Source organism: Camellia sinensis, chromosome 13 (genome assembly GCF_055761805.1).
Source record: "Camellia sinensis isolate YWXY chromosome 13, ASM5576180v1, whole genome shotgun sequence".
Classification (NCBI taxonomy): Eukaryota; Viridiplantae; Streptophyta; class Magnoliopsida; order Ericales; family Theaceae; genus Camellia; species Camellia sinensis.
This window is the reverse complement of record NC_138973.1, coordinates 141867526-141938292: the sequence shown is the minus strand read 5'-3', so window position 1 is coordinate 141938292 and position 70767 is coordinate 141867526. Positions and strand designations below refer to the sequence as shown.

The 70767-nt window shown below is 40.3% G+C and overlaps 3 protein-coding genes across 3 annotated transcripts; all 3 read left to right on the top strand.

Moving 5' to 3' along the window:
- The first annotated feature begins 27274 nt into the window (after positions 1–27274).
- LOC145805751 (uncharacterized) lies at positions 27275–30165 on the top strand. The gene is made up of 3 exons (XM_082900946.1): positions 27275–27813; positions 28071–29697; positions 29947–30165. The coding sequence occupies exons 1-3, from the start codon at positions 27275–27277 to the stop codon at positions 30163–30165; spliced, it is 2385 nt and encodes a 794-aa protein (XP_082757072.1).
- Positions 30166–33851: 3686 nt separating this feature from the next.
- Positions 33852–39407, top strand: LOC145805750 (uncharacterized). Its single transcript, XM_082900945.1, has 5 exons — positions 33852–35653; positions 35741–36431; positions 36555–37021; positions 37072–37976; positions 38575–39407. The coding sequence occupies exons 1-5, from the start codon at positions 33852–33854 to the stop codon at positions 39405–39407; spliced, it is 4698 nt and encodes a 1565-aa protein (XP_082757071.1).
- A 5977-nt stretch (positions 39408–45384) lies between these two features.
- Positions 45385–48671, top strand: LOC145805749 (uncharacterized). The gene is made up of 3 exons (XM_082900944.1): positions 45385–46319; positions 46577–48203; positions 48453–48671. Exons 1-3 carry the CDS (start codon positions 45385–45387, stop codon positions 48669–48671), a joined length of 2781 nt encoding a protein of 926 aa, XP_082757070.1.
- Positions 48672–70767: the final 22096 nt, after the last annotated feature.

The following is a 70767-nucleotide window of genomic DNA, read 5'->3' as shown; positions in this document are numbered from 1 at the left end:
ATGATTTAATGATCTTCTGTAAGGGGGATGTGTTCACTGTTCGGTCCATTAAGCTGGGGTTAGAAGAATTTAAGAGCCTGTCTGGGTTGTCACCTAGCCCTGCTAAGAGTCATCTATTCTTTTCTGGTTGTGATAATGAGTTGAGGGATGAGATTCTTGGGGTTTGTCAATTCAGTGAAGGCAAGTTGCCTGTGAGATACCTGGGGGTCCCTTTAGTTTCCACGAAACTTAAAGCCTCTGATTGTGATCAACTTGTGGATCGGATAACTAAAAGGATTAAGAGGTGGACAAATAAGTGCCTTACTTATGCTGGCCGTGCTCAACTGATCCAATCTGTTTTGTTTTCGATGCAAGTGTACTGGACCTCTCTATTCATTCTCCCAAAGAAAGTCACCCGGTCTATCGAGCGTCTTTTTAGGGCTTTTTTTTGGTCGGGTTGTGAGATGAAAACTCATGGGGCTAAGGTTTCTTGGGATAGAATTTGCTCTCCCAGGAAGGAAGGGGGTCTGGGGTTTAAGTCCATTTCTGTGTGGAATAAAGCTGCTATTGCGAAACATGTTTGGTTCCTCCTCTCTGGGGGTGAGCAATCTATGTGGTGTAGCTGGGTTAAGTCTTATCTCCTCAAAGGTAGGAGTTTTTGGAGGGTTAGGGTGCCAAATGACCCCTCTTGGGTCTGGCGGAAAGTTCTCTCCCTAAGACCTATAATTTACCCCTTAATCAAGTATAAGGTGGGAGATGGATCTGGAGTTTTCTTATGGTTTGACAATTGGCATCCAATAGGTTCTATTTGGGATAAGTTTGGGAGGCGTATTGTGTACGACACCGCCTTAAGCATAGATGCTAAGGTGAGTCAGATTGTGGAGGGAAAATCTTGGAGATGGCCATTTCCTTCTTCTTGGGAGATTATGGATCTCATTAACAAAACTCCTTCAAATCTCCTCCCTACTGGTGGCCATGATAGTGTTAGTTGGTGCCCTGCTCATGATGGGAACTTCACCATCCAATCCACTTGGAATGCATTACGAACTCACTATGACCATGTGAATTGGTCACATTTAATTTGGGGCCCTCACAATATCCCTAAAGTGAGTTTTGTGGTTTGGATGGCGATCCTTGGCCGTCTTAACACTGGGGACAGGTTGCATCTGTTTGGTGTGACGCAATCTGCTGTGTGTGCATTTTGTCAGTACCATCATGAAGACCACAATCACCTTTTTTTTGAATGTCCATTTTCGGAAAGAGTGTGGTCTTGTATTAAAGGTAAAATAAATGTTGATTGGCCATCCTTCCTTTGGGATGATTTGGTCCAGATTATTGCTAAATCTGTGAAAGGGAAATCCCTGGGGGCTATTATTACCAAGCTTGCCTTTACTTGTACTGTGTACCAGTTATGGGTTGCTAGGAATAATAGAGTGTTCAGTAAAGATATGGTCCCTGAAGAGGTGGTTATTAAGTGTATTGTAGATATGGTTAGGTTCAGGGTAATGCATATAACCAATTTGAAGACTAACCATAATGACAGCTGGTATCTTAGTTCATGGAAACTGCCTCGTACTATGCTGAAGCATGCTGCTGCTGATGATGTGAGGATTGAGTGAAGGTTAGCAAATAAATTGTGGGGTTTCCTAATGTTTGCTTTTCATATAGGTGCTTGGATTCCTGGAAAACTGATGGATGAGTGTACACCAACCAGCTTATCTCGGATGGTCACTGGATTTGGACGTTGGATACAAGTGGTCTGCCGCTGGTTATTGTGCTCTGGCAGCTAACTGTGTTGGGGTTTGTCTGGTGGTGTGAAGATGGTTGCAATCAGCGCACATCTTTGGGCCTACTTGCTATGTGGATTTACCTTTCGGTGATGGCTGCTAGCAGCGCCTTGCCTAGGCATTTCAATGGGATTATTAGCAATCTTCATTTCTTTTATCTCTTTCCTGCTGTGAAGGAGTGGTGGCTGATTGCTATTCAGATTTGGATGGCTGTTGGCAGGGTGTGTACGTTCCATAGCGATGGCTGCTTCAAGCGCCTTTCTATGCTACAAATGAGAGCAAATCAGTGGTCTTTACTTTTATTTTTATTTGGTCACAGTTGTAATTTGCAGCTTGCCTATTTCTACGGGCTGAGTAGAAGGTTTTATGTGTACTTGGGTATCTTGTGTAACAGGTTTCTTGAGCAACTCGGTAGGATGAGCCCCTCTTGGCATATCTCTTCGGCTTGCTTGAGTTACAATTTTGTATTACATATATTGGTTACAGGTGCCTATCCCTACGGGCTGTGTAGGGAGGCGTGTGGGTGTATTGGTGCCCATCCCTACGGGTTGTGTAGGGAGTTTTTGGACTACTGTAATGGTGCTTTTTGGTTGCTGGTCTGTCCTTGTACAAGGTCCCTATCCATCATAGGATATGGCCTTTGTACAAATTTGCCTGGCAACGTTTTTTCTTTTGGCTCTATTTTCGGATGTAGCTCTTAGGTTTGTTTTAGATTTTGTTAGTGTTCCTTTGGGCCTCGGTGCTTGTGGGCTGTGGCTTGTGTTGTCTTCTGTTGTTAGGGCCTGGGGTATGCCCCTTGTATTTTTGTAAATCTTCTGTTTTATATTATTTCTTATTCACCCAAAAAAAAAAAACACTCCATAACATCACTGTATCTTTCTCTTTTGCAGGTATATGGAGCTGTTTCCCGAGTGATGTGAGCATAGATATTTGTGGGTTGAGTGTAGTGAGCAATTATATATGTGATGTTAACTGCTTCAGATTTCTGAGTTTTGCAAAGTCCTCTACTTTGGTTACTTAATTCTGTTTGGTCCTTGCTGCATTACAGGGTCTACTATAATGTGTAGAATCTGTCCGGGTCACATGTGCTGTCTTGTTCTTCCTGTGTTGCTGGCTGGATTTGCATGTGTTGATGGCTGTCTGCTTGTGTCGATGGCTGGATCTGCCTGTGTTGATGGCTGGGTCTGCCTATCTTGTTCTTTTCAGTTCGGTGTGTCTCGTGGCTTGATGCTGGACCTGCCTGTGTTGATGGCTGCTATATGCGCCTCGTGTGTGAAGTCTGATTTTCTATTATGTTTGTTTATATTAGAATCTGTTGGTGTTTTGCCTACCCGTGTGGGATGTACACGGGTGTACATGACATATGGATTTCATCTGACTTTTTGCTGCCTGTGATCGAGTGTGTTCATGCTCCTCATTTTTCATGCGGCACATGAACACATTTTTGGCTATTTCTATTATGTATGGTTTATTTAGGTTAGGACGTATTTCATTTATTTGTCCAGATTGTTCTGTTTGTTTCGTCAGTTTTTCTGGGTAATTCTGGAATGGCTTAGTTTTTGTTTTTTCTTTCTCTGGTTTCCTGTATAGTGCTTTGGTTAGGGCCTGGGGTATGCCCCTTGTCGTGGTGTAAGTTTTTTGTCTTTTATTTTATGACTTATCCACCCAAAAAACAGAATTAGTTCGAGAACAAAAGAGAGAAGGGAGGAGAAGGACCGAGACTATTCAAGAGAAACATTCTTCTTGAGAGCTAGAAGAGAAAGTTAGATAAAAGAAAAAGAAATAGGATTAAATTTAAAGTGAATTCAAATCATTCGTTTGGACTTGAGAATTGAACACTTAGGTGATTTACAAAACCTTAAATGAGGTGCCTAAGTTAAACGAATACCGTTAAGCTACAATTAGTCAGTAGATTCTCTTTGTTGGAGGCCAAGCAAGATTAGTTTGAGTTGAACATGGCAACTTAAGCCAATGAACCTATTCACCCAAAAAAATAAAAAAGCCAATGAAACTATTAGTTGCCTAGGGTAATTGTTTCCTAGAACAAAGCAGAGAAGGTTGGAGAAGGATGAAGAGAGTTAGAGAGAAACTTTCTTCTTGAGAATTAGAAGGGAAAGTTAGAGAAAATAAATGGAAATAGTTAGAAAATTAAAGGGAATTCAAATTTACACTTTTGGACATGAGAATTGAACCCGTTGTTGATGGAGAAAACATTAAATGAGTTTCTTAACTCAAAGTGATTTCGTTAGGTAAATTCTCTTTGTTGGAGGCTTACCAAGATTAGTTTGAGTTAAACTTGGCCACTTAAGCTAATGAAACTATTAGTTGCCTAACCAAATTAGTTCCTAGAACAAAAGAGAGATGGATGGAGAAGTACGGAGAGAGTTAGAGAGAAACTTTCTTCTTGAGAATTAGAAGAGAAGGTTAGAGAAAAGAAAGGGAAATAGGATGATAATTAAAGCAAATTCAAATTAATGCTTTTTCACAGGAGAATTGAACACTTAGGCGATTTAGAAAACGTTAAATGAGTTGCTTTTGCTAAACTTATATTGTTAAGTTACAATTACTCAGTAACTTCTTTTTCTTGGAGGCTAAGCAAGATTAGTTTGAGTTGAACTTGGCCAGTTAGTCTGATGAAACTATTAATCGCCAAAGCTAATTAGTTCCTAGAACAAAAGAGGGAAGCACGGAGAAGGACGGAGAGAGTGAGAAAAAAACTTCCTTCTTGAGTGGTAAAAGAGAAATTTACAGAGAGATAAATGTAAGGGGAATAGGATGAAAATTGAATCGAATTTAAATTGATCCTTTTGGACTTGACAATTGAACACTTAGCTGATACAATCACTTTGCAAATTCTCTTTCACGGAGGTCAAGAAAAATTAGTTTGAGTTAAGTTTGGCCACTTAAGCTAATGAAGCTAGTAGTTGCCCAACTTAATTAGTTCGAGAACAAACGAGTGAAGGGAGGAGAAGGACCGAGAGAGTTCAAGAGAAACATTCTTCTTGAGAGCCAGAGGAGAAAGTTAGATAAAAGAAAAGGAAATAGGATTAAAATTAAAGCGCGTTCAAATCATCCGTTTCGACTTGAGAATTGAACACTTAGGTGATTTACGAAACCTTAAATGAGGTGCTTAAATTAATTTACGAAACCTCAAATGGGGTGCTTTAGTTAAAACAATATCGTTAAGCTACAACTGCTCAGCAGATTCTCTTTCTTGGAGGCTAAGCAAGATTAGTTTGAGTTAAACTTGACAACTTAAGCTAATGAAACTATTAGTTGCCCAAGGTAATTATTTCCTAGAACAAAAGGGAGAAGCTTGGAGAAGGACGGATAGAGTTACGTAGAAACTTTCTTCTTGAGAATTAGAAGAGAAAGTAAGGGAAAATAAATGGAAATAGGAAGAAAATTAAAGAGAATTCAAATTTATCCTTTTGGACGTGAGAATTGAACACGTTGTTGGTTAAGAAAACATTAAATGAGTTTATTAAGTTAAACTAATCTCGTTTAGTAAATTCTCCTTTTTGGAGGCTAACCAAGATTAGTTTGAGTTAAACTTGGCCACTTAAGCTAATAAACTATTAGTTGACTAACCAAATTAGTTCCCAGAACAAAAGAGAGATGGATGGAGAAGGACGAAGAGAGTTAAAGAGAAACTTTCTTCTTGAGAGTTAGGAGAGAAGGTTAGAGAAAAGAAAGGGAAATAGGATGATAATTAACGCAAATTCAAATTAATGCTTTTTGACAGGAGAATTGAACAGCTAGGCGATTTGGAAAACATTAAATGAGTTGCTGATGCTAAACTTATATTGTTAAGTTACAATTACTCAGTAGCTTGTCTTTCTTAGAGGCTAAGCAAAATTAGTTTGAGCTGAACTTGGCCAGTTAATCTGATGAAACTATTAGTCGGCAAAGCTAATTAGTTCCTACAACAAAAGAGAAAAGCACGGAGAAGGACGAAGGACGAAGAGAGTGAGAGAAAAACTTCCTTCTTGAGTGGTAAAAGAGAAATTTAGAGAGAAAGAAATGTAAGGGGAACAGTGTGAAAATTAAACCGAATTCAAATCAATCATTTTGGACTTGAGAATTGAACACTTAGCTGATTTAAGAAACATTAAATGAGTTGTTTAAGTAATCCTAATATCGTCAAGCTACAATTACTCAATAAATTCTCTTTCAAGGAGGCCAAGAAAAATTAGTTTGAGTTAAGTTTGGCCCCTTAAGCTAATGAAGCTATTAGTTGTCCAACCGAATTAGTTCGAGAACAAAAGAGAACTTACAATGGGTTAGAGTGAGAAGCTCCCGCATCTCTCTAGAAACCTGCGTTTCTAGGGTTTCGTTTTCTTTTGTGAGATCATTCTTGAAATGGAAACTGTATCTGATGCTTTGGTTACTGCAGGAAACTTTAATGCGAATATTAATGAGGAGAGAGGGAACGAGAGATTCAGTGGGTCGTTTGGAGAATTTAGCCCTAAGTGTTTAGATCTCTCTGAACGTGAGTTGGATAACCTAGTTGTGCTTGCACAAAATAGTGAGAAGAAACGGAGTGGGGCTACGGCGTCATCCATCCAAGACCTTTCTGACCGGCTTGCGGCTATCAAGGCCAGATCGGCGATGGACGAAAACCGTCCTACTGTTGGATCTACAATGCCAGTGTTGTTAACCCCGATGTCCACTAACTGGTCCGATAGGGTTGAAGGAGAAAGGCGATCAAAGCTGTTGGACCTGCCTGATAGTGTGGAGATTACTAAAAATCGGGGTATCGCTCATGGAGTAACTGTGGATGAGGTGGATCACTCTTCGCCACCGATTGCAAAGGAAAAAGGGGATCTGGTCATGGAGGACCAAGATCTGGGTGTTGATGAATCTGATACACATGGCAGCCCTAGAGGTAGTCGTAATGATCGTGGTTCTGAGGATTCGGGACTCAATCCTGTCGGAACTGAGGGTAACACTAGTGGTGGTTTTCAACACCATGGTCGAGGAGCAAATACCAACACTAGGGGTGGTCGTGGAGGCCGAGGGCAGAACAGACCCCCTGAGGGTAGATCGTGGGCTAACGTGGCGTCGTCTTCAGTCCGATCAGAGGTAAAACTCAAACTATTACCCCCCCAAAATGGATCAAGATAAAATTGTGGTTGAGATGCCTCCCCCCTCCCCCACGGTGAAATGGGATGCTTGCCTGGTAGGGTACTTTATTGACAAAAATTTGCCTTACACCCTTATCAAAAATAATGCTAATAATATGTGGAAGCATAAGGGTTTGGTAGAAATTCTGAAGAATGATGACGGTTTTTTCTTCTTTATGTTTGAAAATCGTGATTGTTGTATAGATGTGCTGGAGGGGGGACCTTGGTATGTAAGTGGCTTTCTGCTGATATTGAAACAGTGGCATCGCATGATGAAACTGTCTAAGGAAGACAAGAAGACCATCCCTATCTGGGTAAAATTTTTTAACATTCCTCTGGAATATTGGGATGGGGAAGGGTTAGGGAGAGTAGCCAGTGCTGTGGGTGTCCCTTTGTTTATGGATCAACTTACCTCTTCTGGAAGTAGGATCTCTTTTGCTAGACTGTGTGTGGATATATCAGCTGAATCGGCATTCCCTGACAGCTTTCTTCTCACTGATGGTGATGCTTCTATGAACATTCATGTGGAGTACCAAGGGGTTCCCTCGAGATGTACACACTGCCATGTTTTTGGGCATGAGACTAAGACCTGTCTTTCTGCTCAAGTAACTCACCTCATTGAATTGCAGAAGAATTCAGAGGAACAGATTGAAGATGATGAGGGATGGACCACTGTCAAGGATAAGGGCAAGAAAAAAGTGGGGGATCCATCCTCCCCTGTTCACAGCGTCCCTCCTGAAGTCAACAGTTCATCTGCTACTAAAAGGGGTGAACCTGAGATCCAATCTGAGGGGGCTAACCTTCCAGTGGCTGACATTTCTGTTGAGGTTGATACGGAGCTTATTGATCTTCCCCTTCCTGATGTTGTAGAAAATGTTAGCCCTGCAGTTGAGGCTATTGGCCATAATGTGGGAAAAGAGGAAATGAAAGCTAATTCTCCAGAAATTCTGGGAGGTAAGGGGGCTGATGGTCTCAAAGTGGGCAGCTCAACAAAGAAGAAGTCTTCTGGCAAATCAGGCAGCCAGAAGAAGAAAAGGAGCTAAATATCTTTTTGTTGTTTTTGTGGTGATCTGGTTGCATTTATTAAGTTTATCATGTCTTTTAAAATATCATCATGGAATGTTAGGGGGTTTAACAACCCATCTAAACACAAAGAAGTTGCTGATTTTGTTAGAAAAGAAGACATTAAAATAATGTGTGTTTTTGAGACAAAAATTAAAATGGAGAATGAAGCTAAACTTTTTGCAAATAGCTTTAAAAATTGGAATCTTTTGTCAAATTCACAACCAGATCTACCAGCAAGAATTTGGGTGTGCTGGGACCCAAACTTTTGTGATATTTTGATGCTTCAACAATCAAACCAGTATATTTTTGTCAAAATCCACGTTTTTGATACAGATTCCAGTTTATTTGCCTTTTTTGTTTACGCTGAGAATAAACATGAGTTGAGAGTTCCTCTATTTTTTGATTTAAAGAAAATTGCTCTCAACCATGCTAGTCACCCATCCATTTTCCTTGGTGACTTTAATGCTGTTAGATTCTCTCATGAGAAAATGGGGGGGAAAGGACACGTGGAGTCAAGCAAATGAGTTGTTTAATAGACTAGTCTTGGAGTCTGAGTTGGATGATCTTTGTTACAAGGGGTGTCAATTTACTTGGTCCAATAAGCGGGGGGGTGGGAATTTTATTACTTCAAAAATTGATAGAGTTGTTGCAAATGAGAGATGGTTGTCTGCTAACCCTAACTCCTATGCTCTCTTTCTTCCTCCGGGCGTATCTGATCATTCCCCAGTTGTTGTGCATCTTGGGGGGGAGGAGGCAAAATTCAAAAAGCCTTTTAAGTTTTTTGACTTTTGGGCTAATCACTCTAGTTTCCTCCCGAGCGTGCATGGTGTTTGGGTTAAATACATTAAGGGATCCCCTATGTTTAGGGTTTGTCAGAAGCTTAAAACCCTTAAGCCTATCCTAAGAGATCTGAACAAAAAAGAGTATAGTGAGATTTCCATCCGTGTTGGTGCTGCTAAGGATCAACTTCTTAATTCTCAAATTAAGCTTGATAAACATCCGATGAATCTCCATTTTCAGGAAATGGAAAGGGCTGCTTACATTAAATATGTTGATCTCAGTAAAGCTGAGGAAAGTCTTGCCCATCAAGAATCTCGTGTCCAATGGCTTGGTTTAGGGGACAGGAATTCAAAGTTCTTCTTTCGAAATGTTAAGGGAAATGTGAATAAGGGGCGTATTCATAGTGTTGTGCTCCCGAATGGGGAGAGGGTGACTAATAGTGCTGAGATCCATAACTCTTTTGTGGACTACTTCACAAATTTGTTCGGTAAGCCGTTTGTGGACAATTATAATGGGTCTGAGAGGATTAATGGTCTTATCACCAAGAGAGTTTCTGACACTCAGTATCATAGTCTTGCTAGGGATGTTACTGAGAAAGAAATCATTGATGCTTTCAGGTCTCTAAAACCCAACAAAGCCCCCGGCCCTGATGGCTATTCTGCGGGTTTTTTTCTGAAAGCCTGGGACATTGTGGGGAGAGAGGTTGTCCAAGCCATCAAATCTTTTTTCTCATCGGGAGAGCTTCTTCGGGAAATAAATAGCACCTCCATTGCTCTTATCCCGAAGATCCCAAATGCTGAAAAAGTGGGGGATTTTAGACCCATTTCTTGCTGTAATACTTTGTACAAGTGTATTTCTAAGATCATTGCTGATAGGATCAAATCTGTTCTGAATGATCTTATTGACCCTGTGCAATCAGCTTTTGTCCCCGGTAGGAGAATTGCTGACACTATCTTCCTTTCACAGGAACTTATGAGGGGGTATCGTAAATTTTCTCAGTCTCCCAGGTGTGCTATGAAAGTGGACATCATGAAAGCATATGATAATGTAAGATGGGAGTTTGTTCTTGATATCCTAAATGCTATGGGTTTCCCCCCTAACATGGTTCTTTGGGTCAAAGCTTGCATGACTAGTCCCACCTATTCCATTTGCATTAATGGGAGTTTGCATGGTTATTTTAGGGGGGAGAGAGGTTTGAGACAAGGTGACCCTATGTCCCCTTACCTCTTTGTTTTAGTTATGGAAATTCTCTCTAGAATTTTGGCTGAGAAGGCTTCGCATCCTGCATTTAAATTCCATTGGAGATGTGATCAACCTAAGATAGTTAACTTGTGCTTCGCAGATGATTTAATGATCTTCTGTAAGGGGGATGTGTTCACTGTTCGGTCCATTAAGCTGGGGTTAGAAGAATTTAAGAGCCTGTCTGGGTTGTCACCTAGCCCTGCTAAGAGTCATCTATTCTTTTCTGGTTGTGATAATGAGTTGAGGGATGAGATTCTTGGGGTTTGTCAATTCAGTGAAGGCAAGTTGCCTGTGAGATACCTGGGGGTCCCTTTAGTTTCCACGAAACTTAAAGCCTCTGATTGTGATCAACTTGTGGATCGGATAACTAAAAGGATTAAGAGGTGGACAAATAAGTGCCTTACTTATGCTGGCCGTGCTCAACTGATCCAATCTGTTTTGTTTTCGATGCAAGTGTACTGGACCTCTCTATTCATTCTCCCAAAGAAAGTCACCCGGTCTATCGAGCGTCTTTTTAGGGCTTTTTTTTGGTCGGGTTGTGAGATGAAAACTCATGGGGCTAAGGTTTCTGGGGATAGAATTTGCTCTCCCAGGAAGGAAGGGGGTCTGGGGTTTAAGTCCATTTCTGTGTGGAATAAAGCTGCTATTGCGAAACATGTTTGGTTCCTCCTCTCTGGGGGTGAGCAATCTATGTGGTGTAGCTGGGTTAAGTCTTATCTCCTCAAAGGTAGGAGTTTTTGGAGGGTTAGGGTGCCAAATGACCCCTCTTGGGTCTGGCGGAAAGTTCTCTCCCTAAGACCTATAATTTACCCCTTAGTCAAGTATAAGGTGGGAGATGGATCTGGAGTTTTCTTATGGTTTGACAATTGGCATCCAATAGGTTCTATTTGGGATAAGTTTGGGAGGCGTATTGTGTACGACACCGCCTTAAGCATAGATGCTAAGGTGAGTCAGATTGTGGAGGGAAAATCTTGGAGATGGCCATTTCCTTCTTCTTGGGAGATTATGGATCTGATTAACAAAACTCCTTCAAATCTCCTCCCTACTGGTGGCCATGATAGTGTTAGTTGGTGCCCTGCTCATGATGGGAACTTCACCATCCAATCCACTTGGAATGCATTACGAACTCACTATGACCATGTGAATTGGTCACATTTAATTTGGGGCCCTCACAATATCCCTAAAGTGAGTTTTGTGGTTTGGATGGCAATCCTTGGCCGTCTTAACACTGGGGACAGGTTGCATCTGTTTGGTGTGACGCAATCTGCTGTGTGTGCATTTTGTCAGTACCATCATGAAGACCACAATCACCTTTTTTTTGAATGTCCATTTTCGGAAAGAGTGTGGTCTTGTATTAAAGGTAAAATAAATGTTGATTGGCCATCCTTCCTTTGGGATGATTTGGTCCAGATTATTGCTAAATCTGTGAAAGGGAAATCCCTGGGGGCTATTATTACCAAGCTTGCCTTTACTTGTACTGTGTACCAGTTATGGGTTGCTAGGAATAATAGAGTGTTCAGTAAAGATATGGTCCCTGAAGAGGTGGTTATTAAGTGTATTGTAGATATGGTTAGGTTCAGGGTAATGCATATAACCAATTTGAAGACTAACCATAATGACAGCTGGTATCTTAGTTCATGGAAACTGCCTCGTACTATGCTGAAGCATGCTGCTGCTGATGTGAGGATTGAGAGTTCACTAAATGTGGGTTGAGTGAAGGTTAGCAAATAAATTGTGGGGTTTCCTAATGTTTGCTATTCATATAGGTGCTTGGATTCCTGGAAAACTGATGGATGAGTGTACACCAAACCAGTCTGAGGGTTGAGTTTCGTGTGAGGAATAAACACTCCATAACCCCCAATTTACTAGCCACATTGAGAGGAACTAACATGCTTATATATATCACTGTATCTTTCTCTTTTGCAGGTATATGGAGCTGTTTCCCGAGTGATGTGAGCATAGATATTTGTGGGTTGAGTGTAGTGAGCAATTATATGTGTGATGTTAACTGCTTCAGATTTATGAGTTTTGCAAAGTCCTCTACTGTTGGTTACTTAATTCTGTTTGGTCCTTGCTACATTACAGGGTCTACTATAATGTGTAGAATCTGTCCGGGTCACATGTGTTGTCTTGTTCTTCCTGTGTTGCTGGCTGGATTTGCATGTGTTGATGGCTGTCTGCTTGTGTCGATGGCTGGATCTGCCTGTGTTGATGGCTGGGTCTGCCTATCTTGTTCTTTTCAGTTCGGTGTGTCTCGTGGCTTGAAGCTGGACCTGCCTGTGTTGATGGCTGCTATATGCGCCTCGTGTGTGAAGTCTGATTTTCTATTATGTTTGTTTATATTAGAATCTGTTGGTGTTTTGCCTACCCGTGTGGGATGTACACGGGTGTACATGACATATGGATTTCATCTGACTTTTTGCTGCCTGTGATTGAGTGTGTTCATGCTCCTCATTTTTCATGCGGCACATGAACACATTTTTGGCTATTTCTATTATGTATGGTTTATTTAGGTTAGGACGTATTTCATTTATTTGTCCAGATTGTTCTGTTTGTTTCGTCAGTTTTTCTGGGTAATTCTGGAATGGCTTAGTTTTTGTTTTTTCTTTCTCTGGTTTCCTGTATAGTGCTTTGGTTAGGGCCTGGGGTATGCCCCTTGTCGTGGTGTAAGTTTTTTGTCTTTTATTTTGTGACTTATCCACCCAAAAAAAAGAATTAGTTCGAGAACAAAAGAGAGAAGGGAGGAGAAGGACCGAGACTATTCAAGAGAAACATTCTTCTTGAGAGCTAGAAGAGAAAGTTAGATAAAAGAAAAAGAAATAGGATTAAATTTAAAGCGAATTCAAATCATCCGTTTGGACTTGAGAATTGAACACTTAGGTGATTTACAAAACCTTAAATGAGGTGCCTAAGTTAAACGAATACCGTTAAGCTACAATTAGTCAGTAGATTCTCTTTGTTGGAGGCCAAGCAAGATTAGTTTGAGTTGAACATGGCAACTTAAGCCAATGAACCTATTCACCCAAAAAAATAAAAAAGCCAATGAAACTATTAGTTGCCTAGGGTAATTGTTTCCTAGAACAAAGCAGAGAAGGTTGGAGAAGGATGAAGAGAGTTAGAGAGAAACTTTCTTCTTGAGAATTAGAAGGGAAAGTTAGAGAAAATAAATGGAAATAGTTAGAAAATTAAAGGGAATTCAAATTTACACTTTTGGACATGAGAATTGAACCCGTTGTTGATGGAGAAAACATTAAATGAGTTTCTTAACTCAAAGTGATTTCGTTAGGTAAATTCTCTTTGTTGGAGGCTTACCAAGATTAGTTTGAGTTAAACTTGGCCACTTAAGCTAATGAAACTATTAGTTGCCTAACCAAATTAGTTCCTAGAACAAAAGAGAGATGGATGGAGAAGTACGGAGAGAGTTAGAGAGAAACTTTCTTCTTGAGAATTAGAAGAGAAGGTTAGAGAAAAGAAAGGGAAATAGGATGATAATTAAAGCAAATTCAAATTAATGCTTTTTCACAGGAGAATTGAACACTTAGGCGATTTAGAAAACGTTAAATGAGTTGCTTTTGCTAAACTTATATTGTTAAGTTACAATTACTCAGTAACTTCTTTTTCTTGGAGGCTAAGCAAGATTAGTTTGAGTTGAACTTGGCCAGTTAGTCTGATGAAACTATTAATCGCCAAAGCTAATTAGTTCCTAGAACAAAAGAGGGAAGCACGGAGGAGGACGGAGAGAGTGAGAAAAAAACTTCCTTCTTGAGTGGTAAAAGAGAAATTTACAGAGAGATAAATGTAAGGGGAATAGGATGAAAATTGAATCGAATTCAAATTGATCCTTTTGGACTTGACAATTGAACACTTAGCTGATACAATCACTTTGCAAATTCTCTTTCACGGAGGTCAAGAAAAATTAGTTTGAGTTAAGTTTGGCCACTTAAGCTAATGAAGCTAGTAGTTGCCCAACTTAATTAGTTCGAGAACAAACGAGTGAAGGGAGGAGAAGGACCGAGAGAGTTCAAGAGAAACATTCTTCTTGAGAGCCAGAGGAGAAAGTTAGATAAAAGAAAAGGAAATAGGATTAAAATTAAAGCGCGTTCAAATCATCCGTTTCGACTTGAGAATTGAACACTTAGGTGATTTACGAAACCTTAAATGAGGTGCTTAAATTAATTTACGAAACCTCAAATGGGGTGCTTTAGTTAAAACAATATCGTTAAGCTACAACTGCTCAGCAGATTCTCTTTCTTGGAGGCTAAGCAAGATTAGTTTGAGTTAAACTTGACAACTTAAGCTAATGAAACTATTAGTTGCCCAAGGTAATTATTTCCTAGAACAAAAGGGAGAAGCTTGGAGAAGGACAGATAGAGTTACGTAGAAACTTTCTTCTTGAGAATTAGAAAAGAAAGTAAGGGAAAATAAATGGAAATAGGAAGAAAATTAAAGAGAATTCAAATTTATCCTTTTGGACGTGAGAATTGAACACGTTGTTGGTTAAGAAAACATTAAATGAGTTTATTAAGTTAAACTAATCTCGTTTAGTAAATTCTCCTTTTTGGAGGCTAACCAAGATTAGTTTGAGTTAAACTTGGCCACTTAAGCTAATAAACTATTAGTTGACTAACCAAATTAGTTCCCAGAACAAAAGAGAGATGGATGGAGAAGGACGAAGAGAGTTAGAGAGAAACTTTCTTCTTGAGAGTTAGGAGAGAAGGTTAGAGAAAAGAAAGGGAAATAGGATGATAATTAACGCAAATTCAAATTAATGCTTTTTGACAGGAGAATTGAACAGCTAGGCGATTTGGAAAACATTAAATGAGTTGCTGATGCTAAACTTATATTGTTAAGTTACAATTACTCAGTAGCTTGTCTTTCTTAGAGGCTAAGCAAAATTAGTTTGAGCTGAACTTGGCCAGTTAATCTGATGAAACTATTAGTCGGCAAAGCTAATTAGTTCCTACAACAAAAGAGAAAAGCACGGAGAAGGACGAAGGACGAAGAGAGTGAGAGAAAAACTTCCTTCTTGAGTGGTAAAAGAGAAATTTAGAGAGAAAGAAATGTAAGGGGAACAGTGTGAAAATTAAACCGAATTCAAATCAATCATTTTGGACTTGAGAATTGAACACTTAGCTGATTTAAGAAACATTAAATGAGTTGTTTAAGTAATCCTAATATCGTCAAGCTACAATTACTCAATAAATTCTCTTTCAAGGAGGCCAAGAAAAATTAGTTTGAGTTAAGTTTGGCCCCTTAAGCTAATGAAGCTATTAGTTGTCCAACCGAATTAGTTCGAGAACAAAAGAGAACTTACAATGGGTTAGAGTGAGAAGCTCCCGCATCTCTCTAGAAACCTGCGTTTCTAGGGTTTCGTTTTCTTTTGTGAGATCATTCTTGAAATGGAAACTGTATCTGATGCTTTGGTTACTGCAGGAAACTTTAATGCGAATATTAATGAGGAGAGAGGGAACGAGAGATTCAGTGGGTCGTTTGGAGAATTTAGCCCTAAGTGTTTAGATCTCTCTGAACGTGAGTTGGATAACCTAGTTGTGCTTGCACAAAATAGTGAGAAGAAACGGAGTGGGGCTACGGCGTCATCCATCCAAGACCTTTCTGACCGGCTTGCGGCTATCAAGGCCAGATCGGCGATGGACGAAAACCGTCCTACTGTTGGATCTACAATGCCAGTGTTGTTAACCCCGATGTCCACTAACTGGTCCGATAGGGTTGAAGGAGAAAGGCGATCAAAGCTGTTGGACCTGCCTGATAGTGTGGAGATTACTAAAAATCGGGGTATCGCTCATGGAGTAACTGTGGATGAGGTGGATCACTCTTCGCCACCGATTGCAAAGGAAAAAGGGGATCTGGTCATGGAGGACCAAGATCTGGGTGTTGATGAATCTGATACACATGGCAGCCCTAGAGGTAGTCGTAATGATCGTGGTTCTGAGGATTCGGGACTCAATCCTGTCGGAACTGAGGGTAACACTAGTGGTGGTTTTCAACACCATGGTCGAGGAGCAAATACCAACACTAGGGGTGGTCGTGGAGGCCGAGGGCAGAACAGACCCCCTGAGGGTAGATCGTGGGCTAACGTGGCGTCGTCTTCAGTCCGATCAGAGGTAAAACTCAAACTATTACCCCCCCAAAATGGATCAAGATAAAATTGTGGTTGAGATGCCTCCCCCCTCCCCCACGGTGAAATGGGATGCTTGCCTGGTAGGGTACTTTATTGACAAAAATTTGCCTTACACCCTTATCAAAAATAATGCTAATAATATGTGGAAGCATAAGGGTTTGGTAGAAATTCTGAAGAATGATGACGGTTTTTTCTTCTTTATGTTTGAAAATCGTGATTGTTGTATAGATGTGCTGGAGGGGGGACCTTGGTATGTAAGTGGCTTTCTGCTGATATTGAAACAGTGGCATCGCATGATGAAACTGTTTAAGGAAGACAAGAAGACCATCCCTATCTGGGTAAAATTTTTTAACATTCCTCTGGAATATTGGGATGGGGAAGGGTTAGGGAGAGTAGCCAGTGCTGTGGGTGTCCCTTTGTTTATGGATCAACTTACCTCTTCTGGAAGTAGGATCTCTTTTGCTAGACTGTGTGTGGATATATCAGCTGAATCGGCATTCCCTGACAGCTTTCTTCTCACTGATGGTGATGCTTCTATGAACATTCATGTGGAGTACCAAGGGGTTCCCTCGAGATGTACACACTGCCATGTTTTTGGGCATGAGACTAAGACCTGTCTTTCTGCTCAAGTAACTCACCTCATTGAATTGCAGAAGAATTCAGAGGAACAGATTGAAGAAGATGATGAGGGATGGACCATTGTCAAGGATAAGGGCAAGAAAAAAGTGGGGGATCCATCCTCCCCTGTTCACAGCGTCCCTCCTGAAGTCAACAGTTCATCTGCTACTAAAAGGGGTGAACCTGAGATCCAATCTGAGGGGGCTAACCTTCCAGTGGCTGACATTTCTGTTGAGGTTGATACGGAGCTTATTGATCTTCCCCTTCCTGATGTTGTAGAAAATGTTAGCCCTGCAGTTGAGGCTATTGGCCATAATGTGGGAAAAGAGGAAATGAAAGCTAATTCTCCAGAAATTCTGGGAGGTAAGGGGGCTGATGGTCTCAAAGTGGGCAGCTCAACAAAGAAGAAGTCTTCTGGCAAATCAGGCAGCCAGAAGAAGAAAAGGAGCTAAATATCTTTTTGTTGTTTTTGTGGTGATCTGGTTGCATTTATTAAGTTTATCATGTCTTTTAAAATATCATCATGGAATGTTAGGGGGTTTAACAACCCATCTAAACACAAAGAAGTTGCTGATTTTGTTAGAAAAGAAGACATTAAAATAATGTGTGTTTTTGAGACAAAAATTAAAATGGAGAATGAAGCTAAACTTTTTGCAAATAGCTTTAAAAATTGGAATCTTTTGTCAAATTCACAACCAGATCTACCAGCAAGAATTTGGGTGTGCTGGGACCCAAACTTTTGTGATATTTTGATGCTTCAACAATCAAACCAGTATATTTTTGTCAAAATCCACGTTTTTGATACAGATTCCAGTTTATTTGCCTTTTTTGTTTACGCTGAGAATAAACATGAGTTGAGAGTTCCTCTATTTTTTGATTTAAAGAAAATTGCTCTCAACCATGCTAGTCACCCATCCATTTTCCTTGGTGACTTTAATGCTGTTAGATTCTCTCATGAGAAAATGGGGGGGAAAGGACACGTGGAGTCAAGCAAATGAGTTGTTTAATAGACTAGTCTTGGAGTCTGAGTTGGATGATCTTTGTTACAAGGGGTGTCAATTTACTTGGTCCAATAAGCGGGGGGGTGGGAATTTTATTACTTCAAAAATTGATAGAGTTGTTGCAAATGAGAGATGGTTGTCTGCTAACCCTAACTCCTATGCTCTCTTTCTTCCTCCGGGCGTATCTGATCATTCCCCAGTTGTTGTGCATCTTGGGGGGGAGGAGGCAAAATTCAAAAAGCCTTTTAAGTTTTTTGACTTTTGGGCTAATCACTCTAGTTTCCTCCCGAGCGTGCATGGTGTTTGGGTTAAATACATTAAGGGATCCCCTATGTTTAGGGTTTGTCAGAAGCTTAAAACCCTTAAGCCTATCCTAAGAGATCTGAACAAAAAAGAGTATAGTGAGATTTCCATCCGTGTTGGTGCTGCTAAGGATCAACTTCTTAATTCTCAAATTAAGCTTGATAAACATCCGATGAATCTCCATTTTCAGGAAATGGAAAGGGCTGCTTACATTAAATATGTTGATCTCAGTAAAGCTGAGGAAAGTCTTGCCCATCAAGAATCTCGTGTCCAATGGCTTGGTTTAGGGGACAGGAATTCAAAGTTCTTCTTTCGAAATGTTAAGGGAAATGTGAATAAGGGGCGTATTCATAGTGTTGTGCTCCCGAATGGGGAGAGGGTGACTAATAGTGCTGAGATCCATAACTCTTTTGTGGACTACTTCACAAATTTGTTCGGTAAGCCGTTTGTGGACAATTATAATGGGTCTGAGAGGATTAATGGTCTTATCACCAAGAGAGTTTCTGACACTCAGTATCATAGTCTTGCTAGGGATGTTACTGAGAAAGAAATCATTGATGCTTTCAGGTCTCTAAAACCCAACAAAGCCCCCGGCCCTGATGGCTATTCTGCGGGTTTTTTTCTGAAAGCCTGGGACATTGTGGGGAGAGAGGTTGTCCAAGCCATCAAATCTTTTTTCTCATCGGGAGAGCTTCTTCGGGAAATAAATAGCACCTCCATTGCTCTTATCCCGAAGATCCCAAATGCTGAAAAAGTGGGGGATTTTAGACCCATTTCTTGCTGTAATACTTTGTACAAGTGTATTTCTAAGATCATTGCTGATAGGATCAAATCTGTTCTGAATGATCTTATTGACCCTGTGCAATCAGCTTTTGTCCCCGGTAGGAGAATTGCTGACACTATCTTCCTTTCACAGGAACTTATGAGGGGGTATCGTAAATTTTCTCAGTCTCCCAGGTGTGCTATGAAAGTGGACATCATGAAAGCATATGATAATGTAAGATGGGAGTTTGTTCTTGATATCCTAAATGCTATGGGTTTCCCCCCTAACATGGTTCTTTGGGTCAAAGCTTGCATGACTAGTCCCACCTATTCCATTTGCATTAATGGGAGTTTGCATGGTTATTTTAGGGGGGAGAGAGGTTTGAGACAAGGTGACCCTATGTCCCCTTACCTCTTTGTTTTAGTTATGGAAATTCTCTCTAGAATTTTGGCTGAGAAGGCTTCGCATCCTGCATTTAAATTCCATTGGAGATGTGATCAACCTAAGATAGTTAACTTGTGCTTCGCAGATGATTTAATGATCTTCTGTAAGGGGGATGTGTTCACTGTTCGGTCCATTAAGCTGGGGTTAGAAGAATTTAAGAGCCTGTCTGGGTTGTCACCTAGCCCTGCTAAGAGTCATCTATTCTTTTCTGGTTGTGATAATGAGTTGAGGGATGAGATTCTTGGGGTTTGTCAATTCAGTGAAGGCAAGTTGCCTGTGAGATACCTGGGGGTCCCTTTAGTTTCCATGAAACTTAAAGCCTCTGATTGTGATCAACTTGTGGATCGGATAACTAAAAGGATTAAGAGGTGGACAAATAAGTGCCTTACTTATGCTGGCCGTGCTCAACTGATCCAATCTGTTTTGTTTTCGATGCAAGTGTACTGGACCTCTCTATTCATTCTCCCAAAGAAAGTCACCCGGTCTATCGAGCGTCTTTTTAGGGCTTTTTTTTGGTCGGGTTGTGAGATGAAAACTCATGGGGCTAAGGTTTCTGGGGATAGAATTTGCTCTCCCAGGAAGGAAGGGGGTCTGGGGTTTAAGTCCATTTCTGTGTGGAATAAAGCTGCTATTGCGAAACATGTTTGGTTCCTCCTCTCTGGGGGTGAGCAATCTATGTGGTGTAGCTGGGTTAAGTCTTATCTCCTCAAAGGTAGGAGTTTTTGGAGGGTTAGGGTGCCAAATGACCCCTCTTGGGTCTGGCGGAAAGTTCTCTCCCTAAGACCTATAATTTACCCCTTAGTCAAGTATAAGGTGGGAGATGGATCTGGAGTTTTCTTATGGTTTGACAATTGGCATCCAATAGGTTCTATTTGGGATAAGTTTGGGAGGCGTATTGTGTACGACACCGCCTTAAGCATAGATGCTAAGGTGAGTCAGATTGTGGAGGGAAAATCTTGGAGATGGCCATTTCCTTCTTCTTGGGAGATTATGGATCTGATTAACAAAACTCCTTCAAATCTCCTCCCTACTGGTGGCCATGATAGTGTTAGTTGGTGCCCTGCTCATGATGGGAACTTCACCATCCAATCCACTTGGAATGCATTACGAACTCACTATGACCATGTGAATTGGTCACATTTAATTTGGGGCCCTCACAATATCCCTAAAGTGAGTTTTGTGGTTTGGATGGCAATCCTTGGCCATCTTAACACTGGGGACAGGTTGCATCTGTTTGGTGTGACGCAATCTGCTGTGTGTGCATTTTGTCAGTACCATCATGAAGACCACAATCACCTTTTTTTTGAATGTCCATTTTCGGAAAGAGTGTGGTCTTGTATTAAAGGTAAAATAAATGTTGATTGGCCATCCTTCCTTTGGGATGATTTGGTCCAGATTATTGCTAAATCTGTGAAAGGGAAATCCCTGGGGGCTATTATTACCAAGCTTGCCTTTACTTGTACTGTGTACCAGTTATGGGTTGCTAGGAATAATAGAGTGTTCAGTAAAGATATGGTCCCTGAAGAGGTGGTTATTAAGTGTATTGTAGATATGGTTAGGTTCAGGGTAATGCATATAACCAATTTGAAGACTAACCATAATGACAGCTGGTATCTTAGTTCATGGAAACTGCCTCGTACTATGCTGAAGCATGCTGCTGCTGATGTGAGGATTGAGAGTTCACTAAATGTGGGTTGAGTGAAGGTTAGCAAATAAATTGTGGGGTTTCCTAATGTTTGCTATTCATATAGGTGCTTGGATTCCTGGAAAACTGATGGATGAGTGTACACCAAACCAGTCTGAGGGTTGAGTTTCGTGTGAGGAATAAACACTCCATAACCCCCAATTTACTAGCCACATTGAGAGGAACTAACATGCTTATATATATCACTGTATCTTTCTCTTTTGCAGGTATATGGAGCTGTTTCCCGAGTGATGTGAGCATAGATATTTGTGGGTTGAGTGTAGTGAGCAATTATATGTGTGATGTTAACTGCTTCAGATTTATGAGTTTTGCAAAGTCCTCTACTGTTGGTTACTTAATTCTGTTTGGTCCTTGCTACATTACAGGGTCTACTATAATGTGTAGAATCTGTCCGGGTCACATGTGTTGTCTTGTTCTTCCTGTGTTGCTGGCTGGATTTGCATGTGTTGATGGCTGTCTGCTTGTGTCGATGGCTGGATCTGCCTGTGTTGATGGCTGGGTCTGCCTATCTTGTTCTTTTCAGTTCGGTGTGTCTCGTGGCTTGAAGCTGGACCTGCCTGTGTTGATGGCTGCTATATGCGCCTCGTGTGTGAAGTCTGATTTTCTATTATGTTTGTTTATATTAGAATCTGTTGGTGTTTTGCCTACCCGTGTGGGATGTACACGGGTGTACATGACATATGGATTTCATCTGACTTTTTGCTGCCTGTGATTGAGTGTGTTCATGCTCCTCATTTTTCATGCGGCACATGAACACATTTTTGGCTATTTCTATTATGTATGGTTTATTTAGGTTAGGACGTATTTCATTTATTTGTCCAGATTGTTCTGTTTGTTTCGTCAGTTTTTCTGGGTAATTCTGGAATGGCTTAGTTTTTGTTTTTTCTTTCTCTGGTTTCCTGTATAGTGCTTTGGTTAGGGCCTGGGGTATGCCCCTTGTCGTGGTGTAAGTTTTTTGTCTTTTATTTTGTGACTTATCCACCCAAAAAAAAGAATTAGTTCGAGAACAAAAGAGAGAAGGGAGGAGAAGGACCGAGACTATTCAAGAGAAACATTCTTCTTGAGAGCTAGAAGAGAAAGTTAGATAAAAGAAAAAGAAATAGGATTAAATTTAAAGCGAATTCAAATCATCCGTTTGGACTTGAGAATTGAACACTTAGGTGATTTACAAAACCTTAAATGAGGTGCCTAAGTTAAACGAATACCGTTAAGCTACAATTAGTCAGTAGATTCTCTTTGTTGGAGGCCAAGCAAGATTAGTTTGAGTTGAACATGGCAACTTAAGCCAATGAACCTATTCACCCAAAAAAATAAAAAAGCCAATGAAACTATTAGTTGCCTAGGGTAATTGTTTCCTAGAACAAAGCAGAGAAGGTTGGAGAAGGATGAAGAGAGTTAGAGAGAAACTTTCTTCTTGAGAATTAGAAGGGAAAGTTAGAGAAAATAAATGGAAATAGTTAGAAAATTAAAGGGAATTCAAATTTACACTTTTGGACATGAGAATTGAACCCGTTGTTGATGGAGAAAACATTAAATGAGTTTCTTAACTCAAAGTGATTTCGTTAGGTAAATTCTCTTTGTTGGAGGCTTACCAAGATTAGTTTGAGTTAAACTTGGCCACTTAAGCTAATGAAACTATTAGTTGCCTAACCAAATTAGTTCCTAGAACAAAAGAGAGATGGATGGAGAAGTACGGAGAGAGTTAGAGAGAAACTTTCTTCTTGAGAATTAGAAGAGAAGGTTAGAGAAAAGAAAGGGAAATAGGATGATAATTAAAGCAAATTCAAATTAATGCTTTTTCACAGGAGAATTGAACACTTAGGCGATTTAGAAAACGTTAAATGAGTTGCTTTTGCTAAACTTATATTGTTAAGTTACAATTACACAGTAACTTCTTTTTCTTGGAGGCTAAGCAAGATTAGTTTGAGTTGAACTTGGCCAGTTAGTCTGATGAAACTATTAATCGCCAAAGCTAATTAGTTCCTAGAACAAAAGAGGGAAGCACGGAGGAGGACGGAGAGAGTGAGAAAAAAACTTCCTTCTTGAGTGGTAAAAGAGAAATTTACAGAGAGATAAATGTAAGGGGAATAGGATGAAAATTGAATCGAATTCAAATTGATCCTTTTGGACTTGACAATTGAACACTTAGCTGATACAATCACTTTGCAAATTCTCTTTCACGGAGGTCAAGAAAAATTAGTTTGAGTTAAGTTTGGCCACTTAAGCTAATGAAGCTAGTAGTTGCCCAACTTAATTAGTTCGAGAACAAACGAGTGAAGGGAGGAGAAGGACCGAGAGAGTTCAAGAGAAACATTCTTCTTGAGAGCCAGAGGAGAAAGTTAGATAAAAGAAAAGGAAATAGGATTAAAATTAAAGCGCGTTCAAATCATCCGTTTCGACTTGAGAATTGAACACTTAGGTGATTTACGAAACCTTAAATGAGGTGCTTAAATTAATTTACGAAACCTCAAATGGGGTGCTTTAGTTAAAACAATATCGTTAAGCTACAACTGCTCAGCAGATTCTCTTTCTTGGAGGCTAAGCAAGATTAGTTTGAGTTAAACTTGACAACTTAAGCTAATGAAACTATTAGTTGCCCAAGGTAATTATTTCCTAGAACAAAAGGGAGAAGCTTGGAGAAGGACAGATAGAGTTACGTAGAAACTTTCTTCTTGAGAATTAGAAAAGAAAGTAAGGGAAAATAAATGGAAATAGGAAGAAAATTAAAGAGAATTCAAATTTATCCTTTTGGACGTGAGAATTGAACACGTTGTTGGTTAAGAAAACATTAAATGAGTTTATTAAGTTAAACTAATCTCGTTTAGTAAATTCTCCTTTTTGGAGGCTAACCAAGATTAGTTTGAGTTAAACTTGGCCACTTAAGCTAATAAACTATTAGTTGACTAACCAAATTAGTTCCCAGAACAAAAGAGAGATGGATGGAGAAGGACGAAGAGAGTTAGAGAGAAACTTTCTTCTTGAGAGTTAGGAGAGAAGGTTAGAGAAAAGAAAGGGAAATAGGATGATAATTAACGCAAATTCAAATTAATGCTTTTTGACAGGAGAATTGAACAGCTAGGCGATTTGGAAAACATTAAATGAGTTGCTGATGCTAAACTTATATTGTTAAGTTACAATTACTCAGTAGCTTGTCTTTCTTAGAGGCTAAGCAAAATTAGTTTGAGCTGAACTTGGCCAGTTAATCTGATGAAACTATTAGTCGGCAAAGCTAATTAGTTCCTACAACAAAAGAGAAAAGCACGGAGAAGGACGAAGGACGAAGAGAGTGAGAGAAAAACTTCCTTCTTGAGTGGTAAAAGAGAAATTTAGAGAGAAAGAAATGTAAGGGGAACAGTGTGAAAATTAAACCGAATTCAAATCAATCATTTTGGACTTGAGAATTGAACACTTAGCTGATTTAAGAAACATTAAATGAGTTGTTTAAGTAATCCTAATATCGTCAAGCTACAATTACTCAATAAATTCTCTTTCAAGGAGGCCAAGAAAAATTAGTTTGAGTTAAGTTTGGCCCCTTAAGCTAATGAAGCTATTAGTTGTCCAACCGAATTAGTTCGAGAACAAAAGAGAACTTACAATGGGTTAGAGTGAGAAGCTCCCGCATCTCTCTAGAAACCTGCGTTTCTAGGGTTTCGTTTTCTTTTGTGAGATCATTCTTGAAATGGAAACTGTATCTGATGCTTTGGTTACTGCAGGAAACTTTAATGCGAATATTAATGAGGAGAGAGGGAACGAGAGATTCAGTGGGTCGTTTGGAGAATTTAGCCCTAAGTGTTTAGATCTCTCTGAACGTGAGTTGGATAACCTAGTTGTGCTTGCACAAAATAGTGAGAAGAAACGGAGTGGGGCTACGGCGTCATCCATCCAAGACCTTTCTGACCGGCTTGCGGCTATCAAGGCCAGATCGGCGATGGACGAAAACCGTCCTACTGTTGGATCTACAATGCCAGTGTTGTTAACCCCGATGTCCACTAACTGGTCCGATAGGGTTGAAGGAGAAAGGCGATCAAAGCTGTTGGACCTGCCTGATAGTGTGGAGATTACTAAAAATCGGGGTATCGCTCATGGAGTAACTGTGGATGAGGTGGATCACTCTTCGCCACCGATTGCAAAGGAAAAAGGGGATCTGGTCATGGAGGACCAAGATCTGGGTGTTGATGAATCTGATACACATGGCAGCCCTAGAGGTAGTCGTAATGATCGTGGTTCTGAGGATTCGGGACTCAATCCTGTCGGAACTGAGGGTAACACTAGTGGTGGTTTTCAACACCATGGTCGAGGAGCAAATACCAACACTAGGGGTGGTCGTGGAGGCCGAGGGCAGAACAGACCCCCTGAGGGTAGATCGTGGGCTAACGTGGCGTCGTCTTCAGTCCGATCAGAGGTAAAACTCAAACTATTACCCCCCCAAAATGGATCAAGATAAAATTGTGGTTGAGATGCCTCCCCCCTCCCCCACGGTGAAATGGGATGCTTGCCTGGTAGGGTACTTTATTGACAAAAATTTGCCTTACACCCTTATCAAAAATAATGCTAATAATATGTGGAAGCATAAGGGTTTGGTAGAAATTCTGAAGAATGATGACGGTTTTTTCTTCTTTATGTTTGAAAATCGTGATTGTTGTATAGATGTGCTGGAGGGGGGACCTTGGTATGAAACTGTCTAAGGAAGACAAGAAGACCATCCCTATCTGGGTAAAATTTTTTAACATTCCTCTGGAATATTGGGATGGGGAAGGGTTAGGGAGAGTAGCCAGTGCTGTGGGTGTCCCTTTGTTTATGGATCAACTTACCTCTTCTGGAAGTAGGATCTCTTTTGCTAGACTGTGTGTGGATATATCAGCTGAATCGGCATTCCCTGACAGCTTTCTTCTCACTGATGGTGATGCTTCTATGAACATTCATGTGGAGTACCAAGGGGTTCCCTCGAGATGTACACACTGCCATGTTTTTGGGCATGAGACTAAGACCTGTCTTTCTGCTCAAGTAACTCACCTCATTGAATTGCAGAAGAATTCAGAGGAACAGATTGAAGATGATGAGGGATGGACCACTGTCAAGGATAAGGGCAAGAAAAAAGTGGGGGATCCATCCTCCCCTGTTCACAGCGTCCCTCCTGAAGTCAACAGTTCATCTGCTACTAAAAGGGGTGAACCTGAGATCCAATCTGAGGGGGCTAACCTTCCAGTGGCTGACATTTCTGTTGAGGTTGATACGGAGCTTATTGATCTTCCCCTTCCTGATGTTGTAGAAAATGTTAGCCCTGCAGTTGAGGCTATTGGCCATAATGTGGGAAAAGAGGAAATGAAAGCTAATTCTCCAGAAATTCTGGGAGGTAAGGGGGCTGATGGTCTCAAAGTGGGCAGCTCAACAAAGAAGAAGTCTTCTGGCAAATCAGGCAGCCAGAAGAAGAAAAGGAGCTAAATATCTTTTTGTTGTTTTTGTGGTGATCTGGTTGCATTTATTAAGTTTATCATGTCTTTTAAAATATCATCATGGAATGTTAGGGGGTTTAACAACCCATCTAAACACAAAGAAGTTGCTGATTTTGTTAGAAAAGAAGACATTAAAATAATGTGTGTTTTTGAGACAAAAATTAAAATGGAGAATGAAGCTAAACTTTTTGCAAATAGCTTTAAAAATTGGAATCTTTTGTCAAATTCACAACCAGATCTACCAGCAAGAATTTGGGTGTGCTGGGACCCAAACTTTTGTGATATTTTGATGCTTCAACAATCAAACCAGTATATTTTTGTCAAAATCCACGTTTTTGATACAGATTCCAGTTTATTTGCCTTTTTTGTTTACGCTGAGAATAAACATGAGTTGAGAGTTCCTCTATTTTTTGATTTAAAGAAAATTGCTCTCAACCATGCTAGTCACCCATCCATTTTCCTTGGTGACTTTAATGTTGTTAGATTCTCTCATGAGAAAATGGGGGGGAAAGGACACGTGGAGTCAAGCAAATGAGTTGTTTAATAGACTAGTCTTGGAGTCTGAGTTGGATGATCTTTGTTACAAGGGGTGTCAATTTACTTGGTCCAATAAGCGGGGGGGTGGGAATTTTATTACTTCAAAAATTGATAGAGTTGTTGCAAATGAGAGATGGTTGTCTGCTAACCCTAACTCCTATGCTCTCTTTCTTCCTCCGGGCGTATCTGATCATTCCCCAGTTGTTGTGCATCTTGGGGGGGAGGAGGCAAAATTCAAAAAGCCTTTTAAGTTTTTTGACTTTTGGGCTAATCACTCTAGTTTCCTCCCGAGCGTGCATGGTGTTTGGGTTAAATACATTAAGGGATCCCCTATGTTTAGGGTTTGTCAGAAGCTTAAAACCCTTAAGCCTATCCTAAGAGATCTGAACAAAAAAGAGTATAGTGAGATTTCCATCCGTGTTGGTGCTGCTAAGGATCAACTTCTTAATTCTCAAATTAAGCTTGATAAAGATCCGATGAATCTCCATTTTCAGGAACTGGAAAGGGCTGCTTACATTAAATATGTTGATCTCAGTAAAGCTGAGGAAAGTCTTGCCCATCAAGAATCTCGTGTCCAATGGCTTGGTTTAGGGGACAGGAATTCAAAGTTCTTCTTTCGAAATGTTAAGGGAAATGTGAATAAGGGGCGTATTCATAGTGTTGTGCTCCCGAATGGGGAGAGGGTGACTAATAGAGCTGAGATCCATAACTCTTTTGTGGACTACTTCACAAATTTGTTCGGTAAGCCGTTTGTGGACAATTATAATGGGTCTGAGAGGATTAATGGTCTTATCACCAAGAGAGTTTCTGACACTCAGTATCATAGTCTTGCTAGGGATGTTACTGAGAAAGAAATCATTGATGCTTTCAGGTCTCTAAAACCCAACAAAGCCCCCGGCCCTGATGGCTATTCTGCCGGTTTTTTCTGAAAGCCTGGGACATTGTGGGGAGAGAGGTTGTCCAAGCCATCAAATCTTTTTTCTCATCGGGAGAGCTTCTTCGGGAAATAAATAGCACCTCCATTGCTCTTATCCCGAAGATCCCAAATGCTGAAAAAGTAGGGGATTTTAGACCCATTTCTTGCTGTAATACTTTGTACAAGTGTATTTCTAAGATCATTGCTGATAGGATCAAATCTGTTCTGAATGATCTTATTTACCCTGTGCAATCAGCTTTTGTCCCCGGTAGGAGAATTGCTGACAATATCTTCCTTTCACAGGAACTTATGAGGGGGTATCATAAATTTTCTCAGTCTCCCAGGTGTGCTATGAAAGTGGACATCATGAAAGCATATGATAATGTAAGATGGGAGTTTGTTCTTGATATCCTAAATGCTATGGGTTTCCCCCCTAACATGGTTCTTTGGGTCAAAGCTTGCATGACTAGTCCCATCTATTCCATTTGCATTAATGGGAGTTTGCATGGTTATTTTAGGGGGGAGAGAGGTTTGAGACAAGGTGACCCTATGTCCCCTTACCTCTTTGTTTTAGTTATGGAAATTCTCTCTAAAATTTTGGCTGAGAAGGCTTCGCATCCTGCATTTAAATTCCATTGGAGATGTGATCAACCTAAGATAGTTAACTTGTGCTTCGCAGATGATTTAATGATCTTCTGTAAGGGGGATGTGTTCACTGTTCGGTCCATTAAGCTGGGGTTAGAAGAATTTAAGAGCCTGTTTGGGTTGTCACCTAGCCCTGCTAAGAGTCATATATTCTTTTCTGGTTGTGATAATGAGTTGAGGGATGAGATTCTTGGGGTTTGTCAATTCAGTGAAGGCAAGTTGCCTGTGAGATACCTGGGGGTCCCTTTAGTTTCCACGAAACTTAAAGCCTCTGATTGTGATCAACTTGTGGATCGGATAACTAAAAGGATTAAGAGCTGGACAAATAAGTGCCTTACTTATGCTGGCCGTGCTCAACTGATCCAATCTGTTTTGTTTTCGATGCAAGTGTACTGGACCTCTCTATTCATTCTCCCAAAGAAAGTCACCCAGTCTATCGAGCGTCTTTTTAGGGCTTTTTTTTGGTCGGGTTGTGAGATGAAAACTCATGGGGCTATGGTTTCTTGGGATAGAATTTGCTCTCCCAGGAAGGAAGGGGGTCTGGGGTTTAAGTCCATTCCTGTGTGGAAAAAAGCTGCTATTGTGAAACATGTTTGGTTCCTCCTCTCTGGGGGTGAGCAATCTATGTGGTGTAGGTCTTATCTCCTCAAAGGTAGGAGTTTTTGGAGGGTTAGGGTGCCAAATGACCCCTCTTGGGTCTGGCGGAAAGTTCTCTCCCTAAGAACTATAATTTACCCCTTAATCAAGTATAAGGTGGGAGATGGATCTGGAGTTTTCTTATGGTTTGACAATTGGCATCCAATAGGTTCTATTTGGGATAAGTTTGGGAGGCGTATTGTGTACGACACCGCCTTAAGCATAGATGCTAAGGTGAGTCAGATTGTGGAGGGAAAATCTTGGAGATGGCCATTTCCTTCTTCTTGGGAGATTATGGATCTCATTAACAAAACTCCTTCAAATCTCCTCCCTACTGGTGGCCATGATAGTGTTAGTTGGTGCCCTGCTCATGATGGGAACTTCACCATCCAATCCACTTGGAATGCATTACGAACTCACTATGACCATGTGAATTGGTCACATTTAATTTGGGGCCCTCACAATATCCCTAAAGTGAGTTTTGTGGTTTGGATGGCGATCCTTGGCCGTCTTAACACTGGGGACAGGTTGCATCTGTTTGGTGTGACGCAATCTGCTGTGTGTGCATTTTGTCAGTACCATCATGAAGACCACAATCACCTTTTTTTTGAATGTCCATTTTCGGAAAGAGTGTGGTCTTTTTTTTTGGGTAAGTAAGAGTGTGGTCTTGTATTAAAGGTAAAATAAATGTTGTTTGGCCATCCTTCCTTTGGGATGATTTGGTCCAGATTATTGCTAAATCTGTGAAAGGGAAATCCCTGGGGGGCTATTATTACCAAGCTTGCCTTTACTTGTACTGTGTACCAGTTATGGGTTGCTAGGAATAATAGAGTGTTCAGTAAAGATATGGTCCCTGAAGAGGTGGTTATTAAGTGTATTGTAGATATGGTTAGGTTCAGGGTAATGCATATAACCAAGACTAACCATAATGACAGCTCGTATCTTAGTTCATGGAAACTGCCTCGTACTATGCTGAAGCATGCTGCTGCTGATGTGAGGATTGAGAGTTCACTAAATGTGGGTTGAGTGAAGGTTAGCAAATAAATTGTGGGGTTTCCTAATGTTTGCTATTCATATAGGTGCTTGGATTCCTGGAAAACTGATGGATGAGTGTACACCAAACCAGTCTGAGGGTTGAGTTTCGTGTGAGGAATAAACACTCCATAACCCCCAATTTACTAGCCACATTGAGAGGAACTAACATGCTTATATATATCACTGTATCTTTCTCTTTTGCAGGTATATGGAGCTGTTTCCCGAGTGATGTGAGCATAGATATTTGTGGGTTGAGTGTAGTGAGCAATTATATGTGTGATGTTAACTGCTTCAGATTTCTGAGTTTTGCAAAGTCCTCTACTGTTGGTTACTTAATTCTGTTTGGTCCTTGCTGCATTACAGGGTCTACTATAATGTGTAGAATCTGTCCGGGTCACATGTGTTGTCTTGTTCTTCCTGTGTTGCTGGCTGGATTTGCATGTGTTGATGGCTGTCTGCTTGTGTCGATGGCTGGATCTGCCTGTGTTGATGGCTGGGTCTGCCTATCTTGTTCTTTTCAGTTCGGTGTGTCTCGTGGCTTGAAGCTGGACCTGCCTGTGTTGATGGCTGCTATATGCGCCTCGTGTGTGAAGTCTGATTTTCTATTATGTTTGTTTATATTAGAATCTGTTGGTGTTTTGCCTACCCGTGTGGGATGTACACGGGTGTACATGACATATGGATTTCATCTGACTTTTTGCTGCCTGTGATCGAGTGTGTTCATGCTCCTCATTTTTCATGCGGCACAAGAACACATTTTTGGCTATTTCTATTATGTATGGTTTATTTAGGTTAGGACGTATTTCATTTATTTGTCCAGATTGTTCTGTTTGTTTCGTCAGTTTTTTTGGGTAATTCTGGAATGGCTTAGTTTTTGTTTTTTCTTTCTCTGGTTTCCTGTATAGTGCTTTGGTTAGGGCCTGGGGTATGCCCCTTGTCGTGGTTTAAGTTTTTTGTCTTTTATTTTATGACTTCTCCACCCAAAAAAAAGAATTAGTTCGAGAACAAAAGAGAGAAGGGAGGAGAAGGACCGAGACTATTCAAGAGAAACATTCTTCTTGAGAGCTAGAAGAGAAAGTTAGATAAAAGAAAAAGAAATAGGATTAAATTTAAAGCGAATTCAAATCATCCGTTTGGACTTGAGAATTGAACACTTAGGTGATTTACAAAACCTTAAATGAGGTGCCTAAGTTAAACGAATACCGTTAAGCTACAATTAGTCAGTAGATTCTCTTTGTTGGAGGCCAAGCAAGATTAGTTTGAGTTGAACATGGCAACTTAAGCCAATGAACCTATTCACCCAAAAAAATAAAAAAGCCAATGAAACTATTAGTTGCCTAGGGTAATTGTTTCCTAGAACAAAGCAGAGAAGGTTGGAGAAGGATAAAGAGAGTTAGAGAGAAACTTTCTTCTTGAGAATTAGAAGGGAAAGTTAGAGAAAATAAATGGAAATAGTTAGAAAATTAAAGGGAATTCAAATTTACACTTTTGGACATGAGAATTGAACCCGTTGTTGATGGAGAAAACATTAAATGAGTTTCTTAACTCAAAGTGATTTCGTTAGGTAAATTCTCTTTGTTGGAGGCTTACCAAGATTAGTTTGATTTAAACTTGGCCACTTAAGCTAATGAAACTATTAGTTGCCTAACCAAATTAGTTCCTAGAACAAAAGAGAGATGGATGGAGAAGTACGGAGAGAGTTAGAGAGAAACTTTCTTCTTGAGAATTAGAAGAGAAGGTTAGAGAAAAGAAAGGGAAATAGGATGATAATTAAAGCAAATTCAAATTAATGCTTTTTCACAGGAGAATTGAACACTTAGGCGATTTAGAAAACGTTAAATGAGTTGCTTTTGCTAAACTTATATTGTTAAGTTACAATTACTCAGTAACTTCTTTTTCTTGGAGGCTAAGCAAGATTAGTTTGAGTTGAACTTGGCCAGTTAGTCTGATGAAACTATTAATCGCCAAAGCTAATTAGTTCCTAGAACAAAAGAGGGAAGCACGGAGAAGGACGGAGAGAGTGAGAAAAAAACTTCCTTCTTGAGTGGTAAAAGAGAAATTTACAGAGAGATAAATGTAAGGGGAATAGGATGAAAATTGAATCGAATTCAAATTGATCCTTTTGGACTTGACAATTGAACACTTAGCTGATACAATCACTTTGCAAATTCTCTTTCACGGAGGTCAAGAAAAATTAGTTTGAGTTAAGTTTGGCCACTTAAGCTAATGAAGCTAGTAGTTGCCCAACTTAATTAGTTCGAGAACAAACGAGTGAAGGGAGGAGAAGGACCGAGAGAGTTCAAGAGAAACATTCTTCTTGAGAGCCAGAGGAGAAAGTTAGATAAAAGAAAAGGAAATAGGATTAAAATTAAAGCGCGTTCAAATCATCCGTTTCGACTTGAGAATTGAACACTTAGATGATTTACGAAACCTTAAATGAAGTGCTTAAATTAATTTACGAAACCTCAAATGGGGTGCTTTAGTTAAAACAATATCGTTAAGCTACAACTGCTCAGCAGATTCTCTTTCTTGGAGGCTAAGCAAGATTAGTTTGAGTTAAACTTGACAACTTAAGCTAATGAAACTATTAGTTGCCCAAGGTAATTATTTCCTAGAACAAAAGGGTGAAGCTTGGAGAAGGACGGATAGAGTTAGGTAGAAACTTTCTTCTTGAGAATTAGAAGAGAAAGTAAGGGAACATAAATGGAAATAGGAAGAAAATTAAAGAGAATTCAAATTTATCCTTTTGGACGTGAGAATTGAACACGTTGTTGGTTAAGAAAAAATTAAATGAGTTTATTAAGTTAAACTAATCTCGTTTAGTAAATTCTCCTTTTTGGAGGCTAACCAAGATTAGTTTGAGTTAAACTTGGCCACTTAAGCTAATAAACTATTAGTTGACTAACCAAATTAGTTCCCAGAACAAAAGAGAGATGGATGGAGAAGGACGAAGAGAGTTAGAGAGAAACTTTCTTCTTGAGAGTTAGGAGAGAAGGTTAGAGAAAAGAAAGGGAAATAGGATGATAATTAACGCAAATTCAAATTAATGCTTTTTGACAGGAGAATTGAACAGCTAGGCGATTTGGAAAACATTAAATGAGTTGCTGATGCTAAACTTATATTGTTAAGTTACAATTACTCAGTAGCTTGTCTTTCTTAGAGGCTAAGCAAAATTAGTTTGAGCTGAACTTGGCCAGTTAATCTGATGAAACTATTAGTCGGCAAAGCTAATTAGTTCCTACAACAAAAGAGAAAAGCACGGAGAAGGACGAAGGACGAAGAGAGTGAGAGAAAAACTTCCTTCTTGAGTGGTAAAAGAGAAATTTAGAGAGAAAGAAATGTAAGGGGAACAGTGTGAAAATTAAACCGAATTCAAATCAATCATTTTGGACTTGAGAATTGAACACTTAGCTGATTTAAGAAACATTAAATGAGTTGTTTAAGTAATCCTAATATCGTCAAGCTACAATTACTCAATAAATTCTCTTTCAAGGAGGCCAAGAAAAATTAGTTTGAGTTAAGTTTGGCCCCTTAAGCTAATGAAGCTATTAGTTGTCCAACCGAATTAGTTCGAGAACAAAAGAGAACTTACAATGGGTTAGAGTGAGAAGCTCCCGCATCTCTCTAGAAACCTGCGTTTCTAGGGTTTCGTTTTCTTTTGTGAGATCATTCTTGAAATGGAAACTGTATCTGATGCTTTGGTTACTGCAGGAAACTTTAATGCGAATATTAATGAGGAGAGAGGGAACGAGAGATTCAGTGGGTCGTTTGGAGAATTTAGCCCTAAGTGTTTAGATCTCTCTGAACGTGAGTTGGATAACCTAGTTGTGCTTGCACAAAATAGTGAGAAGAAACGGAGTGGGGCTACGGCGTCATCCATCCAAGACCTTTCTGACCGGCTTGCGGCTATCAAGGCCAGATCGGCGATGGACGAAAACCGTCCTACTGTTGGATCTACAATGCCAGTGTTGTTAACCCCGATGTCCACTAACTGGTCCGATAGGGTTGAAGGAGAAAGGCGATCAAAGCTGTTGGACCTGCCTGATAGTGTGGAGATTACTAAAAATCGGGGTATCGCTCATGGAGTAACTGTGGATGAGGTGGATCACTCTTCGCCACCGATTGCAAAGGAAAAAGGGGATCTGGTCATGGAGGACCAAGATCTGGGTGTTGATGAATCTGATACACATGGCAGCCCTAGAGGTAGTCGTAATGATCGTGGTTCTGAGGATTCGGGACTCAATCCTGTCGGATCTGAGGGTAACACTAGTGGTGGTTTTCAACACCATGGTCGAGGAGCAAATACCAACACTAGGGGTGGTCGTGGAGGCCGAGGGCAGAACAGACCCCCTGAGGGTAGATCGTGGGCTAACGTGGCGTCGTCTTCAGTCCGATCAGAGGTAAAACTCAACTATTACCCCCCCAAAATGGATCAAGATAAAATTGTGGTTGAGATGCCTCCCCCCTCCCCCACGGTGAAATGGGATGCTTGCCTGGTAGGGTACTTTATTGACAAAAATTTGCCTCACACCCTTATCAAAAATAATGCTAATAATATGTGGAAGCATAAGGGTTTGGTAGAAATTCTGAAGAATGATGACGGTTTTTTCTTCTTTATGTTTGAAAATCGTGATTGTTGTATAGATGTGCTGGAGGGGGGACCTTGGTATGTAAGTGGCTTTCTGCTGATATTGAAACAGTGGCATCGCATGATGAAACTGTCTAAGGAAGACAAGAAGACCATCCCTATCTGGGTAAAATTTTTTAACATTCCTCTGGAATATTGGGATGGGGAAGGGTTAGGGAGAGTAGCCAGTGCTGTGGGTGTCCCTTTGTTTATGGATCAACTTACCTCTTCTGGAAGTAGGATCTCTTTTGCTAGACTGTGTGTGGATATATCAGCTGAATCGGCATTCCCTGACAGCTTTCTTCTCACTGATGGTGATGCTTCTATGAACATTCATGTGGAGTACCAAGGGGTTCCCTCGAGATGTACACACTGCCATGTTTTTGGGCATGAGACTAAGACCTGTCTTTCTGCTCAAGTAACTCACCTCATTGAATTGCAGAAGAATTCAGAGGAACAGATTGAAGATGATGAGGGATGGACCACTGTCAAGGATAAGGGCAAGAAAAAAGTGGGGGACCCATCCTCCCCTGTTCACAGCGTCCCTCCTGAAGTCAACAGTTCATCTGCTACTAAAAGGGGTGAACCTGAGATCCAATCTGAGGGGGCTAACCTTCCAGTGGCTGACATTTCTGTTGAGGTTGATACGGAGCTTATTGATCTTCCCCTTCCTGATGTTGTAGAAAATGTTAGCCCTGCAGTTGAGGATATTGGCCATAATGTGGGAAAAGAGGAAATGAAAGCTAATTCTCCAGAAATTCTGGGAGGTAAGGGGACTGATGGTCTCAAAGTGGGCAGCTCAACAAAGAAGAAGTCTTCTGGCAAATCAGGCAGCCAGAAGAAGAAAAGGAGGTAAATATCTTTTTGTTGTTTTTGTGGTGATCTGGTTGCATTTATTAAGTTTATCATGTCTTTTAAAATATCATCATGGAATGTTAGGGGGTTTAACAACCCATCTAAACACAAAGAAGTTGCTGATTTTGTTAGAAAAGAAGACATTAAAATAATGTGTGTTTTGGAGACAAAAATTAAAATGGAGAATGAAGCTAAACTTTTTGCAAATAGCTTTAAAAATTGGAATCTTTTGTCAAATTCACAACCAGATCTACCAGCAAGAATTTGGGTGTGCTGGGACCCAAACTTTTGTGATATTTTGATGCTTCAACAATCAAACCAGTATATTTTTGTCAAAATCCACGTTTTTGATACAGATTCCAGTTTATTTGCCTTTTTTGTTTACGCTGAGAATAAACATGAGTTGAGAGTTCCTCTATTTTTTGATTTAAAGAAAATTGCTCTCAACCATGCTAGTCACCCATCCATTTTCCTTGGTGACTTTAATGCTGTTAGATTCTCTCATGAGAAAATGGGGGGAAAGGACACGTGGAGTCAAGCAAATGAGTTGTTTAATAGACTAGTCTTGGAGTCTGAGTTGGATGATCTTTGTTACAAGGGGTGTCAATTTACTTGGTCCAATAAGCGGGGGGGTAGGAATTTTATTACTTCAAAAATTGATAGAGTTCTTGCAAATGAGAGATGGTTGTCTGCTAACCCTAACTCCTATGCTCTCTTTCTTCCTCCGGGCGTATCTGATCATTCCCCAGTTGTTGTGCATCTTGGGGGGGAGGAGGCAAAATTCAAAAAGCCTTTTAAGTTTTTTGACTTTTGGGCTAATCACTCTAGTTTCCTCCCGAGCGTGCATGGTGTTTGGGTTACATACATTAAGGGATCCCCTATGTTTAGGGTTTGTTAGAAGCTTAAAACCCTTAAGCCTATCCTAAGAGATCTGAACAAAAAAGAGTATAGTGAGATTTCCATCCGTGTTAGTGCTGCTAAGGATCAACTTCTTAATTCCCAAATTAAGCTTGATAAAGATCCGATGAATCTCCATTTTCAGGAAATGGAAAGGGCTGCTTACATTAAATATGTTGATCTCAGTAAAGCTGAGGAAAGTCTTGCCCATCAAGAATCTCGTGTCCAATGGCTTGGTTTAGGGGACAGGAATTCAAAGTTCTTCTTTCGAAATGTTAAGGGAAATGTGAATAAGGGGCGTATTCATAGTGTTGTGCTCCCGAATGGGGAGAGGGTGACTAATAGTGCTGAGATCCATAACTCTTTTGTGGACTACTTCACAAATTTGTTCGGTAAGCCGTTTGTGGACAATTATAATGGGTCTGAGAGGATTAATGGTCTTATCACCAAGAGAGTTTCTGACACTCAGTATCATAGTCTAGGGATGTTACTGAGAAAGAAATCATTGATGCTTTCAGGTCTCTAAAACCCAACAAAGCCCCCGGCCCTAATGGCTATTCTGCGGGTTTTTTTCTGAAAGCCTGGGACATTGTGGGGAGAGAGGTTGTCCAAGCCATCAAATCTTTTTTCTCATCGGGAGAGCTTCTTCGGGAAATAAATAGCACCTCCATTGCTCTTATCCCGAAGATCCCAAATGCTGAAAAAGTGGGGGATTTTAGACCCATTTCTTGCTGTAATACTTTGTACAAGTGTATTTCTAAGATCATTGCTGATAGGATCAAATCTGTTCTGAATGATCTTATTGACCCTGTGCAATCAGCTTTTGTCCCCGGTAGGAGAATTGCTGACAATATCTTCCTTTCACAGGAACTTATGAGGGGGTATCATAAATTTTCTCAGTCTCCCAGGTGTGCTATGAAAGTGGACATCATGAAAGCATATGATAATGTAAGATGGGAGTTTGTTCTTGATATCCTAAATGCTATGGGTTTCCCCCCTAACATGGTTCTTTGGGTCAAAGCTTGCATGACTAGTCCCACCTATTCCATTTGCATTAATGGGAGTTTGCATGGTTATTTTAGGGGGGAGAGAGGTTTGAGACAAGGTGACCCTATGTCCCCTTACCTCTTTGTTTTAGTTATGGAAATTCTCTCTAGAATTTTGGCTGAGAAGGCTTCGCATCCTGCATTTAAATTCCATTGGAGATGTGATCAACCTAAGATAGTTAACTTGTGCTTCGCAGATGATTTAATGATCTTCTGTAAGGGGGATGTGTTCACTGTTCGGTCCATTAAGCTGGGGTTAGAAGAATTTAAGAGCCTGTCTGGGTTGTCACCTAGCCCTGCTAAGAGTCATATATTCTTTTCTGGTTGTGATAATGAGTTGAGGGATGAGATTCTTGGGGTTTGTCAATTCAGTGAAGGCAAGTTGCCTGTGAGATACCTGGGGGTCCCTTTAGTTTCCACGAAACTTAAAGCCTCTGATTGTGATCAACTTGTGGATCGGATAACTAAAAGGATTAAGAGCTGGACAAATACGCCTTACTTATGCTGGCCGTGCTCAACTGATCCAATCTGTTTTGTTTTCGATGCAAGTGTACTGGACCTCTCTATTCATTCTCCCAAACAAAGTCACCCAGTCTATCGAGCGTCTTTTTAGGGCTTTTTTTTGGTCGGGTTGTGAGATGAAAACTCATGGGGCTAAGGTTTCTTGGGATAGAATTTGCTCTCCCAGGAAGGAACGGGGTCTGGGGTTTAAGTCCATTTCTGTGTGGAAAAAAGCTGCTATTGCGAAACATGTTTGGTTCCTCCTCTCTGGGGGTGAGCAATCTATGTCGTGTAGCTGGGTTAAGTCTTATCTCCTCAAAGGTAGGAGTTTTTGGAGGGTTAGGGTGCCAAATGACCCCTCTTGGGTCTGGCGGAAAGTTCTCTCCCTAAGACCTATAATTTACCCCTTAATCAAGTATAAGGTGGGAGATGGATCTGAAGTTTTCTTATGGTTTGACAATTGGCATCCAATAGGTTCTATTTGGGATAAGTTTGGGAGGCGTATTGTGTACGACACCGCCTTAAGCATAGATGCTAAGGTGAGTCAGATTGTGGAGGGAAAATCTTGGAGATGGCCATTTCCTTCTTCTTGGGAGATTATGGATCTCATTAACAAAACTCCTTCAAATCTCCTCCCTACTGGTGGCCATGATAGTGTTAGTTGGTGCCCTGCTCATGATGGGAACTTCACCATCCAATCCACTTGGAATGCATTACGAACTCACTATGACCATGTGAATTGGTCACATTTAATTTGGGGCCCTCACAATATCCCTAAAGTGAGTTTTGTGGTTTGGATGGCAATCCTTGGCCGTCTTAACACTGGGGACAGGTTGCATCTGTTTGGTGTGACGCAATCTGCTGTGTGTGCATTTTGTCAGTACCATCATGAAGACCACAATCACCTTTTTTTTGAATGTCCATTTTCGGAAAGAGTGTGGTCTTGTATTAAAGGTAAAATAAATGTTGATTGGCCATCCTTCCTTTGGGATGATTTGGTCCAGATTATTGCTAAATCTGTGAAAGGGAAATCCCTGGGGGCTATTATTACCAAGCTTGCCTTTACTTGTACTGTGTACCAGTTATGGGTTGCTAGGAATAATAGAGTGTTCAGTAAAGATATGGTCCCTGAAGAGGTGGTTATTAAGTGTATTGTAGATATGGTTAGGTTCAGGGTAATGCATATAACCAATTTGAAGACTAACCATAATGACAGCTGGTATCTTAGTTCATGGAAACTGCCTCGTACTATGCTGAAGCATGCTGCTGCTGATGTGAGGATTGAGAGTTCACTAAATGTGGGTTGAGTGAAGGTTAGCAAATAAATTGTGGGGTTTCCTAATGTTTGCTATTCATATAGGTGCTTGGATTCCTGGAAAACTGATGGATGAGTGTACACCAAACCAGTCTGAGGGTTGAGTTTCGTGTGAGGAATAAACACTCCATAACCCCCAATTTACTAGCCACATTGAGAGGAACTAACATGCTTATATATATCACTGTATCTTTCTCTTTTGCAGGTATATGGAGCTGTTTCCCGAGTGATGTGAGCATAGATATTTGTGGGTTGAGTGTAGTGAGCAATTATATGTGTGATGTTAACTGCTTCAGATTTATGAGTTTTGCAAAGTCCTCTACTGTTGGTTACTTAATTCTGTTTGGTCCTTGCTACATTACAGGGTCTACTATAATGTGTAGAATCTGTCCGGGTCACATGTGTTGTCTTGTTCTTCCTGTGTTGCTGGCTGGATTTGCATGTGTTGATGGCTGTCTGCTTGTGTCGATGGCTGGATCTGCCTGTGTTGATGGCTGGGTCTGCCTATCTTGTTCTTTTCAGTTCGGTGTGTCTCGTGGCTTGAAGCTGGACCTGCCTGTGTTGATGGCTGCTATATGCGCCTCGTGTGTGAAGTCTGATTTTCTATTATGTTTGTTTATATTAGAATCTGTTGGTGTTTTGCCTACCCGTGTGGGATGTACACGGGTGTACATGACATATGGATTTCATCTGACTTTTTGCTGCCTGTGATTGAGTGTGTTCATGCTCCTCATTTTTCATGCGGCACATGAACACATTTTTGGCTATTTCTATTATGTATGGTTTATTTAGGTTAGGACGTATTTCATTTATTTGTCCAGATTGTTCTGTTTGTTTCGTCAGTTTTTCTGGGTAATTCTGGAATGGCTTAGTTTTTGTTTTTTCTTTCTCTGGTTTCCTGTATAGTGCTTTGGTTAGGGCCTGGGGTATGCCCCTTGTCGTGGTGTAAGTTTTTTGTCTTTTATTTTGTGACTTATCCACCCAAAAAAAAGAATTAGTTCGAGAACAAAAGAGAGAAGGGAGGAGAAGGACCGAGACTATTCAAGAGAAACATTCTTCTTGAGAGCTAGAAGAGAAAGTTAGATAAAAGAAAAAGAAATAGGATTAAATTTAAAGCGAATTCAAATCATCCGTTTGGACTTGAGAATTGAACACTTAGGTGATTTACAAAACCTTAAATGAGGTGCCTAAGTTAAACGAATACCGTTAAGCTACAATTAGTCAGTAGATTCTCTTTGTTGGAGGCCAAGCAAGATTAGTTTGAGTTGAACATGGCAACTTAAGCCAATGAACCTATTCACCCAAAAAAATAAAAAAGCCAATGAAACTATTAGTTGCCTAGGGTAATTGTTTCCTAGAACAAAGCAGAGAAGGTTGGAGAAGGATGAAGAGAGTTAGAGAGAAACTTTCTTCTTGAGAATTAGAAGGGAAAGTTAGAGAAAATAAATGGAAATAGTTAGAAAATTAAAGGGAATTCAAATTTACACTTTTGGACATGAGAATTGAACCCGTTGTTGATGGAGAAAACATTAAATGAGTTTCTTAACTCAAAGTGATTTCGTTAGGTAAATTCTCTTTGTTGGAGGCTTACCAAGATTAGTTTGAGTTAAACTTGGCCACTTAAGCTAATGAAACTATTAGTTGCCTAACCAAATTAGTTCCTAGAACAAAAGAGAGATGGATGGAGAAGTACGGAGAGAGTTAGAGAGAAACTTTCTTCTTGAGAATTAGAAGAGAAGGTTAGAGAAAAGAAAGGGAAATAGGATGATAATTAAAGCAAATTCAAATTAATGCTTTTTCACAGGAGAATTGAACACTTAGGCGATTTAGAAAACGTTAAATGAGTTGCTTTTGCTAAACTTATATTGTTAAGTTACAATTACTCAGTAACTTCTTTTTCTTGGAGGCTAAGCAAGATTAGTTTGAGTTGAACTTGGCCAGTTAGTCTGATGAAACTATTAATCGCCAAAGCTAATTAGTTCCTAGAACAAAAGAGGGAAGCACGGAGAAGGACGGAGAGAGTGAGAAAAAAACTTCCTTCTTGAGTGGTAAAAGAGAAATTTACAGAGAGATAAATGTAAGGGGAATAGGATGAAAATTGAATCGAATTCAAATTGATCCTTTTGGACTTGACAATTGAACACTTAGCTGATACAATCACTTTGCAAATTCTCTTTCACGGAGGTCAAGAAAAATTAGTTTGAGTTAAGTTTGGCCACTTAAGCTAATGAAGCTAGTAGTTGCCCAACTTAATTAGTTCGAGAACAAACGAGTGAAGGGAGGAGAAGGACCGAGAGAGTTCAAGAGAAACATTCTTCTTGAGAGCCAGAGGAGAAAGTTAGATAAAAGAAAAGGAAATAGGATTAAAATTAAAGCGCGTTCAAATCATCCGTTTCGACTTGAGAATTGAACACTTAGGTGATTTACGAAACCTTAAATGAGGTGCTTAAATTAATTTACGAAACCTCAAATGGGGTGCTTTAGTTAAAACAATATCGTTAAGCTACAACTGCTCAGCAGATTCTCTTTCTTGGAGGCTAAGCAAGATTAGTTTGAGTTAAACTTGACAACTTAAGCTAATGAAACTATTAGTTGCCCAAGGTAATTATTTCCTAGAACAAAAGGGAGAAGCTTGGAGAAGGACGGATAGAGTTACGTAGAAACTTTCTTCTTGAGAATTAGAAAAGAAAGTAAGGGAAAATAAATGGAAATAGGAAGAAAATTAAAGAGAATTCAAATTTATCCTTTTGGACGTGAGAATTGAACACGTTGTTGGTTAAGAAAACATTAAATGAGTTTATTAAGTTAAACTAATCTCGTTTAGTAAATTCTCCTTTTTGGAGGCTAACCAAGATTAGTTTGAGTTAAACTTGGCCACTTAAGCTAATAAACTATTAGTTGACTAACCAAATTAGTTCCCAGAACAAAAGAGAGATGGATGGAGAAGGACGAAGAGAGTTAGAGAGAAACTTTCTTCTTGAGAGTTAGGAGAGAAGGTTAGAGAAAAGAAAGGGAAATAGGATGATAATTAACGCAAATTCAAATTAATGCTTTTTGACAGGAGAATTGAACAGCTAGGCGATTTGGAAAACATTAAATGAGTTGCTGATGCTAAACTTATATTGTTAAGTTACAATTACTCAGTAGCTTGTCTTTCTTAGAGGCTAAGCAAAATTAGTTTGAGCTGAACTTGGCCAGTTAATCTGATGAAACTATTAGTCGGCAAAGCTAATTAGTTCCTACAACAAAAGAGAAAAGCACGGAGAAGGACGAAGGACGAAGAGAGTGAGAGAAAAACTTCCTTCTTGAGTGGTAAAAGAGAAATTTAGAGAGAAAGAAATGTAAGGGGAACAGTGTGAAAATTAAACCGAATTCAAATCAATCATTTTGGACTTGAGAATTGAACACTTAGCTGATTTAAGAAACATTAAATGAGTTGTTTAAGTAATCCTAATATCGTCAAGCTACAATTACTCAATAAATTCTCTTTCAAGGAGGCCAAGAAAAATTAGTTTGAGTTAAGTTTGGCCCCTTAAGCTAATGAAGCTATTAGTTGTCCAACCGAATTAGTTCGAGAACAAAAGAGAACTTACAATGGGTTAGAGTGAGAAGCTCCCGCATCTCTCTAGAAACCTGCGTTTCTAGGGTTTCGTTTTCTTTTGTGAGATCATTCTTGAAATGGAAACTGTATCTGATGCTTTGGTTACTGCAGGAAACTTTAATGCGAATATTAATGAGGAGAGAGGGAACGAGAGATTCAGTGGGTCGTTTGGAGAATTTAGCCCTAAGTGTTTAGATCTCTCTGAACGTGAGTTGGATAACCTAGTTGTGCTTGCACAAAATAGTGAGAAGAAACGGAGTGGGGCTACGGCGTCATCCATCCAAGACCTTTCTGACCGGCTTGCGGCTATCAAGGCCAGATCGGCGATGGACGAAAACCGTCCTACTGTTGGATCTACAATGCCAGTGTTGTTAACCCCGATGTCCACTAACTGGTCCGATAGGGTTGAAGGAGAAAGGCGATCAAAGCTGTTGGACCTGCCTGATAGTGTGGAGATTACTAAAAATCGGGGTATCGCTCATGGAGTAACTGTGGATGAGGTGGATCACTCTTCGCCACCGATTGCAAAGGAAAAAGGGGATCTGGTCATGGAGGACCAAGATCTGGGTGTTGATGAATCTGATACACATGGCAGCCCTAGAGGTAGTCGTAATGATCGTGGTTCTGAGGATTCGGGACTCAATCCTGTCGGAACTGAGGGTAACACTAGTGGTGGTTTTCAACACCATGGTCGAGGAGCAAATACCAACACTAGGGGTGGTCGTGGAGGCCGAGGGCAGAACAGACCCCCTGAGGGTAGATCGTGGGCTAACGTGGCGTCGTCTTCAGTCCGATCAGAGGTAAAACTCAAACTATTACCCCCCCAAAATGGATCAAGATAAAATTGTGGTTGAGATGCCTCCCCCCTCCCCCACGGTGAAATGGGATGCTTGCCTGGTAGGGTACTTTATTGACAAAAATTTGCCTTACACCCTTATCAAAAATAATGCTAATAATATGTGGAAGCATAAGGGTTTGGTAGAAATTCTGAAGAATGATGACGGTTTTTTCTTCTTTATGTTTGAAAATCGTGATTGTTGTATAGATGTGCTGGAGGGGGGACCTTGGTATGTAAGTGGCTTTCTGCTGATATTGAAACAGTGGCATCGCATGATGAAACTGTCTAAGGAAGACAAGAAGACCATCCCTATCTGGGTAAAATTTTTTAACATTCCTCTGGAATATTGGGATGGGGAAGGGTTAGGGAGAGTAGCCAGTGCTGTGGGTGTCCCTTTGTTTATGGATCAACTTACCTCTTCTGGAAGTAGGATCTCTTTTGCTAGACTGTGTGTGGATATATCAGCTGAATCGGCATTCCCTGACAGCTTTCTTCTCACTGATGGTGATGCTTCTATGAACATTCATGTGGAGTACCAAGGGGTTCCCTCGAGATGTACACACTGCCATGTTTTTGGGCATGAGACTAAGACCTGTCTTTCTGCTCAAGTAACTCACCTCATTGAATTGCAGAAGAATTCAGAGGAACAGATTGAAGATGATGAGGGATGGACCACTGTCAAGGATAAGGGCAAGAAAAAAGTGGGGGATCCATCCTCCCCTGTTCACAGCGTCCCTCCTGAAGTCAACAGTTCATCTGCTACTAAAAGGGGTGAACCTGAGATCCAATCTGAGGGGGCTAACCTTCCAGTGGCTGACATTTCTGTTGAGGTTGATACGGAGCTTATTGATCTTCCCCTTCCTGATGTTGTAGAAAATGTTAGCCCTGCAGTTGAGGCTATTGGCCATAATGTGGGAAAAGAGGAAATGAAAGCTAATTCTCCAGAAATTCTGGGAGGTAAGGGGGCTGATGGTCTCAAAGTGGGCAGCTCAACAAAGAAGAAGTCTTCTGGCAAATCAGGCAGCCAGAAGAAGAAAAGGAGCTAAATATCTTTTTGTTGTTTTTGTGGTGATCTGGTTGCATTTATTAAGTTTATCATGTCTTTTAAAATATCATCATGGAATGTTAGGGGGTTTAACAACCCATCTAAACACAAAGAAGTTGCTGATTTTGTTAGAAAAGAAGACATTAAAATAATGTGTGTTTTTGAGACAAAAATTAAAATGGAGAATGAAGCTAAACTTTTTGCAAATAGCTTTAAAAATTGGAATCTTTTGTCAAATTCACAACCAGATCTACCAGCAAGAATTTGGGTGTGCTGGGACCCAAACTTTTGTGATATTTTGATGCTTCAACAATCAAACCAGTATATTTTTGTCAAAATCCACGTTTTTGATACAGATTCCAGTTTATTTGCCTTTTTTGTTTACGCTGAGAATAAACATGAGTTGAGAGTTCCTCTATTTTTTGATTTAAAGAAAATTGCTCTCAACCATGCTAGTCACCCATCCATTTTCCTTGGTGACTTTAATGCTGTTAGATTCTCTCATGAGAAAATGGGGGGGAAAGGACACGTGGAGTCAAGCAAATGAGTTGTTTAATAGACTAGTCTTGGAGTCTGAGTTGGATGATCTTTGTTACAAGGGGTGTCAATTTACTTGGTCCAATAAGCGGGGGGGTGGGAATTTTATTACTTCAAAAATTGATAGAGTTGTTGCAAATGAGAGATGGTTGTCTGCTAACCCTAACTCCTATGCTCTCTTTCTTCCTCCGGGCGTATCTGATCATTCCCTAGTTGTTGTGCATCTTGGGGGGGAGGAGGCAAAATTCAAAAAGCCTTTTAAGTTTTTTGACTTTTGGGCTAATCACTCTAGTTTCCTCCCGAGCGTGCATGGTGTTTGGGTTAAATACATTAAGGGATCCCCTATGTTTAGGGTTTGTCAGAAGCTTAAAACCCTTAAGCCTATCCTAAGAGATCTGAACAAAAAAGAGTATAGTGAGATTTCCATCCGTGTTGGTGCTGCTAAGGATCAACTTCTTAATTCTCAAATTAAGCTTGATAAAGATCCGATGAATCTCCATTTTCAGGAACTGGAAATGGCTGCTTACATTAAATATGTTGATCTCAGTAAAGCTGAGGAAAGTCTTGCCCATCAAGAATCTCGTGTCCAATGGCTTGGTTTAGGGGACAGGAATTCAAAGTTCTTCTTTCGAAATGTTAAGGGAAATGTGAATAAGGGGCGTATTCATAGTGTTGTGCTCCCGAATGGGGAGAGGGTGACTAATAGTGCTGAGATCCATAACTCTTTTGTGGACTACTTCACAAATTTGTTCGGTAAGCCGTTTGTGGACAATTATAATGGGTCTGAGAGGATTAATGGTCTTATCACCAAGAGAGTTTCTGACACTCAGTATCATAGTCTTGCTCGGGATGTTACTGAGAAAGAAATCATTGATGCTTTCAGGTCTCTAAAACCCAACAAAGCCCCCGGCCCTGATGGCTATTCTGCGGGTTTTTTCTGAAAGCCTGGGACATTGTGGGGAGAGAGGTTGTCCAAGCCATCAAATCTTTTTTCTCATCGGGAGAGCTTCTTCGGGAAATAAATAGCACCTCCATTGCTCTTATCCCGAAGATCCCAAATGCTGAAAAAGTAGGGGATTTTAGACCCATTTCTTGCTGTAATACTTTGTACAAGTGTATTTCTAAGATCATTGCTGATAGGATCAAATCTGTTCTGAATGATCTTATTTACCCTGTGCAATCAGCTTTTGTCCCCGGTAGGAGAATTGCTGACAATATCTTCCTTTCACAGGAACTTATGAGGGGGTATCATAAATTTTCTCAGTCTCCCAGGTGTGCTATGAAAGTGGACATCATGAAAGCATATGATAATGTAAGATGGGAGTTTGTTCTTGATATCCTAAATGCTATGGGTTTCCCCCCTAACATGGTTCTTTGGGTCAAAGCTTGCATGACTAGTCCCATCTATTCCATTTGCATTAATGGGAGTTTGCATGGTTATTTTAGGGGGGAGAGAGGTTTGAGACAAGGTGACCCTATGTCCCCTTACCTCTTTGTTTTAGTTATGGAAATTCTCTCTAAAATTTTGGCTGAGAAGGCTTCGCATCCTGCATTTAAATTCCATTGGAGATGTGATCAACCTAAGATAGTTAACTTGTGCTTCGCAGATGATTTAATGATCTTCTGTAAGGGGGATGTGTTCACTGTTCGGTCCATTAAGCTGGGGTTAGAAGAATTTAAGAGCCTGTTTGGGTTGTCACCTAGCCCTGCTAAGAGTCATATATTCTTTTCTGGTTGTGATAATGAGTTGAGGGATGAGATTCTTGGGGTTTGTCAATTCAGTGAAGGCAAGTTGCCTGTGAGATACCTGGGGGTCCCTTTAGTTTCCACGAAACTTAAAGCCTCTGATTGTGATCAACTTGTGGATCGGATAGCTAAAAGGATTAAGAGCTGGACAAATAAGTGCCTTACTTATGCTGGCCGTGCTCAACTGATCCAATCTGTTTTGTTTTCGATGCAAGTGTACTGGACCTCTCTATTCATTCTCCCAAAGAAAGTCACCCAGTCTATCGAGCGTCTTTTTAGGGCTTTTTTTTGGTCGGGTTGTGAGATGAAAACTCATGGGGCTATGGTTTCTTGGGATAGAATTTGCTCTCCCAGGAAGGAAGGGGGTCTGGGGTTTAAGTCCATTCCTGTGTGGAAAAAAGCTGCTATTGTGAAACATGTTTGGTTCCTCCTCTCTGGGGGTGAGCAATCTATGTGGTGTAGGTCTTATCTCCTCAAAGGTAGGAGTTTTTGGAGGGTTAGGGTGCCAAATGACCCCTCTTGGGTCTGGCGGAAAGTTCTCTCCCTAAGAACTATAATTTACCCCTTAATCAAGTATAAGGTGGGAGATGGATCTGGAGTTTTCTTATGGTTTGACAATTGGCATCCAATAGGTTCTATTTGGGATAAGTTTGGGAGGCGTATTGTGTACGACACCGCCTTAAGCATAGATGCTAAGGTGAGTCAGATTGTGGAGGGAAAATCTTGGAGATGGCCATTTCCTTCTTCTTGGGAGATTATGGATCTCATTAACAAAACTCCTTCAAATCTCCTCCCTACTGGTGGCCATGATAGTGTTAGTTGGTGCCCTGCTCATGATGGGAACTTCACCATCCAATCCACTTGGAATGCATTACGAACTCACTATGACCATGTGAATTGGTCACATTTAATTTGGGGCCCTCACAATATCCCTAAAGTGAGTTTTGTGGTTTGGATGGCGATCCTTGGCCGTCTTAACACTGGGGACAGGTTGCATCTGTTTGGTGTGACGCAATCTGCTGTGTGTGCATTTTGTCAGTACCATCATGAAGACCACAATCACCTTTTTTTTGAATGTCCATTTTCGGAAAGAGTGTGGTCTTTTTTTTTGGGTAAGTAAGAGTGTGGTCTTGTATTAAAGGTAAAATAAATGTTGTTTGGCCATCCTTCCTTTGGGATGATTTGGTCCAGATTATTGCTAAATCTGTGAAAGGGAAATCCCTGGGGGGCTATTATTACCAAGCTTGCCTTTACTTGTACTGTGTACCAGTTATGGGTTGCTAGGAATAATAGAGTGTTCAGTAAAGATATGGTCCCTGAAGAGGTGGTTATTAAGTGTATTGTAGATATGGTTAGGTTCAGGGTAATGCATATAACCAAGACTAACCATAATGACAGCTCGTATCTTAGTTCATGGAAACTGCCTCGTACTATGCTGAAGCATGCTGCTGCTGATGTGAGGATTGAGAGTTCACTAAATGTGGGTTGAGTGAAGGTTAGCAAATAAATTGTGGGGTTTCCTAATGTTTGCTATTCATATAGGTGCTTGGATTCCTGGAAAACTGATGGATGAGTGTACACCAAACCAGTCTGAGGGTTGAGTTTCGTGTGAGGAATAAACACTCCATAACCCCCAATTTACTAGCCACATTGAGAGGAACTAACATGCTTATATATATCACTGTATCTTTCTCTTTTGCAGGTATATGGAGCTGTTTCCCGAGTGATGTGAGCATAGATATTTGTGGGTTGAGTGTAGTGAGCAATTATATGTGTGATGTTAACTGCTTCAGATTTCTGAGTTTTGCAAAGTCCTCTACTGTTGGTTACTTAATTCTGTTTGGTCCTTGCTGCATTACAGGGTCTACTATAATGTGTAGAATCTGTCCGGGTCACATGTGTTGTCTTGTTCTTCCTGTGTTGCTGGCTGGATTTGCATGTGTTGATGGCTGTCTGCTTGTGTCGATGGCTGGATCTGCCTGTGTTGATGGCTGGGTCTGCCTATCTTGTTCTTTTCAGTTCGGTGTGTCTCGTGGCTTGAAGCTGGACCTGCCTGTGTTGATGGCTGCTATATGCGCCTCGTGTGTGAAGTCTGATTTTCTATTATGTTTGTTTATATTAGAATCTGTTGGTGTTTTGCCTACCCGTGTGGGATGTACACGGGTGTACATGACATATGGATTTCATCTGACTTTTTGCTGCCTGTGATCGAGTGTGTTCATGCTCCTCATTTTTCATGCGGCACATGAACACATTTTTGGCTATTTCTATTATGTATGGTTTATTTAGGTTAGGACGTATTTCATTTATTTGTCCAGATTGTTCTGTTTGTTTCGTCAGTTTTTTTGGGTAATTCTGGAATGGCTTAGTTTTTGTTTTTTCTTTCTCTGGTTTCCTGTATAGTGCTTTGGTTAGGGCCTGGGGTATGCCCCTTGTCGTGGTTTAAGTTTTTTGTCTTTTATTTTATGACTTCTCCACCCAAAAAGAAGAATTAGTTCGAGAACAAAAGAGAGAAGGGAGGAGAAGGACCGAGACTATTCAAGAGAAACATTCTTCTTGAGAGCTAGAAGAGAAAGTTAGATAAAAGAAAAAGAAATAGGATTAAATTTAAAGCGAATTCAAATCATCCGTTTGGACTTGAGAATTGAACACTTAGGTGATTTACAAAACCTTAAATGAGGTGCCTAAGTTAAACGAATACCGTTAAGCTACAATTAGTCAGTAGATTCTCTTTGTTGGAGGCCAAGCAAGATTAGTTTGAGTTGAACATGGCAACTTAAGCCAATGAACCTATTCACCCAAAAAAATAAAAAAGCCAATGAAACTATTAGTTGCCTAGGGTAATTATTTCCTAGAACAAAGCAGAGAAGGTTGGAGAAGGATAAAGAGAGTTAGAGAGAAACTTTCTTCTTGAGAATTAGAAGGGAAAGTTAGAGAAAATAAATGGAAATAGTTAGAAAATTAAAGGGAATTCAAATTTACACTTTTGGACATGAGAATTGAACCCGTTGTTGATGGAGAAAACATTAAATGAGTTTCTTAACTCAAAGTGATTTCGTTAGGTAAATTCTCTTTGTTGGAGGCTTACCAAGATTAGTTTGAGTTAAACTTGGCCACTTAAGCTAATGAAACTATTAGTTGCCTAACCAAATTAGTTCCTAGAACAAAAGAGAGATGGATGGAGAAGTACGGAGAGAGTTAGAGAGAAACTTTCTTCTTGAGAATTAGAAGAGAAGGTTAGAGAAAAGAAAGGGAAATAGGATGATAATTAAAGCAAATTCAAATTAATGCTTTTTCACAGGAGAATTGAACACTTAGGCGATTTAGAAAACGTTAAATGAGTTGCTTTTGCTAAACTTATATTGTTAAGTTACAATTACTCAGTAACTTCTTTTTCTTGGAGGCTAAGCAAGATTAGTTTGAGTTGAACTTGGCCAGTTAGTCTGATGAAACTATTAATCGCCAAAGCTAATTAGTTCCTAGAACAAAAGAGGGAAGCACGGAGAAGGACGGAGAGAGTGAGAAAAAAACTTCCTTCTTGAGTGGTAAAAGAGAAATTTACAGAGAGATAAATGTAAGGGGAATAGGATGAAAATTGAATCGAATTCAAATTGATCCTTTTGGACTTGACAATTGAACACTTAGCTGATACAATCACTTTGCAAATTCTCTTTCACGGAGGTCAAGAAAAATTAGTTTGAGTTAAGTTTGGCCACTTAAGCTAATGAAGCTAGTAGTTGCCCAACTTAATTAGTTCGAGAACAAACGAGTGAAGGGAGGAGAAGGACCGAGAGAGTTCAAGAGAAACATTCTTCTTGAGAGCCAGAGGAGAAAGTTAGATAAAAGAAAAGGAAATAGGATTAAAATTAAAGCGCGTTCAAATCATCCGTTTCGACTTGAGAATTGAACACTTAGATGATTTACGAAACCTTAAATGAAGTGCTTAAATTAATTTACGAAACCTCAAATGGGGTGCTTTAGTTAAAACAATATCGTTAAGCTACAACTGCTCAGCAGATTCTCTTTCTTGGAGGCTAAGCAAGATTAGTTTGAGTTAAACTTGACAACTTAAGCTAATGAAACTATTAGTTGCCCAAGGTAATTATTTCCTAGAACAAAAGGGTGAAGCTTGGAGAAGGACGGATAGAGTTAGGTAGAAACTTTCTTCTTGAGAATTAGAAGAGAAAGTAAGGGAACATAAATGGAAATAGGAAGAAAATTAAAGAGAATTCAAATTTATCCTTTTGGACGTGAGAATTGAACACGTTGTTGGTTAAGAAAACATTAAATGAGTTTATTAAGTTAAACTAATCTCGTTTAGTAAATTCTCCTTTTTGGAGGCTAACCAAGATTAGTTTGAGTTAAACTTGGCCACTTAAGCTAATAAACTATTAGTTGACTAACCAAATTAGTTCCCAGAACAAAAGAGAGATGGATGGAGAAGGACGAAGAGAGTTAGAGAGAAACTTTCTTCTTGAGAGTTAGGAGAGAAGGTTAGAGAAAAGAAAGGGAAATAGGATGATAATTAACGCAAATTCAAATTAATGCTTTTTGACAGGAGAATTGAACAGCTAGGCGATTTGGAAAACATTAAATGAGTTGCTGATGCTAAACTTATATTGTTAAGTTACAATTACTCAGTAGCTTGTCTTTCTTAGAGGCTAAGCAAAATTAGTTTGAGCTGAACTTGGCCAGTTAATCTGATGAAACTATTAGTCGGCAAAGCTAATTAGTTCCTACAACAAAAGAGAAAAGCACGGAGAAGGACGAAGGACGAAGAGAGTGAGAGAAAAACTTCCTTCTTGAGTGGTAAAAGAGAAATTTAGAGAGAAAGAAATGTAAGGGGAACAGTGTGAAAATTAAACCGAATTCAAATCAATCATTTTGGACTTGAGAATTGAACACTTAGCTGATTTAAGAAACATTAAATGAGTTGTTTAAGTAATCCTAATATCGTCAAGCTACAATTACTCAATAAATTCTCTTTCAAGGAGGCCAAGAAAAATTAGTTTGAGTTAAGTTTGGCCCCTTAAGCTAATGAAGCTATTAGTTGTCCAACCGAATTAGTTCGAGAACAAAAGAGAACTTACAATGGGTTAGAGTGAGAAGCTCCCGCATCTCTCTAGAAACCTGCGTTTCTAGGGTTTCGTTTTCTTTTGTGAGATCATTCTTGAAATGGAAACTGTATCTGATGCTTTGGTTACTGCAGGAAACTTTAATGCGAATATTAATGAGGAGAGAGGGAACGAGAGATTCAGTGGGTCGTTTGGAGAATTTAGCCCTAAGTGTTTAGATCTCTCTGAACGTGAGTTGGATAACCTAGTTGTGCTTGCACAAAATAGTGAGAAGAAACGGAGTGGGGCTACGGCGTCATCCATCCAAGACCTTTCTGACCGGCTTGCGGCTATCAAGGCCAGATCGGCGATGGACGAAAACCGTCCTACTGTTGGATCTACAATGCCAGTGTTGTTAACCCCGATGTCCACTAACTGGTCCGATAGGGTTGAAGGAGAAAGGCGATCAAAGCTGTTGGACCTGCCTGATAGTGTGGAGATTACTAAAAATCGGGGTATCGCTCATGGAGTAACTGTGGATGAGGTGGATCACTCTTCGCCACCGATTGCAAAGGAAAAAGGGGATCTGGTCATGGAGGACCAAGATCTGGGTGTTGATGAATCTGATACACATGGCAGCCCTAGAGGTAGTCGTAATGATCGTGGTTCTGAGGATTCGGGACTCAATCCTGTCGGATCTGAGGGTAACACTAGTGGTGGTTTTCAACACCATGGTCGAGGAGCAAATACCAACACTAGGGGTGGTCGTGGAGGCCGAGGGCAGAACAGACCCCCTGAGGGTAGATCGTGGGCTAACGTGGCGTCGTCTTCAGTCCGATCAGAGGTAAAACTCAACTATTACCCCCCCAAAATGGATCAAGATAAAATTGTGGTTGAGATGCCTCCCCCCTCCCCCACGGTGAAATGGGATGCTTGCCTGGTAGGGTACTTTATTGACAAAAATTTGCCTCACACCCTTATCAAAAATAATGCTAATAATATGTGGAAGCATAAGGGTTTGGTAGAAATTCTGAAGAATGATGACGGTTTTTTCTTCTTTATGTTTGAAAATCGTGATTGTTGTATAGATGTGCTGGAGGGGGGACCTTGGTATGTAAGTGGCTTTCTGCTGATATTGAAACAGTGGCATCGCATGATGAAACTGTCTAAGGAAGACAAGAAGACCATCCCTATCTGGGTAAAATTTTTTAACATTCCTCTGGAATATTGGGATGGGGAAGGGTTAGGGAGAGTAGCCAGTGCTGTGGGTGTCCCTTTGTTTATGGATCAACTTACCTCTTCTGGAAGTAGGATCTCTTTTGCTAGACTGTGTGTGGGTATATCAGCTGAATCGGCATTCCCTGACAGCTTTCTTCTCACTGATGGTGATGCTTCTATGAACATTCATGTGGAGTACCAAGGGGTTCCCTCGAGATGTACACACTGCCATGTTTTTGGGCATGAGACTAAGACCTGTCTTTCTGCTCAAGTAACTCACCTCATTGAATTGCAGAAGAATTCAGAGGAACAGATTGAAGATGATGAGGGATGGACCACTGTCAAGGATAAGGGCAAGAAAAAAGTGGGGGACCCATCCTCCCCTGTTCACAGCGTCCCTCCTGAAGTCAACAGTTCATCTGCTACTAAAAGGGGTGAACCTGAGATCCAATCTGAGGGGGCTAACCTTCCAGTGGCTGACATTTCTGTTGAGGTTGATACGGAGCTTATTGATCTTCCCCTTCCTGATGTTGTAGAAAATGTTAGCCCTGCAGTTGAGGATATTGGCCATAATGTGGGAAAAGAGGAAATGAAAGCTAATTCTCCAGAAATTCTGGGAGGTAAGGGGACTGATGGTCTCAAAGTGGGCAGCTCAACAAAGAAGAAGTCTTCTGGCAAATCAGGCAGCCAGAAGAAGAAAAGGAGGTAAATATCTTTTTGTTGTTTTTGTGGTGATCTGGTTGCATTTATTAAGTTTATCATGTCTTTTAAAATATCATCATGGAATGTTAGGGGGTTTAACAACCCATCTAAACACAAAGAAGTTGCTGATTTTGTTAGAAAAGAAGACATTAAAATAATGTGTGTTTTGGAGACAAAAATTAAAATGGAGAATGAAGCTAAACTTTTTGCAAATAGCTTTAAAAATTGGAATCTTTTGTCAAATTCACAACCAGATCTACCAGCAAGAATTTGGGTGTGCTGGGACCCAAACTTTTGTGATATTTTGATGCTTCAACAATCAAACCAGTATATTTTTGTCAAAATCCACGTTTTTGATACAGATTCCAGTTTATTTGCCTTTTTTGTTTACGCTGAGAATAAACATGAGTTGAGAGTTCCTCTATTTTTTGATTTAAAGAAAATTGCTCTCAACCATGCTAGTCACCCATCCATTTTCCTTGGTGACTTTAATGCTGTTAGATTCTCTCATGAGAAAATGGGGGGAAAGGACACGTGGAGTCAAGCAAATGAGTTGTTTAATAGACTAGTCTTGGAGTCTGAGTTGGATGATCTTTGTTACAAGGGGTGTCAATTTACTTGGTCCAATAAGCGGGGGGGTGGGAATTTTATTACTTCAAAAATTGATAGAGTTCTTGCAAATGAGAGATGGTTGTCTGCTAACCCTAACTCCTATGCTCTCTTTCTTCCTCCGGGCGTATCTGATCATTCCCCAGTTGTTGTGCATCTTGGGGGGGAGGAGGCAAAATTCAAAAAGCCTTTTAAGTTTTTTGACTTTTGGGCTAATCACTCTAGTTTCCTCCCGAGCGTGCATGGTGTTTGGGTTACATACATTAAGGGATCCCCTATGTTTAGGGTTTGTTAGAAGCTTAAAACCCTTAAGCCTATCCTAAGAGATCTGAACAAAAAAGAGTATAGTGAGATTTCCATCCGTGTTAGTGCTGCTAAGGATCAACTTCTTAATTCCCAAATTAAGCTTGATAAAGATCCGATGAATCTCCATTTTCAGGAAATGGAAAGGGCTGCTTACATTAAATATGTTGATCTCAGTAAAGCTGAGGAAAGTCTTGCCCATCAAGAATCTCGTGTCCAATGGCTTGGTTTAGGGGACAGGAATTCAAAGTTCTTCTTTCGAAATGTTAAGGGAAATGTGAATAAGGGGCGTATTCATAGTGTTGTGCTCCCGAATGGGGAGAGGGTGACTAATAGTGCTGAGATCCATAACTCTTTTGTGGACTACTTCACAAATTTGTTCGGTAAGCCGTTTGTGGACAATTATAATGGGTCTGAGAGGATTAATGGTCTTATCACCAAGAGAGTTTCTGACACTCAGTATCATAGTCTAGGGATGTTACTGAGAAAGAAATCATTGATGCTTTCAGGTCTCTAAAACCCAACAAAGCCCCCGGCCCTAATGGCTATTCTGCGGGTTTTTTTCTGAAAGCCTGGGACATTGTGGGGAGAGAGGTTGTCCAAGCCATCAAATCTTTTTTCTCATCGGGAGAGCTTCTTCGGGAAATAAATAGCACCTCCATTGCTCTTATCCCGAAGATCCCAAATGCTGAAAAAGTGGGGGATTTTAGACCCATTTCTTGCTGTAATACTTTGTACAAGTGTATTTCTAAGATCATTGCTGATAGGATCAAATCTGTTCTGAATGATCTTATTGACCCTGTGCAATCAGCTTTTGTCCCCGGTAGGAGAATTGCTGACAATATCTTCCTTTCACAGGAACTTATGAGGGGGTATCATAAATTTTCTCAGTCTCCCAGGTGTGCTATGAAAGTGGACATCATGAAAGCATATGATAATGTAAGATGGGAGTTTGTTCTTGATATCCTAAATGCTATGGGTTTCCCCCCTAACATGGTTCTTTGGGTCAAAGCTTGCATGACTAGTCCCACCTATTCCATTTGCATTAATGGGAGTTTGCATGGTTATTTTAGGGGGGAGAGAGGTTTGAGACAAGGTGACCCTATGTCCCCTTACCTCTTTGTTTTAGTTATGGAAATTCTCTCTAGAATTTTGGCTGAGAAGGCTTCGCATCCTGCATTTAAATTCCATTGGAGATGTGATCAACCTAAGATAGTTAACTTGTGCTTCGCAGATGATTTAATGATCTTCTGTAAGGGGGATGTGTTCACTGTTCGGTCCATTAAGCTGGGGTTAGAAGAATTTAAGAGCCTGTCTGGGTTGTCACCTAGCCCTGCTAAGAGTCATATATTCTTTTCTGGTTGTGATAATGAGTTGAGGGATGAGATTCTTGGGGTTTGTCAATTCAGTGAAGGCAAGTTGCCTGTGAGATACCTGGGGGTCCCTTTAGTTTCCACGAAACTTAAAGCCTCTGATTGTGATCAACTTGTGGATCGGATAACTAAAAGGATTAAGAGCTGGACAAATAAGTGCCTTACTTATGCTGGCCGTGCTCAACTGATCCAATCTGTTTTGTTTTCGATGCAAGTGTACTGGACCTCTCTATTCATTCTCCCAAACAAAGTCACCCAGTCTATCGAGCGTCTTTTTAGGGCTTTTTTTTGGTCGGGTTGTGAGATGAAAACTCATGGGGCTAAGGTTTCTTGGGATAGAATTTGCTCTCCCAGGAAGGAACGGGGTCTGGGGTTTAAGTCCATTTCTGTGTGGAAAAAAGCTGCTATTGCGAAACATGTTTGGTTCCTCCTCTCTGGGGGTGAGCAATCTATGTGGTGTAGCTGGGTTAAGTCTTATCTCCTCAAAGGTAGGAGTTTTTGGAGGGTTAGGGTGCCAAATGCCCCCTCTTGGGTCTGGCGGAAAGTTCTCTCCCTAAGACCTATAATTTACCCCTTAATCAAGTATAAGGTGGGAGATGGATCTGAAGTTTTCTTATGGTTTGACAATTGGCATCCAATAGGTTCTATTTGGGATAAGTTTGGGAGGCGTATTGTGTACGACACCGCCTTAAGCATAGATGCTAAGGTGAGTCAGATTGTGGAGGGAAAATCTTGGAGATGGCCATTTCCTTCTTCTTGGGAGATTATGGATCTCATTAACAAAACTCCTTCAAATCTCCTCCCTACTGGTGGCCATGATAGTGTTAGTTGGTGCCCTGCTCATGATGGGAACTTCACCATCCAATCCACTTGGAATGCATTACGAACTCACTATGACCATGTGGTCACATTTAATTTGGGGCCCTCACAATATCCCTAAAGTGAGTTTTGTGGTTTGGATGGCGATCCTTGGCCGTCTTAACACTGGGGACAGGTTGCATCTGTTTGGTGTGACGCAATCTGCTGTGTGTGCATTTTGTCAGTACCATCATGAAGACCACAATCACCTTTTTTTTGAATGTCCATTTTCGGAAAGAGTGTGGTCTTGTATTAAAGGTAAAATAAATGTTGATTGGCCATCCTTCCTTTGGGATGATTTGGTCCAGATTATTGCTAAATCTGTGAAAGGGAAATCCCTGGGGGCTATTATTACCAAGCTTGCCTTTACTTGTACTGTGTACCAGTTATGGGTTGCTAGGAATAATAGAGTGTTCAGTAAAGATATGGTCCCTGAAGAGGTGGTTATTAAGTGTATTGTAGATATGGTTAGGTTCAGGGTAATGCATATAACCAATTTGAAGACTAACCATAATGACAGCTGGTATCTTAGTTCATGGAAACTGCCTCGTACTATGCTGAAGCATGCTGCTGCTGATGTGAGGATTGAGAGTTCACTAAATGTGGGTTGAGTGAAGGTTAGCAAATAAATTGTGGGGTTTCCTAATGTTTGCTATTCATATAGGTGCTTGGATTCCTGGAAAACTGATGGATGAGTGTACACCAACCAGTCTGAGGGTTGAGTTTCGTGTGAGGAATAAACACTCCATAACCCCCAATTTACTAGCCACATTGAGAGGAACTAACATGCTTATATATATCACTGTATCTTTCTCTTTTGTAGGTATATGGAGCTGTTTCCCGAGTGATGTGAGCATAGATATTTGTGGGTTGAGTGTAGTGAGCAATTATATGTGTGATGTTAACTGCTTCAGATTTCTGAGTTTTGCAAAGTCCTCTACTGTTGGTTACTTAATTCTGTTTGGTCCTTGCTGCATTACAGGGTCTACTATAATGTGTAGAATCTGTCCGGGTCACATGTGTTGTCTTGTTCTTCCTGTGTTGCTGGCTGGATTTGCATGTGTTGATGGCTGTCTGCTTGTGTCGATGGCTGGATCTGCCTGTGTTGATGGCTGGGTCTGCCTATCTTGTTCTTTTCAGTTCGGTGTGTCTCGTGGCTTGAAGCTGGACCTGCCTGTGTTGATGGCTGCTATATGCGCCTCGTGTGTGAAGTCTGATTTTCTATTATGTTTGTTTATATTAGAATCTGTTGGTGTTTTGCCTACCCGTGTGGGATGTACACGGGTGTACATGACATATGGATTTCATCTGACTTTTTGCTGCTTGTGATCGAGTGTGTTCATGCTCCTCATTTTTCATGCGGCACATGAACACATTTTGGCTATTTCTATTATGTATGGTTTATTTAGGTTAGGACGTATTTCATTTATTTGTCCAGATAGTTCTGTTTGTTTCGTCAGTTTTTCTGGGTAATTCTGGAATGGCTTAGTTTTTGTTTTTTCTTTCTCTAGTTTCCTGTATAGTGCTTTGGTTAGGGCCTGGGGTATGCCCCTTGTCGTGGTGTAAGTTTTTTGTCTTTTATTTTATGACTTATCCACCCAAAAAAAAGAATTAGTTCGAGAACAAAAGAGAGAAGGGAGGAGAAGGACCGAGACTATTAAAGAGAAACATTCTTCTTGAGAGCTAGAAGAGAAAGTTAGATAAAAGAAAAGGAAATAGGATTAAAATTAAAGCGCGTTCAAATCATCCGTTTCGACTTGAGAATTGAACACTTAGGTGATTTACGAAACCTTAAATGAGGTGCTTAAATTAATTTACGAAACCTCAAATGGGGTGCTTTAGTTAAAACAATATCGTTAAGCTACAACTGCTCAGCAGATTCTCTTTCTTGGAGGCTAAGCAAGATTAGTTTGAGTTAAACTTGACAACTTAAGCTAATGAAACTATTAGTTGCCCAAGGTAATTATTTCCTAGAACAAAAGGGAGAAGCTTGGAGAAGGACGGATAGAGTTACGTAGAAACTTTCTTCTTGAGAATTAGAAAAGAAAGTAAGGGAAAATAAATGGAAATAGGAAGAAAATTAAAGAGAATTCAAATTTATCCTTTTGGACGTGAGAATTGAACACGTTGTTGGTTAAGAAAACATTAAATGAGTTTATTAAGTTAAACTAATCTCGTTTAGTAAATTCTCCTTTTTGGAGGCTAACCAAGATTAGTTTGAGTTAAACTTGGCCACTTAAGCTAATAAACTATTAGTTGACTAACCAAATTAGTTCCCAGAACAAAAGAGAGATGGATGGAGAAGGACGAAGAGAGTTAGAGAGAAACTTTCTTCTTGAGAGTTAGGAGAGAAGGTTAGAGAAAAGAAAGGGAAATAGGATGATAATTAACGCAAATTCAAATTAATGCTTTTTGACAGGAGAATTGAACAGCTAGGCGATTTGGAAAACATTAAATGAGTTGCTGATGCTAAACTTATATTGTTAAGTTACAATTACTCAGTAGCTTGTCTTTCTTAGAGGCTAAGCAAAATTAGTTTGAGCTGAACTTGGCCAGTTAATCTGATGAAACTATTAGTCGGCAAAGCTAATTAGTTCCTACAACAAAAGAGAAAAGCACGGAGAAGGACGAAGGACGAAGAGAGTGAGAGAAAAACTTCCTTCTTGAGTGGTAAAAGAGAAATTTAGAGAGAAAGAAATGTAAGGGGAACAGTGTGAAAATTAAACCGAATTCAAATCAATCATTTTGGACTTGAGAATTGAACACTTAGCTGATTTAAGAAACATTAAATGAGTTGTTTAAGTAATCCTAATATCGTCAAGCTACAATTACTCAATAAATTCTCTTTCAAGGAGGCCAAGAAAAATTAGTTTGAGTTAAGTTTGGCCCCTTAAGCTAATGAAGCTATTAGTTGTCCAACCGAATTAGTTCGAGAACAAAAGAGAACTTACAATGGGTTAGAGTGAGAAGCTCCCGCATCTCTCTAGAAACCTGCGTTTCTAGGGTTTCGTTTTCTTTTGTGAGATCATTCTTGAAATGGAAACTGTATCTGATGCTTTGGTTACTGCAGGAAACTTTAATGCGAATATTAATGAGGAGAGAGGGAACGAGAGATTCAGTGGGTCGTTTGGAGAATTTAGCCCTAAGTGTTTAGATCTCTCTGAACGTGAGTTGGATAACCTAGTTGTGCTTGCACAAAATAGTGAGAAGAAACGGAGTGGGGCTACGGCGTCATCCATCCAAGACCTTTCTGACCGGCTTGCGGCTATCAAGGCCAGATCGGCGATGGACGAAAACCGTCCTACTGTTGGATCTACAATGCCAGTGTTGTTAACCCCGATGTCCACTAACTGGTCCGATAGGGTTGAAGGAGAAAGGCGATCAAAGCTGTTGGACCTGCCTGATAGTGTGGAGATTACTAAAAATCGGGGTATCGCTCATGGAGTAACTGTGGATGAGGTGGATCACTCTTCGCCACCGATTGCAAAGGAAAAAGGGGATCTGGTCATGGAGGACCAAGATCTGGGTGTTGATGAATCTGATACACATGGCAGCCCTAGAGGTAGTCGTAATGATCGTGGTTCTGAGGATTCGGGACTCAATCCTGTCGGAACTGAGGGTAACACTAGTGGTGGTTTTCAACACCATGGTCGAGGAGCAAATACCAACACTAGGGGTGGTCGTGGAGGCCGAGGGCAGAACAGACCCCCTGAGGGTAGATCGTGGGCTAACGTGGCGTCGTCTTCAGTCCGATCAGAGGTAAAACTCAAACTATTACCCCCCCAAAATGGATCAAGATAAAATTGTGGTTGAGATGCCTCCCCCCTCCCCCACGGTGAAATGGGATGCTTGCCTGGTAGGGTACTTTATTGACAAAAATTTGCCTTACACCCTTATCAAAAATAATGCTAATAATATGTGGAAGCATAAGGGTTTGGTAGAAATTCTGAAGAATGATGACGGTTTTTTCTTCTTTATGTTTGAAAATCGTGATTGTTGTATAGATGTGCTGGAGGGGGGACCTTGGTATGTAAGTGGCTTTCTGCTGATATTGAAACAGTGGCATCGCATGATGAAACTGTCTAAGGAAGACAAGAAGACCATCCCTATCTGGGTAAAATTTTTTAACATTCCTCTGGAATATTGGGATGGGGAAGGGTTAGGGAGAGTAGCCAGTGCTGTGGGTGTCCCTTTGTTTATGGATCAACTTACCTCTTCTGGAAGTAGGATCTCTTTTGCTAGACTGTGTGTGGATATATCAGCTGAATCGGCATTCCCTGACAGCTTTCTTCTCACTGATGGTGATGCTTCTATGAACATTCATGTGGAGTACCAAGGGGTTCCCTCGAGATGTACACACTGCCATGTTTTTGGGCATGAGACTAAGACCTGTCTTTCTGCTCAAGTAACTCACCTCATTGAATTGCAGAAGAATTCAGAGGAACAGATTGAAGATGATGAGGGATGGACCACTGTCAAGGATAAGGGCAAGAAAAAAGTGGGGGATCCATCCTCCCCTGTTCACAGCGTCCCTCCTGAAGTCAACAGTTCATCTGCTACTAAAAGGGGTGAACCTGAGATCCAATCTGAGGGGGCTAACCTTCCAGTGGCTGACATTTCTGTTGAGGTTGATACGGAGCTTATTGATCTTCCCCTTCCTGATGTTGTAGAAAATGTTAGCCCTGCAGTTGAGGCTATTGGCCATAATGTGGGAAAAGAGGAAATGAAAGCTAATTCTCCAGAAATTCTGGGAGGTAAGGGGGCTGATGGTCTCAAAGTGGGCAGCTCAACAAAGAAGAAGTCTTCTGGCAAATCAGGCAGCCAGAAGAAGAAAAGGAGCTAAATATCTTTTTGTTGTTTTTGTGGTGATCTGGTTGCATTTATTAAGTTTATCATGTCTTTTAAAATATCATCATGGAATGTTAGGGGGTTTAACAACCCATCTAAACACAAAGAAGTTGCTGATTTTGTTAGAAAAGAAGACATTAAAATAATGTGTGTTTTTGAGACAAAAATTAAAATGGAGAATGAAGCTAAACTTTTTGCAAATAGCTTTAAAAATTGGAATCTTTTGTCAAATTCACAACCAGATCTACCAGCAAGAATTTGGGTGTGCTGGGACCCAAACTTTTGTGATATTTTGATGCTTCAACAATCAAACCAGTATATTTTTGTCAAAATCCACGTTTTTGATACAGATTCCAGTTTATTTGCCTTTTTTGTTTACGCTGAGAATAAACATGAGTTGAGAGTTCCTCTATTTTTTGATTTAAAGAAAATTGCTCTCAACCATGCTAGTCACCCATCCATTTTCCTTGGTGACTTTAATGCTGTTAGATTCTCTCATGAGAAAATGGGGGGGAAAGGACACGTGGAGTCAAGCAAATGAGTTGTTTAATAGACTAGTCTTGGAGTCTGAGTTGGATGATCTTTGTTACAAGGGGTGTCAATTTACTTGGTCCAATAAGCGGGGGGGGTGGGAATTTTATTACTTCAAAAATTGATAGAGTTGTTGCAAATGAGAGATGGTTGTCTGCTAACCCTAACTCCTATGCTCTCTTTCTTCCTCCGGGCGTATCTGATCATTCCCTAGTTGTTGTGCATCTTGGGGGGGAGGAGGCAAAATTCAAAAAGCCTTTTAAGTTTTTTGACTTTTGGGCTAATCACTCTAGTTTCCTCCCGAGCGTGCATGGTGTTTGGGTTAAATACATTAAGGGATCCCCTATGTTTAGGGTTTGTCAGAAGCTTAAAACCCTTAAGCCTATCCTAAGAGATCTGAACAAAAAAGAGTATAGTGAGATTTCCATCCGTGTTGGTGCTGCTAAGGATCAACTTCTTAATTCTCAAATTAAGCTTGATAAAGATCCGATGAATCTCCATTTTCAGGAACTGGAAAGGGCTGCTTACATTAAATATGTTGATCTCAGTAAAGCTGAGGAAAGTCTTGCCCATCAAGAATCTCGTGTCCAATGGCTTGGTTTAGGGGACAGGAATTCAAAGTTCTTCTTTCGAAATGTTAAGGGAAATGTGAATAAGGGGCGTATTCATAGTGTTGTGCTCCCGAATGGGGAGAGGGTGACTAATAGTGCTGAGATCCATAACTCTTTTGTGGACTACTTCACAAATTTGTTCGGTAAGCCGTTTGTGGACAATTATAATGGGTCTGAGAGGATTAATGGTCTTATCACCAAGAGAGTTTCTGACACTCTGTTACTGAGAAAGAAATCATTGATGCTTTCAGGTCTCTAAAACCCAACAAAGCCCCCGGCCCTGATGGCTATTCTGCGGGTTTTTTCTGAAAGCCTGGGACATTGTGGGGAGAGAGGTTGTCCAAGCCATCAAATCTTTTTTCTCATCGGGAGAGCTTCTTCGGGAAATAAATAGCACCTCCATTGCTCTTATCCCGAAGATCCCAAATGCTGAAAAAGTAGGGGATTTTAGACCCATTTCTTGCTGTAATACTTTGTACAAGTGTATTTCTAAGATCATTGCTGATAGGATCAAATCTGTTCTGAATGATCTTATTTACCCTGTGCAATCAGCTTTTGTCCCCGGTAGGAGAATTGCTGACAATATCTTCCTTTCACAGGAACTTATGAGGGGGTATCATAAATTTTCTCAGTCTCCCAGGTGTGCTATGAAAGTGGACATCATGAAAGCATATGATAATGTAAGATGGGAGTTTGTTCTTGATATCCTAAATGCTATGGGTTTCCCCCCTAACATGGTTCTTTGGGTCAAAGCTTGCATGACTAGTCCCATCTATTCCATTTGCATTAATGGGAGTTTGCATGGTTATTTTAGGGGGGAGAGAGGTTTGAGACAAGGTGACCCTATGTCCCCTTACCTCTTTGTTTTAGTTATGGAAATTCTCTCTAAAATTTTGGCTGAGAAGGCTTCGCATCCTGCATTTAAATTCCATTGGAGATGTGATCAACCTAAGATAGTTAACTTGTGCTTCGCAGATGATTTAATGATCTTCTGTAAGGGGGATGTGTTCACTGTTCGGTCCATTAAGCTGGGGTTAGAAGAATTTAAGAGCCTGTTTGGGTTGTCACCTAGCCCTGCTAAGAGTCATATATTCTTTTCTGGTTGTGATAATGAGTTGAGGGATGAGATTCTTGGGGTTTGTCAATTCAGTGAAGGCAAGTTGCCTGTGAGATACCTGGGGGTCCCTTTAGTTTCCACGAAACTTAAAGCCTCTGATTGTGATCAACTTGTGGATCGGATAACTAAAAGGATTAAGAGCTGGACAAATAAGTGCCTTACTTATGCTGGCCGTGCTCAACTGATCCAATCTGTTTTGTTTTCGATGCAAGTGTACTGGACCTCTCTATTCATTCTCCCAAAGAAAGTCAACCAGTCTATCGAGCGTCTTTTTAGGGCTTTTTTTTGGTCGGGTTGTGAGATGAAAACTCATGGGGCTATGGTTTCTTGGGATAGAATTTGCTCTCCCAGGAAGGAAGGGGGTCTGGGGTTTAAGTCCATTCCTGTGTGGAAAAAAGCTGCTATTGTGAAACATGTTTGGTTCCTCCTCTCTGGGGGTGAGCAATCTATGTGGTGTAGGTCTTATCTCCTCAAAGGTAGGAGTTTTTGGAGGGTTAGGGTGCCAAATGACCCCTCTTGGGTCTGGCGGAAAGTTCTCTCCCTAAGAACTATAATTTACCCCTTAATCAAGTATAAGGTGGGAGATGGATCTGGAGTTTTCTTATGGTTTGACAATTGGCATCCAATAGGTTCTATTTGGGATAAGTTTGGGAGGCGTATTGTGTACGACACCGCCTTAAGCATAGATGCTAAGGTGAGTCAGATTGTGGAGGGAAAATCTTGGAGATGGCCATTTCCTTCTTCTTGGGAGATTATGGATCTCATTAACAAAACTCCTTCAAATCTCCTCCCTACTGGTGGCCATGATAGTGTTAGTTGGTGCCCTGCTCATGATGGGAACTTCACCATCCAATCCACTTGGAATGCATTACGAACTCACTATGACCATGTGAATTGGTCACATTTAATTTGGGGCCCTCACAATATCCCTAAAGTGAGTTTTGTGGTTTGGATGGCGATCCTTGGCCGTCTTAACACTGGGGACAGGTTGCATCTGTTTGGTGTGACGCAATCTGCTGTGTGTGCATTTTGTCAGTACCATCATGAAGACCACAATCACCTTTTTTTTGAATGTCCATTTTCGGAAAGAGTGTGGTCTTTTTTTTTGGGTAAGTAAGAGTGTGGTCTTGTATTAAAGGTAAAATAAATGTTGTTTGGCCATCCTTCCTTTGGGATGATTTGGTCCAGATTATTGCTAAATCTGTGAAAGGGAAATCCCTGGGGGGCTATTATTACCAAGCTTGCCTTTACTTGTACTGTGTACCAGTTATGGGTTGCTAGGAATAATAGAGTGTTCAGTAAAGATATGGTCCCTGAAGAGGTGGTTATTAAGTGTATTGTAGATATGGTTAGGTTCAGGGTAATGCATATAACCAAGACTAACCATAATGACAGCTCGTATCTTAGTTCATGGAAACTGCCTCGTACTATGCTGAAGCATGCTGCTGCTGATGTGAGGATTGAGAGTTCACTAAATGTGGGTTGAGTGAAGGTTAGCAAATAAATTGTGGGGTTTCCTAATGTTTGCTATTCATATAGGTGCTTGGATTCCTGGAAAACTGATGGATGAGTGTACACCAAACCAGTCTGAGGGTTGAGTTTCGTGTGAGGAATAAACACTCCATAACCCCCAATTTACTAGCCACATTGAGAGGAACTAACATGCTTATATATATCACTGTATCTTTCTCTTTTGCAGGTATATGGAGCTGTTTCCCGAGTGATGTGAGCATAGATATTTGTGGGTTGAGTGTAGTGAGCAATTATATGTGTGATGTTAACTGCTTCAGATTTCTGAGTTTTGCAAAGTCCTCTACTGTTGGTTACTTAATTCTGTTTGGTCCTTGCTGCATTACAGGGTCTACTATAATGTGTAGAATCTGTCCGGGTCACATGTGTTGTCTTGTTCTTCCTGTGTTGCTGGCTGGATTTGCATGTGTTGATGGCTGTCTGCTTGTGTCGATGGCTGGATCTGCCTGTGTTGATGGCTGGGTCTGCCTATCTTGTTCTTTTCAGTTCGGTGTGTCTCGTGGCTTGAAGCTGGACCTGCCTGTGTTGATGGCTGCTATATGCGCCTCGTGTGTGAAGTCTGATTTTCTATTATGTTTGTTTATATTAGAATCTGTTGGTGTTTTGCCTACCCGTGTGGGATGTACACGGGTGTACATGACATATGGATTTCATCTGACTTTTTGCTGCCTGTGATCGAGTGTGTTCATGCTCCTCATTTTTCATGCGGCACATGAACACATTTTTGGCTATTTCTATTATGTATGGTTTATTTAGGTTACGACGTATTTCATTTATTTGTCCAGATTGTTCTGTTTGTTTCGTCAGTTTTTTTGGGTAATTCTGGAATGGTTTAGTTTTTGTTTTTTCTTTCTCTGGTTTCCTGTATAGTGCTTTGGTTAGGGCCTGGGGTATGCCCCTTGTCGTGGTTTAAGTTTTTTGTCTTTTATTTTATGACTTCTCCACCCAAAAAAAAGAATTAGTTCGAGAACAAAAGAGAGAAGGGAGGAGAAGGACCGAGACTATTCAAGAGAAACATTCTTCTTGAGAGCTAGAAGAGAAAGTTAGATAAAAGAAAAAGAAATAGGATTAAATTTAAAGCGAATTCAAATCATCCGTTTGGACTTGAGAATTGAACACTTAGGTGATTTACAAAACCTTAAATGAGGTGCCTAAGTTAAACGAATACCGTTAAGCTACAATTAGTCAGTAGATTCTCTTTGTTGGAGGCCAAGCAAGATTAGTTTGAGTTGAACATGGCAACTTAAGCCAATGAACCTATTCACCCAAAAAAATAAAAAAGCCAATGAAACTATTAGTTGCCTAGGGTAATTATTTCCTAGAACAAAGCAGAGAAGGTTGGAGAAGGATAAAGAGAGTTAGAGAGAAACTTTCTTCTTGAGAATTAGAAGGGAAAGTTAGAGAAAATAAATGGAAATAGTTAGAAAATTAAAGGGAATTCAAATTTACACTTTTGGACATGAGAATTGAACCCGTTGTTGATGGAGAAAACATTAAATGAGTTTCTTAACTCAAAGTGATTTCGTTAGGTAAATTCTCTTTGTTGGAGGCTTACCAAGATTAGTTTGAGTTAAACTTGGCCACTTAAGCTAATGAAACTATTAGTTGCCTAACCAAATTAGTTCCTAGAACAAAAGAGAGATGGATGGAGAAGTACGGAGAGAGTTAGAGAGAAACTTTCTTCTTGAGAATTAGAAGAGAAGGTTAGAGAAAAGAAAGGGAAATAGGATGATAATTAAAGCAAATTCAAATTAATGCTTTTTCACAGGAGAATTGAACACTTAGGCGATTTAGAAAACGTTAAATGAGTTGCTTTTGCTAAACTTATATTGTTAAGTTACAATTACTCAGTAACTTCTTTTTCTTGGAGGCTAAGCAAGATTAGTTTGAGTTGAACTTGGCCAGTTAGTCTGATGAAACTATTAATCGCCAAAGCTAATTAGTTCCTAGAACAAAAGAGGGAAGCACGGAGAAGGACGGAGAGAGTGAGAAAAAAACTTCCTTCTTGAGTGGTAAAAGAGAAATTTACAGAGAGATAAATGTAAGGGGAATAGGATGAAAATTGAATCGAATTCAAATTGATCCTTTTGGACTTGACAATTGAACACTTAGCTGATACAATCACTTTGCAAATTCTCTTTCACGGAGGTCAAGAAAAATTAGTTTGAGTTAAGTTTGGCCACTTAAGCTAATGAAGCTAGTAGTTGCCCAACTTAATTAGTTCGAGAACAAACGAGTGAAGGGAGGAGAAGGACCGAGAGAGTTCAAGAGAAACATTCTTCTTGAGAGCCAGAGGAGAAAGTTAGATAAAAGAAAAGGAAATAGGATTAAAATTAAAGCGCGTTCAAATCATCCGTTTCGACTTGAGAATTGAACACTTAGATGATTTACGAAACCTTAAATGAAGTGCTTAAATTAATTTACGAAACCTCAAATGGGGTGCTTTAGTTAAAACAATATCGTTAAGCTACAACTGCTCAGCAGATTCTCTTTCTTGGAGGCTAAGCAAGATTAGTTTGAGTTAAACTTGACAACTTAAGCTAATGAAACTATTAGTTGCCCAAGGTAATTATTTCCTAGAACAAAAGGGTGAAGCTTGGAGAAGGACGGATAGAGTTAGGTAGAAACTTTCTTCTTGAGAATTAGAAGAGAAAGTAAGGGAACATAAATGGAAATAGGAAGAAAATTAAAGAGAATTCAAATTTATCCTTTTGGACGTGAGAATTGAACACGTTGTTGGTTAAGAAAACATTAAATGAGTTTATTAAGTTAAACTAATCTCGTTTAGTAAATTCTCCTTTTTGGAGGCTAACCAAGATTAGTTTGAGTTAAACTTGGCCACTTAAGCTAATAAACTATTAGTTGACTAACCAAATTAGTTCCCAGAACAAAAGAGAGATGGATGGAGAAGGACGAAGAGAGTTAGAGAGAAACTTTCTTCTTGAGAGTTAGGAGAGAAGGTTAGAGAAAAGAAAGGGAAATAGGATGATAATTAACGCAAATTCAAATTAATGCTTTTTGACAGGAGAATTGAACAGCTAGGCGATTTGGAAAACATTAAATGAGTTGCTGATGCTAAACTTATATTGTTAAGTTACAATTACTCAGTAGCTTGTCTTTCTTAGAGGCTAAGCAAAATTAGTTTGAGCTGAACTTGGCCAGTTAATCTGATGAAACTATTAGTCGGCAAAGCTAATTAGTTCCTACAACAAAAGAGAAAAGCACGGAGAAGGACGAAGGACGAAGAGAGTGAGAGAAAAACTTCCTTCTTGAGTGGTAAAAGAGAAATTTAGAGAGAAAGAAATGTAAGGGGAACAGTGTGAAAATTAAACCGAATTCAAATCAATCATTTTGGACTTGAGAATTGAACACTTAGCTGATTTAAGAAACATTAAATGAGTTGTTTAAGTAATCCTAATATCGTCAAGCTACAATTACTCAATAAATTCTCTTTCAAGGAGGCCAAGAAAAATTAGTTTGAGTTAAGTTTGGCCCCTTAAGCTAATGAAGCTATTAGTTGTCCAACCGAATTAGTTCGAGAACAAAAGAGAACTTACAATGGGTTAGAGTGAGAAGCTCCCGCATCTCTCTAGAAACCTGCGTTTCTAGGGTTTCGTTTTCTTTTGTGAGATCATTCTTGAAATGGAAACTGTATCTGATGCTTTGGTTACTGCAGGAAACTTTAATGCGAATATTAATGAGGAGAGAGGGAACGAGAGATTCAGTGGGTCGTTTGGAGAATTTAGCCCTAAGTGTTTAGATCTCTCTGAACGTGAGTTGGATAACCTAGTTGTGCTTGCACAAAATAGTGAGAAGAAACGGAGTGGGGCTACGGCGTCATCCATCCAAGACCTTTCTGACCGGCTTGCGGCTATCAAGGCCAGATCGGCGATGGACGAAAACCGTCCTACTGTTGGATCTACAATGCCAGTGTTGTTAACCCCGATGTCCACTAACTGGTCCGATAGGGTTGAAGGAGAAAGGCGATCAAAGCTGTTGGACCTGCCTGATAGTGTGGAGATTACTAAAAATCGGGGTATCGCTCATGGAGTAACTGTGGATGAGGTGGATCACTCTTCGCCACCGATTGCAAAGGAAAAAGGGGATCTGGTCATGGAGGACCAAGATCTGGGTGTTGATGAATCTGATACACATGGCAGCCCTAGAGGTAGTCGTAATGATCGTGGTTCTGAGGATTCGGGACTCAATCCTGTCGGATCTGAGGGTAACACTAGTGGTGGTTTTCAACACCATGGTCGAGGAGCAAATACCAACAACACTAGGGGTGGTCGTGGAGGCCGAGGGCAGAACAGACCCCCTGAGGGTAGATCGTGGGCTAACGTGGCGTCGTCTTCAGTCCGATCAGAGGTAAAACTCAACTATTACCCCCCCAAAATGGATCAAGATAAAATTGTGGTTGAGATGCCTCCCCCCTCCCCCACGGTGAAATGGGATGCTTGCCTGGTAGGGTACTTTATTGACAAAAATTTGCCTCACACCCTTATCAAAAATAATGCTAATAATATGTGGAAGCATAAGGGTTTGGTAGAAATTCTGAAGAATGATGACGGTTTTTTCTTCTTTATGTTTGAAAATCGTGATTGTTGTATAGATGTGCTGGAGGGGGGACCTTGGTATGTAAGTGGCTTTCTGCTGATATTGAAACAGTGGCATCGCATGATGAAACTGTCTAAGGAAGACAAGAAGACCATCCCTATCTGGGTAAAATTTTTTAACATTCCTCTGGAATATTGGGATGGGGAAGGGTTAGGGAGAGTAGCCAGTGCTGTGGGTGTCCCTTTGTTTATGGATCAACTTACCTCTTCTGGAA

Excerpts from the sequence above, each read along its gene's own strand:
- LOC145805750 (XM_082900945.1), top strand. The coding sequence starts at position 33,852 with ATGGAAACTGTATCTGATGCTTTGGTTACTGCAGGAAACTTTAATGCG. Across the intron at positions 36,432-36,554 it reads TGCATCTTGGGGGGGAGGAG|AAGCTTAAAACCCTTAAGCC; the intron begins GCAAAATTCAAA and ends AGGGTTTGTTAG. Across the intron at positions 37,022-37,071 it reads AAGAGAGTTTCTGACACTCA|GTCTCTAAAACCCAACAAAG; the intron begins GTATCATAGTCT and ends TGATGCTTTCAG.
- LOC145805751 (XM_082900946.1), top strand. The coding sequence starts at position 27,275 with ATGTTTAGGGTTTGTCAGAAGCTTAAAACCCTTAAGCCTATCCTAAGA. Across the intron at positions 27,814-28,070 it reads GAAATCATTGATGCTTTCAG|GATCAAATCTGTTCTGAATG; the intron begins GTCTCTAAAACC and ends CATTGCTGATAG. Across the intron at positions 29,698-29,946 it reads TTGGTGTGACGCAATCTGCT|TTATGGGTTGCTAGGAATAA; the intron begins GTGTGTGCATTT and ends ACTGTGTACCAG.
- LOC145805749 (XM_082900944.1), top strand. The coding sequence starts at position 45,385 with ATGCTGTTAGATTCTCTCATGAGAAAATGGGGGGGAAAGGACACGTGG. Across the intron at positions 46,320-46,576 it reads GAAATCATTGATGCTTTCAG|GATCAAATCTGTTCTGAATG; the intron begins GTCTCTAAAACC and ends CATTGCTGATAG. Across the intron at positions 48,204-48,452 it reads TTGGTGTGACGCAATCTGCT|TTATGGGTTGCTAGGAATAA; the intron begins GTGTGTGCATTT and ends ACTGTGTACCAG.